Raw genomic sequence first — 72089 nt, 5'->3', positions numbered from 1 at the left:
AAGGGTTAACCAAAAACTGTGGATTAAAGTGAAAGAAAAATGAATCTGCATGATTTTGACTCATCTCAAACATTTGGGCATTTTTTTTCAGAGATTTAGAATCAACAAAACAATCCTCTACCCTAGGGTTTGAATAAATATTATGAAATTAAAGAATAAAGGAAAAAGAATCAACAAACCTAGTGATGTTACACAGAAGTAAAAATGCAAGTGCAGAGAAAGAAATTGCAATGGACTTGACTTGACTTGGTTTGAATGAATCTTTGAAGCTTTGAAAATTTTAGGGTTAGTGTTTCACGTTGGTTCACCAAAGTTGAGAGAAAATTTTGTGATTTGTTTAATGAGAGAGAAAGCAAAACGAAACTGATAAGGTAATTGGTGGTAATGGGTGGTTAAAGTGAATTAATGGGATAGGATTTCGTAACTGTCAGAACTGCAGCTACTCGCAGATGCGAGCAGCTTTACCCGCAGATGCGAGTATTATGGCAGTCAATTGGTCAAAGACCATTTGCTCGCAGTTGCGAGCTGTTTTACTCGCAGTTGCGAGTTAAGACATTCCAGCATTCTACTCTCTGTTTGGCTTTTGTTTTGAGATGTTTAAGCTCACAAGACCCTAATATCTAATTATGCATTAAAACAATAAAATGGACTTACAAAATTGGGTTGCCTCCCAACAAGCGCTTGTTTAACGTCGTTAGCTCGACACCTTTTCCGTTAGGGTGGCCAAAATGAAACGGATAGCACATCATCTTTCGAAACCCTACATTTTGGTAGGAATTCCATGAACTTTAGGAACAAATGATTTGGAGTCCATGACCTCCCTAGCTTTGGTTTGAACAAGGCGTTAATTTCATCAATGAATCGATCGATTTCCACCTTGTTCATCTTCTTCCCTCTTGTTACCATTAAATCTTCCTTGATTAGTAACAGTTCCTTTTTCTCAACCACCGTTGCTTCTTCAACATCAACAATTGTAACTACCTCATTTTGAACAACAACTTCTTCAACAATCTCTCCGACTCTCTCAAACATGTTTGGATTATATTCTTGTTCTCCAAGAGTGGATTGATTGTTGGCTTGGTTATCCATGATTTGTGCTTGAATCAACCCAATTTGAAGTGATAAAGTCTTCAATCTTTGGTTGGTATCTTGCATGTTTATCATGGATTGTTGCATGAAGATATTCAAAGTATTTTCTATCACCTTGTATCTCTCATCTTCATAAGAATGTTGCTGATACTGAGGATATGATTCATACTCGGGTGGAGTATAGAAGTTGAAGTAACCATGATCAGCCATGATTTTGGCTAGGTGGTGATCCTAAAACGGAAACAACTAACAAGAAAATTTTCTTTGTTTATCAACAAGGGGTTAGTACAAACAACTATCAAGAAATGAAAACTATTTACGGATTATGTACGAATGCTTAAAATGATAAATCAATCGTTCTATCTAAGAAAACTAAACACCATTCCCCGGCAACGGCGCCATTTTGATGAAGTATATTTGCATCAAACAAGATAAGTATTTGTGTATCGTCTCCACAGGGAATAGTGCGTTATCAATGACAGTTTTACATCAATTATCATTCCAAGTATTAAGAGTACTTGTTTGTTTGAATTGAAATGTATCTAGCTAAACTAATTTGCAAAAAGTAAAAGATGAGATAAATAAGGATTGAAACTTGTTAGGAGTAGCGTTCCTTAACCAAGCGTCACACGTACCCTAATGATCCATACGAATTCTAGCTTTGTAAACAACATTATCACAATCAATTCTAAACTACCCTTCGTGTCCAAAGTGATATAATTGTTTCTAAGTTATCGTTTAAACATTCGTGTCCAAATCCCTTAAACGATAACAAAGTCGATCGGATAACTTAATCGACCGTGTCCAGCCTGATTAAGCATCCGAAAGCATTAAACTCTTGATTAAGGTGATTATCACAAGATTAACAAAGTTGTCAAAGAAGTTAACCCAAGATATGTTGCTACCCTAGCTCTAGATTCAAGAGTTTGTGTCCAAATCATCTTGAATCTTATTGAAAGCATTAACACAAGAATAACAACAATATTGAATATAAATTGCTAGAATCATATATTGCAAGATCAAAAGGTTACATGTTTAGCAAAGATCAAGTACCTCTCATCCCAACAAAGGGTATTTAGCTACTCATCATCATGGAAGCCATGCAAGGATGGATTGAAAAGGAAGGATTCATTACACTTGTGATGTCTCAACAAAGTATTAAGATCCAACTTCCAAAACCAATCTCACTCAATGAAGAACTACCTTACTTCTCTCTATGAAAATATCTAAACTAAAACCTAAGAGAAGCTAAGAAAATATCAAGCAAAGATATGATAAGATCCTCTCCAAAGAGTAGCAAGTGGCTATATAAAGACTTCTGCCCTGCCTGAACTCGCAGATGCGAGCTACATCACTCGCAGATGCGAGTTGCTTGCCTGGACCAATGATACGCTGCCACGTCATAACTGAGGGGATCAAACCGCCCTAACTCGCAGTTGCGAGTAAGGGAGCTCGCAGTTGCGAGTTGCTCGCATCTGCTACTCGCATTTGCGAGTTTGAGTGCGAGCTGCATCTCTCCTGGATCAGCTTCTGCCCAAATAGTGTTTTTTCATGGTTTTGGTCTTTAAGCTCTGTCTTGAGGCTTATTTCTGCACAAATGGATAGAGTAATGATAAGTAAAGCGTAATAAGGCATTTAACGCTTATTTCTCGGCTTTTCCTTCAATAACTTGTAAAACAAGTAACAAAAAGTGTATGAAATATAACAAGAATTTAACACTTTTATGACATTCATCAATAAAGTGGAATTTTAAGAAAATGGTAGGATATCTTTCAAAAAGAAAATGGTAGGATATGTGTGTTTTTTTTTTTTGACAAAAACAAAAGGATATTCATTCATTCAAATCGATAGAGTACATTAGATACAAACATCGCTAAAAACGTAAAGGGTGAATCTGCGAACAAACTCACAGCACCCAAGTTAATAGCATACAACGGCAAAATGCCTACAAATAATATGATAAAACCTAATTCACCGAAATAATCATGCTTCCGGATCTGCAACGTTGACGCCCAAATCATTGGTTGAATTTGTAATTGACTGATGTAGATCTTTCAATATGACCTAAACGAACACCGCGACAAGACGCGAAATCAAGCGCCGCACAAGACGACAAACAACACAACGCCGCACTAAGACAACGAAATCACAAAAAACATAAAAGAAAAAACTTGATATATGTGAAAAACACTTATTTAGATTGAAAGAAAAGGGAAAAAAGATGTAGAGGGGTGATTCTAGGTCAAAAAATAACCTAAAACCACCCCTCCTCGATGAACGAAGGAGAAAGAAAGTTTAGAGAGAAGTTAGAGTTTCTCTCACTAGAAAACTAGGGCCGGCTGCTTATGTGGTTTTTGGTAGGATATGTGTGTTAGATAACGAGGTTCGGGGATATCATAATGAACTTTATAAAATGATATAAGTGAAATTAGACATTACAATTAGATATATGGACAACGAAGTCACTTTTATACTATTCAATATTTTTTTTAGTACGATGACTAGAGCTCACACATTTTAACGTGGAGAAGTGGTGTGTCTGTGGTTCGAACTCGGCCCCTGCATACCTATTCAATATTCATTTTTACATCCAATGTGAAATATAACCACGGCCCCTGTATACTTTTTCAATATTCATTTTTTCATCCAATGTGAAATATATTGGTATTCTCATGTATGTGTTGCTCAACATTCAATTTTTTATTTTTTATTTTATAGATGAAATATATAGTAAACATCAACAGAAACTCACTGTGATGTCTTCGGTTCGAACACTAGTAAAAGTGTCTAACCTCACAATATCGGGATCGTAAGTTGAGTTAAGTCTTGCAATTTCACTTTTACATCTAATGTGGGGTAAATGAGAAATCTCATTTCTATCTTGTACAACGTTTGTTTTTTCAACTAATGTAGGACTTCTAACTTACAATTGGCATACAACAAGTAGGCTTGTAACAGTTCAATTTAGTTCAGTTTTCAGTCAAAAAAATATCCAAACAAAAAAAACTACATTGGTTTGATTTGATTTTCAACGTTTTCAGACGTGGAACCAGACCAAACTAAACATATAATATTCGATTTTGTTCGGCACGGTTGATCGATTCGTCTCAAAATACATTTTTTTTTTTTATCAATCTTACCTACAAATTATTAAGGTTGGACGAATTCAAAAGTTCTACATTAAAATACCTTTATATTTTTAACTACATAGAATCACAAAAATTGTTAAAATAAACATTTGCTTGACAAAAACATAAAATTCTTTAAACAAAAAACGAGTTAACTAGATAGATGAGTCAAAGTACAAATGAAGAGCTTTTAATTTGTAAATTTAAATTTAAGGAATAAAAATTGAAAAATATGAAACATAATCTTAGTGAACATGTAGAAATTGTTTGTTTGTTGTATTGATGTGAGGGTGTTAGTAAATTGTTGGGAATAAACTAAGTAAACGTTGGCTTAGTAAGCTTAATATAAACCTATAGGTTCGGTTTATTGGATTACAAAATTAAAAACCAAGAACCGAATTAATTCAGTTTTGTTTTATTTAGTTCAGTTTGTTTTTTGAACCGAAAAAAAAAAGAGGATAATTTTCAATTTTCTTTTTATGTTTCAATGGTTATTTCCGAACTAGTTACACCCCCTACCAAAAAGGTGGATTGATTCTAAAATATAATTTTTTAAATGTGTTAAGAAATAGGGTAAAATATGTATTTCGTCCTCGTAAAATAAGCGCTTTTTAATCCCTAAAAAATTATCATGTATATAATTTTTTAAATGTGTTAAGAAATAGGGTAAAATATGTATTTCGTCCTCGTAAAATAAGCGCTTTTTAATCCCTAAAAAATTATCATGTAAGAAACTTTTGTCCCCTTTGAAATAAAACATGTGTAATTATCTTACAGCTTTAAAAAAAATAATGTTTTTTTTCAGAAATGTTTAGAATATTATAATAATTTCTTCAAACAACACCAAAATAAAAAAACATCCGGTTTGAACATTAATATCAGAAGTTTCAAAAACAAAATATATCATCTGAGCATTCAAATTAAAAAAATTCAATTTTAAGAATTCTGGTAAAAGATGTTTATATTTACTACAGTTTAAACTACTTTAGGATTAGACTGCCTCAAGCTTCTACAACAAAGAGAGTTGTTACTGATCGAATGTAAAGTGTTCTTTTGCAACAACATATGAAAGAATCATATCAAGATATTCAGTAGCATCAATTTGTTCAACGTGAGGCATTGAGGCTAATACACGTGAGGCATGGTAGCAGTATGAGCATGAGTATTAGCAGTATGATGTGCAACAGGTGCACCATATTTTTCCTAGAGGCACATATGATATTTCCATTTTTAAGGACTATCAGGACCACGTATTGCAACTCAAGGTTGGGTTGGAAAGTTGATTATATTTTTTATTTTATTTTTTTTTGTAATATTTGAGTTTGTTTATTTGTCATTGCATAAGTATTTATTTTGTTTTTCTTTATTTGTTTATTTTATATATTTTAGTGTCTTTGCTCAAAAAAAAATATATATATTCTAGTGTCTATTATATTTTTTGTTTGTTTATTGGTGATTTTATAAATATTTTATATTTTATTACAGTGTCTATAATATTTTCTTCACGCTCAAATTCTAAATAAATATATGTAATGAAATATGCCAACTTTAGTTGAGGTAACACCAGCAACTTCTCCCCTAAACCCCCTAATTGTGATATTATGTTTGTATCAGATTTCATTCACCATGATATTCGATGTTGGAATGCTCCTTTAATTAATGAAATTTTTCTCCCTTTCGAGGCTCAACAAATTCTTCAATTGCCAATGTCTTTCTCTCAATTGCAAGATGAATTTGTGTGGGGTGCTTCACGGTCAGCTACTTTTTCTGTGAAGAGTTCATACCATTTCTTAAAGACAAGGCGTGAAGCAGATGGCTCACATAGCTCAATGCAGGACAATAATCACCAAGTGTGGAAAAAATTATGGAAAATAAAAAGTATTCCAAGACACATCTACTTTTCTTGAAGGATTCTACATGAAAAATTACCAGTAAAAAATGATCTGTTTAAAAGAGGAATAAGTAGCGATCCATTGTGTGTTCTTTGTGGGGAACATAATGAGACAATTTCACACCTCTTTATGGAGTGTTATTGGTCAAAGCAGATATGGTTTGCTTCCTCTTTAGGTGAGGTATTTAATTCGCATGATTCCAGGTATGTTCCTTTGCATAAGTGGTTAGAGGAAAATATTATTGATGTCAATGAGGATATTATAGTCCATGTTCTGGCATTGTGTTATGAGATATGGTGTGCTAGAAATAAGAAATGTTTTGAGGGGACTGATGTTGATGCGGCTGCCACTATTCAAAATGCACAAAGATCTATTGTGAATTTTAAGAGTGCTAGTACGGTGTTGGTGGAGACACTAAGTGGAGGTCCAACTTTGCCAATATTTGATGTTCATTGGACACCTCCTTTTAGTGGTTTCTATAAGCTTAATGTTGACGCAGCATGTCCGATAGAGGGTGATAAGTGGGGTATTGGTGTTGTGGTGAGAGATAACGAAGGTGTTGTCGTTGGTGCTAGTTCTTGGCAAGTATTTTCATTACCAGATTTAGAGGTTGCAGAAGTCTTAGCTATGCGGAAGGGTTTGGAATTTGCAAAAGACATGTCTTTTCTGAATCTTATAGCAGAATCAGATGTTTCTAATGTGGTTTCAGCGTTGACTGCTCACCAACAATCTCTCAACTATGTTGGCTCTATTATTCGAGATTGCATTAGTTTTAAGGGTAGTTTTCGTAGTTTAAATTTTTTGCATGTTAGGCGTGAAGTCAACCAAGCTGCTCATTATTTAGCTAAATATGCTCTTAAGAATTTAGATTGTATATGGGTCGAAGAAACTCCGCCTTGTATTTCTGCAGTCTTGACATTTGATTTATTGTTAGACTTTCGTTAATGAAATTGTCTTTAACGTCAAAAAAAAAAAAAAAAACCAGCAACTTCAAACAATGGTTGTCTATATTAGTATGTGATGTTAGAGCTTTGCTAATAGAATTATGACAGCATCATAGTCTTTACATCTTCTGCTTCAACATACATACTTCATTGCTTCTGTTAACTTCATTAGGTGTTGCATTTCAATTCTAGTTCCTCTCAACATTGATTTGTACATAATTCATTGCTTATAAATTTGGAATAAAAGTTTGATTCCCCTTAGTTTGATATTACAACAAATTTAATATATGTCTCGATGCAATATTGTGATACTTTGTCAAGATGTGAACGTGTTTTAACTCTTCTTCATTTAAAGGTCTCAAGAATAAATGTCCAACCAATTATGAGCTAACTCATATGATTGTATACTCATATTACTATAATCGACCGTCTTAGATCATCTTCAACAGTCTTGCTCAAAGTTGAAACTAATAAGTGATAACCACACTTTTTTTTAGTGGCAGTTATAGTTGAGCTTTCTCGTAACTTATATTTTTCACCCCTTCCACAATCCATGATTAATTGTGTATTCCTTCTTCTTTTTCTCGTCTTTAAATATGATCTCCTAATGATAACAACCATTCTATTTAGTACCACAACCTCTAACTCACTCTAGATCAACTTTTCGTGTATCAAACTGCTTATTAATTTAGGTTAATAGTGTTTTTCACCCCTGTAATATAAGTCATTTTCGGTTTTAGCCCCTATAAAATTTTCAGTTTGATTTCCGTCCGCGTAAATTTTTTTTTTCTTCGGAAAACCCCCTTCCCCCATCCAACTCAACAAATTCGCTTATGTGGCGCTGACTTGGATTTTTTTCATTTTTTATTTTTTTTAATTGGCCACATCAGATTTTATTATTAAAATATCTGAAATTTAATTTTTAAAAATTAAAAAAATCCAAAAAAATATAAGACCACTCATGCCCCAAAACATACTATCATGCATATCTAACTAAAACAAGAAAAAATAAGCAAGGGACAACAGGCTTGACAATTAGCAATTATTATCATATAGTTATGGCAGACCACAAAACATATTCAGACCACATTGCATTGCATGCCAACAAAACATGTTCTTCATATACCATTTAAATTCTATCTAGCACACCAAGTGGAAGGAAATTGTATAGTTATGGCAGCACACATCACATCTAAAAAAAATGTCATTGTTCATGACACTACAATTCAATACATGCACTGAATACATCACACAAAAGAAGAAGAAGAAGAAAAATGCTAGCACAGTAGCACACATAAAAGCATGTGAATTCCACCTGCATAGCATGAGAAAAAAACTTGAGATACTAACGCACTAAAAACATAAACTTTTATCAATCTTTTCTTATATTATAGACCAGAGAGATTATTTATCAATCCATATCCTAATTAGATCAGCATATGGTTAAAGATAAGAACATGTGAAAAATTGAAAGGAATTTGACTCAATAATACTAATGAAAGATATCCAAAATAATTCAGATAAAGAAATATAGCTATTGATTTGTTGTGAAAAAAAAGTTAGACTATAATCCAGATATTTAAGAGCAAGAAATTTGTTCTACCAACTTAAATCCAATCTTAAAATTACAATGTACAATGGAATGAAAGTACCTTAAAACTACAAATTGATTGCAACCCGAAAGTGGTTTTTTTTAAGCAGTCTTATTATTTGTTGTCCATCTCAGTTTACCATCTAATACAATGGCAACTGCCTATAAAAAAAAAATAAGGTATAGAATCATGATATGAATCCTCCACAATCACTCGACTGCGTTCTGCGTCGTTGTGTTGCAACAACTTTGTCATAAAAAATATGATAGAGAATGAAGGATGATGGAGTAGTGAAACACACATGACTGAATATGTCAACGTTGGAAGCAAGAAATGCAAGCATGTGTCATCATTTTTAAGGACTCTATTTTTGGCTCCGTACTTAAAAGTTTGTGGAACTCTCACACCTGTTTTGTGTGACTTTTCAGTCATATGCCACGTAAAGTCCTTCCCCTGCAACCATATATCAAACTTTGAAAAAGAAACTATCGATAAGTTAGAAGAAGAAAAACCCTAGAATATGGTGCTAAGACCACTCAAATATGGTGTTTCCAAGTTCTCCAAACTATCAATATGGTACTATAACCACTCAAATATGGTGTTACCACCATTTCTCCTCAAATAAAATTATTGAATAATTTTTATATACCGTTAAGATCATTCTTGATTCCGACGGGACATTGTTTATTCCAAATAGGGACTATGATCTTAAAAGTACTCTTTATTCCGAAGGGACATATATTATCGAAGGGATTATGAACTTAAGACCATTCTTAATTCCGAAGGGACATTAAACTTCATTCTTAATTCCGAAGGGACATTAAACTGAAAAGGGACTATGGTCTTAAGAACACTCTTAATTTCGAAGTGACAGAAAGGAGTAGAAAAAGGAGAAGGACTTGTTAAACAATTCGAAGGAGGGAGAAGAGATGAAAGACTCGTCAACACATGTCAAAAAAGGGAGAAGAGAGAAAGAGTTCCCGACAACTCAATGAAACTCTTTGGTGTGTGGAATGCACTATGTGAGTTCTCTATTTATAGGGAAAATTCACAACTAATAAGTGAGAAACTTTGGGAACAAGTAATATGAGAAACTTTGGGAACAAGTAACATATTACTTTGCGATTAAGTAATTCACATATTAGATCTAGTACAAAAATATCTTAATTGAGTACTAAAATATATTAAATTTAGTACAAAAATATATTATATTATGTACCAAAATATTTTAGCAAAACTTGGGAACTAAAAAAACACTTTCTAATAATGATTAAATTAATTATTTAATTTATCATTTCCTTTTTTTTTGAAAGAATTTATCATTTCCAAATAATAAAATATATATCAATATATATTTTTTCTCTAGTGCTTATGTACCCCCATTAATTAGAGGTACACCCCCACTATATAAACACTTCTAATGTGTGTGTTCCATCCGATGTGGGACTTCCACTTTTTTCAATTCACACAACACTAGTTCTACCCAACATGGGAATTTGTGTTTAGTCTTTTTACTCAATTTCCACACATGTTCCAACATCTTAATATATAATCCTAAAGTACATAATGCATACCATATTTTGAAAAACCCTAATTTCCTGGGCGGGAATGTGCATAATTAAATGCTGAATTTGAATTTCAAATATCCCACAATTAGGTTAAGATACAAACCCTGTTTTAGTTTGGCGGAAATGTTGTTACCAATGGTGCATTAATGCAGATTTAGAAAGCCACATCTCATGTATGTAGGTTACGATGATAGCAGTAATAAACTGACTGTTTATATCCCATATGCATTTAATTGATCGCATCTTCCCAAAGGAATATAAATCAGCGTGCTTGCAAGCTATCACAATACCTGGAGTTGTATATGTGCTCATCGAGAACCATCAATCTGACATAACCCCCTCTCTCTTTTTCTTTGTGATTCTTCATCTCTCTCCCTTTTCTCTCATACTCACGGCCGACTCTCGCCGCCAGAACCCTAACGGAGCTCCGCGGTATCACCACCATCATCTGTGGCAGCAGTGGCGGATCTTCACTTATTTTCTTGGGGGTGCCAAATGCTTTTGTATACTCCACTTTTAATGAACATTTATATATTACAATATTTCAAGTAATATTATACAATAATAAGTGATATGGTGGTTTGAATTGCTTTAAATAAGCGTTGTGTTGCAGGTTCAATTCTCCTTGGGAACGTTTTTTTTGATAAAATATTAAAAATGCACAAGAAAATATCAAAAATATACTGGCTAAAGGGTCGAACACACGACCTTTAGACTTGTAAAAGCACCCCCTATCCGCTAGAACAACCAGAAATTCCTTGCTGTATTATGGATAATACTATATATATAGTAAACTTGGGGGGTGCCACGGCACCTGGGGGTCTCAATAGAGATCCGCCCCTGTGTGGCAGCACCACCTCTGACCAATTCCTCACACTCAAGCCTTTTAACTTCGTCGCAGCTGTATCTGATTCTGACCCAACACTTTCTTCTTCCTTTGATCCAAACGGTAAGGACTTATTTGTGTTAATTGATGAATTACAGATAGTAAGTTTTCTTGAATATGACCTAACCTCCTAACATTGAGTTTCCTCTCTTTAGTAATTCACTTAACTCATCTGTTTCCCATGCTTTACCTTTTGGTCTCTCTCTCATCTCAACTCTTCTTACGACTCCATTTAAAATTTTGAGATGCTCTGATTTTTTTCTCAATTTTTTGTCACTTTTTTCTCAATTTTATTCTTATTATCTCTTCTTTTATAGGGTATCATAGGAGCAGACTAATATGTTTTGTGTACCTGGAAACCAATGAATGAAACAAACACAGGTTCAAGCATCCCATTTTTATCAGTTGTTTCTATATATCACAAGCATCCCAATCTGTTTGATTTTATGCAAACTAACCCCAATTAGTTTGTTTATTGTTGTTACAACATTATCATAGGTGCATCTAGCAGAGTTTGATCTACATTTTTTTCTAAATTAGATCCTCTTGATTTTAACCCTTTTTGTGCTAAAGGGATTTAAATTTAAGAATCAGTTGATTGGAAAGGATATCAATTTATAGAATATGATATATGATGATTTTATGCTTTTTACATTTGATATTGGTTTGTTGGAGATTCAGAAAGAACTTCACCGTATAGATCTTTCTTCAGCACTCATTCGGTCCTGTGTATTTATTACCTTAGGTTGATAAGATTTCGTTTTAATGTTGTGAAGGAGGAATTGCCTAATGATCTAGGAAGAGTGGATATGTTGTTTCAGGATGCGGTGGAGGCTGTAATTGATATACAGGTTCGCTTCACCTTTTTTATTGAATCCCCCAAGTATAATTCTGAGAAGTTATTAGATTGTCACTTTTTGGAACCCAAGAATTCAATTCCTAAGAAAGAATGCTTTTATTAAGAAATGTGAAAGAATAGGAGAGAAATCTCTCCTCCAAGGGTTTCCCATTGTATGTCTATAAGAAAAAAGACATTGGTCTTGCTTACAACTTTGGTATGTTTATCTTTCATTCATAAAGTTTGCATACTACTATGTATTAAAGTTATGTGTATGAAATCTATCCATATTAGTATGTTGTTTGATATTATTAATGTGATGAATTTGTTAAGTCATTGAAATTTTACATTATATTTGCAGCTATGTTTTATTGTCACATCAGATAAAAATATATTGAAAGTTGAATTTGTATCTAGCTTTCTTAAATATGTTGATCCTGTATTTTTTTTTTCTTCTTCTGCTGTTTTGGCCTTTTAGTGGGCACTTTTGTTTATTGCCCTGCTGTTTTTGGTTCGGCTGTGGCTAGGCTGTGCATTTTTTAAACTGATTTTTTTGGTTTGGCATTAAATAAGTTTCCTTTGTCCTAATTGTGCAGCCTATAAAGTTTTGTTTGTAGTTAGTGTTAGTGTATGGTGTTTACTTTTGCAAAGGAGTTGAGTTGTTTGGTTGCTAATCAATTTGGTTCTAATTAAGTATATTTTTTAATCAAAAAACATTCTAAATGTTATTTATTTTTGTGATTTTGATTTTTTCCTTTTCACATACACAGTGCCAATGAATATTGAAGATGAGCATGAAGTGTCAATGTGAAAAAGTATGGTGAAGCTGCGCACGTATCATAGGTAATTTGTTATCTCAGATATGAGTGAGCATTTTATATGTGTATGATTTTGTTAATGGCGTTGTTCTGGTGTATACATGAGTTGGATATGAGAAGTGGTAGTGTTATGTTTAGTGACAACCTTTTGATTGTTTCTTCTTATATTGTTGAATAATAAACACCATTTTTTTCCTATACTCTTTTATATGCTTCACTCTGTTTTCTTTACTCTTTTTAGGAGGCAGAGCAAACATTGATCTACCATTTTAGGAGTCCGATCAAGCATTGATCTACCAGATAGAAAAAATTAAGTGTTAGCCGGGTCAATTACATGTTAATAGTACTAATTGGTCCACTTTACTTTGCATATGTGAGTATGGTACTAATGTAAGGCTGACTTAGTTTGTTGTTTCTTAGTGATTTATTGATTTTGTTTGCTTTGACCTCTAAAATGGTTTAAATTTCTTCATGAAAGCACATACATATGTAATTAATATATAAATGTTCCCTAATGGTAATTATTTTAAATTGCATCGAAGAAAGTGAACTGGTAGTTGAATGAAGTCGTATCTTGGAGCTGTCCTACTTAAGGATCATGAAAATGAATGGCAAGTATCTTAGGGTTCATTGAAGAGCTAATTATTCAGATATAGCATGTCACTATTTCTCTCATCGATGGTACAAATGCTTAATTGCCTAAGAAGATTGATGGTGTTATTTTGTATGTAATTTTGTTGTGTATTGAGCCTTTCATTTGTGTATAGTAAAGCTCATACCAAAACAAATTTTTACTTTCTCTTTATGGCACCAGCACAACTACTCATTTTATGGCACGTTTAAGCATAAAAAAAAGCACCAGCACAACTATCATATTAAATGCGACTGTTCCCTTTCCCTCTAAACACCGTAATGTACCAACATGAACTCTTTTTTTTTTATTGTTTGTATTTTTACTATTAACATTGTATTTGAACTTCCTTCAAAAAAACATTGTATTTGAACCAAAAGCACATTATTTTCTATTTATTTGAATGTTCTATTTGCCGTCAATATGACCCGTGCGACAGCACGGGTGCAAGGTCTAGTTACTTACTAAAGTTTATCCCCCCAAGCTATTGTTTACCCTAATTTTTCCCTCCACTTTGCAAGCATTAACTCCCTCTATATGCTAATCCTAATCACCATTCCACTATGTATTTCAATTTTCCCTCCAATAAAAATTGTAGTCTGCGATGAATGTACTTAAGGGGGTTAAGATGCTCTCCATTTGTATGTTTGCATTTAATAGCGTCTATCCTCATTTCTTTGTTTCCAACGTGCGTGTTAGTGTTCTCATGCAGAAATTAATCCACTCTCTTTCCCATGCCACTATCTACATGTGTGTGTTCTGTTAACATCTTGGTTAAACCACATTCAATTTTTCGTTTTCAATGAAACATATCAGTCACATATCCTTTCCCTCTCTTCTCTAAATATTTGTTCAGCTTCTTCTCCATTGGCGCTATAGGGATTGGATATGGTGTTTGAGTTCGGAGATCTCAATGAGAAGTCCATCGTGTTCACAATTCTCCTTGGCGAAGTTGCTGTTGCTCTTTGCAATCGTAGGTAGCCTCCCTTCTCACTCTAAGTTAAGGCTATGCTCCCAGCAGTTTCTTTGCTTTCCATATGTTTGCCAATCATTGGGGTTCTTCAATAGAGATCTCATCATATCATTAAATGTCGTGTTTTTGAGGTTTTAGATATACACCATTTTTACTATTTCTTCCATGAATTCTTGATGATTCTATCATGGAATTGTATTTGTTTTGATGTGATTTTCATTCCATTTGTCTAAAACAGTAACGCCATTGATATTTGGTATGATTGCTACCATCTATTTCTAAATTCAATTGGATAAGTTTGCGGTCTTACCATAAGATTTCGAGTTTATTTACGGAACAGGAAGTTAAACTACATAATGTTGTAGATAAGTTTTAGTCTTTTTGTAAGAATTTGATTTTTTTTTTTGTTCTATCCAATTTGAATAAGTTTAGTTATCCTTATGTAGTAAGCTATATTGATCAAACGATGTCGTAATTTTGTTTAAATTATGTATGAGAAAAATCCACTTGAGAAAATGGAAGGATATAACACTTAACAATTTTGGTAAACCATTAATGTTGTCTCTAATTATCACTATTTTTTAACAACTAAATGGAATGCAAGAAGAACTTTCATTTAGTATGAGCAGGGTTAGTAGCCAAGTTGTCCAACCTGTTTGATGATTTGTTTTTAGAATAATTCCAATCTCAAATCATGGCTTCCTTAAACTAATGATTTCTTCTCATTAGTTTCAATCATTGCTCCCACTTATTGATGGCAATATCTGCTCATGTTGCCGCAACTTTGTTATTTTTGGTCTGCTCCGAAAGAGAGATATTGTATATAGGCGGCATCCCCGAAAGAAACCCACACTGCACACAGAATATACTGCAACAGCAAAATACAGACAGTGCTGCTCCTCTAACAGCCCAAAGCAGCTAACCCTCAGCACCCCTTATGTGATTGATAGGGCCAAACCGCAAGTGCACGGCCTATCGAAGTAATAGTAGTAAGTAGAGTATCGTTCCGCTAGGGAGTTGTTCAACTTAATTAACTTTTAATGAATGATTAGAGGAGAGAAAGTTGATAAGAAAGAGTTTGATTGCTGAAGGTAAAAACAATAATAATAATAAAGGGCCTTAGGATCATTGGTTCATCTTAATAACTAATCCTTCACTAGACAAAACCTAAACATCTAATTTCATGATTTACACACTAATTTCTAAAGACCGGTTTCCCTTAGCCCCTCACCTTTCCGATGAAAGTCCGGTGAGAGTTTACTTCTAGCAACCAAGCCTATTTCATTGACATGATTACTAGAAGATGCATAGAGGATTGAAACTACTCTTTGTCTCAATAATTGCAAAGACTATTTCACTGTTTTGCAATTATTGTCTAGATTCACTTGTTCCAACATCAAGACTCCGCTCTCGCTTTATGAATTGATGTTTGGGATGATGGATTAACGATTATCAAACCCTCCGCTTTCGCTTCCACAGTTTGATAATTGTTAATCCACGTTAAGACGGTGAATCTAGATTAGAAATTAGGGTTACATAAAAATTAGGGTTTAGACATGTTTTGTTTAGGATTGAGTCATTAGACTCCCCAATAATCCTAAGACTAAGAAGTCTACTCACTCATGTTCATCGTAGACATGGAAGAAGAAGAGAGAAATACGGTAAAATAAATTGCAAAGAAAGTAAAAGGGAAAATAAAGACTTTTATTAAAATAGCAATTGAAATAAACAAAGTAAAGCATGATTGTTTATGGTGGAGAGCTACTCTATTTATAGCTTTACATCTGACTTAGAAACTAAGCAACTAGAAGGATAAAACGGTAAAGCTGCAACAGGGTAACTTGGGCTTGAAGAAAAGCAGCAAAAGAGTATCCTGGGGACGGGCACGGCCGTGCCACATGTTGGCACGGGCCGTGCCAAGCTTCTGAGTTTGGGGGAATATATTTTTGCCCCGTATCTTCGTATTCTTGCGCTGTATTTGTTCCAGTCCTCTTTCTTTTGCTCCAAGGCACCTTCCACCATATATTTATTCCTAAAATAAAATAAAACACAATTTGAAGTAAAATATTTTAAACTAAAATAAAATGCAATAAAATAAAATCAAATCTAAAATAAAACTAAACTAAATAAGGCAATAAATAATACTATCTATGACTCATCAAACTCCCCCACACTTGAATCTTTGCTTGTCCTCAAGCAAAAGGCAGCAAACATAGCAGCAACAAAAGATTTGATTATGGCAATACTAAGAACAAATGTCTTAAAAGAAAGGCTTTGCCTCAAGTACACTAATTACAATTTCAAATACTTCTCATGAACCTATTCTACCCAACATCAAGTCTCAAGTGAGTGTGTGTGTGCGCAGTCCAACCCTTTTCTTGCTCCTGTATAAGACAGATATTATGAGGAATAGGTTCTATCTTTAGTGCTAAAGTAACCGAGAAAAGTCCTTTCTTCATTTCATATAAGAGTGATGGGAATTTGAGTTAAAATTAAATTAGATTTAACAATTAAGCACAAGGGGCTGCAGATGCTTAGGGGCTATCTATCCTCATAGGAAGTCTTCTCGGATGTAATTGTCCTTTCCCCCTAGATTCAAAATCACCCTAAGCAGTGCTGCAAAATTATTGTTTGTTTCATCTCCGCGTAGGAAGTCTTTTTGGATGTAATTGTCCTTTCCCCCTAGCATTGATGAATTTGTTTCACTTTAGGTTCAAATTTAGGGAGTCACCACCACAATTAGGAAGTTAGGGATTGTCCTTTCCCCCACATGTTGGTGCCATCCTCCCGCCCCATTTAACATTAACAAATTAATAAGAATATAACAATTAAGAACAATTTGATTAATTTTCCCACACAAACTTATACTACTTTTACTCTTAAGACTTTAAAGGGTCTAAGTTAACACTAAAGATAGAACGTGTTCCTTAAAATACCTATTCATACATTTACTCAAGGATTGCAACCGGGTGCTTTTCTCATTGGAGAATTTTCACAATGAAACATGATATGGGTATAGCAAGAACATAAGAAACACAAGAAACTATTTTCATGTACAAGAGGCGACCTAAAGAAGAGACAAAACAAAAATTTTCATGCCATATTTACATTAAAAACAAGCTACTAATCGTGCTTCTTGCTATAAAAACAAAACAAAACAAAAGAATAAAGTTCAAGGGAGTTTGGGAACACTACGACTCTAGACACTTTATTAGCCCCCCCACACACACTTAGGGGAAGCATTGTCCTCAATGATTCAAAGAAAAAGAAATTAAAAAGAAGAAGAAGAAGATGGAGTAGAAGAGTAGGAGAAGAAGAAAAGTAGGAGAAAGAGATGAGTAGAAGAAGAATGAGAGAGATAGGAAGAAGAAGAAGGGAAGAGAGGAAGAGGAAAGCTCACATTTGTTTATTGAGGTCCGTAAGGAGGACCTTGAAGTTGGAGGTGTTGCATCATTCGACGGAGCATCTCATTATTTTCATTATTGACACGGTTGCCCCTTTGAACTTCATTACAAAGGCCGGAGATTTCAACACCTTGCCTTTGTTGCTCGGTGCTCATCCTCTCGATTTCATTGTGAATCCATGTCCATCTTTGATTTTCATTAAGCTCTCCGGTTTCATGGCCATGGTGCCCCTCTTCATGGTGCAAGTTAGCACCTTCTCCTTCATTATGGTGCAAGTTAGCACCTTCTCCCTCATCATCATCTTGCTCACCAAGAACCTGCACATCATTAACATACAACCAATTTTCTTCCACCTCGGTGGTAGTCCGAGATGGGTTAGGCAATAAAAACACGATTGGCATATTTAGCTTAAGTTGGTAATGGAGCGGTGGACGATGTTTGATGAAATTCATAGCAATAAGGGTCTCTATGTTAAGCCTATTGTTTCCCACAATTGGTTTGATCCCCTCATCTTCACCCACTCCAAAACACTTAGCTATATATGTAATGATGCCACCCACCACTATGTCTCCTCTACCGGCCGGTCTAGTACCGACAAAGTCTAGGTAATCAATCAAATAAAAACAAGTATTGACAGGGTGGTTGTAGAGCATTGCCCATAGCATGAACAATTCATCGGTTCTAGTGTTTCCTAGCTCGGTTCTACCCCAAATAGTGCAAGTCATTACCCTTTGGAGGTACCTAAGTACGGGGTTGTGGATGTTGCTAGCTTTGTTGGCTCTAGGAACATAGTTGGAAACGCCGGTGATACGTGTCCAAAAGGCAGCTGGGTCATAGTTATCCGGTTTTAGGCTAGGATCCCAATGATCATGAATATATCCTTCATTTGCAAAACCTAAGGCCTCACAAAAGTGCTGAAGTGACATGTCATAATCAATATTCATCAACCGAAAAACAACTCTATGGTTAGGGTTATCAAAATTCAACTTATCTTTAGTGAAAACAATTGAGCTTAAAAATTCATAAGTGAAGTTTTCATAACCCCGCATAGGTTTCAGCAAATCAGTCCAACCTAACTTTCCTATCAACCTAGAAACATCATCAAACAGCTCTAGCACATCTAAAGTGTTGGGATCAGGATAACGAGAAGGATGCAAGTGTTTAGAGATTAGAATTTTATACCTGTCCCGTTGCTTGTTGTTCTTGAAGTTTATTCCATGATTCTTCACTTGTGTTTGCTTCTTTGGGGGAGGTCCTCCTTGAGAGATTGCTGGTTCTTTACCACTTCTTCTTGAAGCCATTGACCCTTGTTGGAATTGGTTTTGAAGGTTTAGGGTTTTTTTGGTGGAAATGATTGGTTTAGGGTTGGGGTTGATGTTTAAGGAAGGTTTGTTGGTTTGGATGTGGAGATTGGTTGAGGTTTTGTGGTGTTTGGGTTAGGTTTTGAAGGATTAGGGTTTTGGTGAATTATGGGTTTGAGTGGATGAAAGTTGTTTTTGATTGGTGGTTTTTGTTTTGGATGAAGTTTGTGGTTGATTGGTGAAAGAATTGAGTGGTTTGGTGAAGAATTGAGGGAGATATGAAGGGTTGAAGGTTTGAAGGTTATGGAGGTTTAGAGAGAAGTTTGAAGGTAGAGAGAGGTTTGTGGTTTGAGAATGAATGGAGAAGAAGAGAAAAATTTGGTTTATAAGAGGGTAGAACACGGGCACAGCCGTGCCACCCTTGGCACGGGCCGTGCCAACCCTCTGACTTCAATCTTCAATTTTTCTTTTAAAAACTTGGCACGGCCGTGCCATACATAGCACGGGCCGTGCCACCTTTCTGGTCCTGGGGCTTCAAAATTTTTCCATCTTTTCGAATCAACTTGGACAATTACCTACAAAACATCTTAAAACAAAAGAAAAACAAAACAAAAGCAGTAAAATGCGTGGGTTGCCTCCCACGAAGCGCTCTTTTAATGTCATTAGCTTGACGGTTAGAAAGAGTCCTTAGAATGGATCAAAGATATCATATTGTGTAGATGACGTTATAAAACGTTCTTTCACAACATGATCGTTAAGCATGCAACAAGAGTAAAGAGCGGGACCCTTCATAACATTTTCCAACTCAAATCCTACCATCTTATCACTCACTTGAAAGACTATCCTACCAAGTTTAACATCAATGAGAGCTCCTGCAGTTGCAAGGAAAGGTCTACCTAGGATTATGGGGACGTCATCGTCCTCTTCAATGTCAACGACTACAAAATCAGTTGGGATGTATATCCCTTCTATCTTAACAGGTATGTCCTCGACAAATCCTACAAGTTTCATGGTAGAATGATCAGCAATTTTTAATTCCATCTCGGTAGGTTTCAACTCTCCTATCCCTATCCTTTTAAGAAGAGACAAAGGCAGCAAACTAACACTAGCTCCTAAGTCACATAAGGCTTTGTTTATGGTTTCATTCCCAATTTCACATGGTATGGCAAAGCTACCTGGATCTCTAATCTTAGGGGGTGCTTCTTGGATGATTGCACTAGTTTCCTTAGCCAAGGCTATTGTCTCATTATGCTCTATAGCCCTTTTCTTTGAAAAAATTTCCTTTAAAAACTTGGCATATAGAGGCATCCTAGACAAAGCTTCAGCAAGGGGAAGTTTAATGCAAATCTTCCTAAGTATGTTAACAAATTTTTCAAACTTACCCTCTAGTTTAAGCTTTTCAGGATTTAAGGGGGATGGAGTTTTGTTTTCTTCAAGTGGTTTTGCTTCTTCTATCACAACTTTATCACCTAAGGGCTTGACACTTTCTTTCCCAATGTTTTTAACCTTAGCAAAAGTTTCGCCTAACTTACTACCCCTAAAAGATATGACATTAACTTGGGCTTTGGGATTGGCTTCGGTTTGACCAGGAAAGACTCCCGGTGTTTGGGAAGATGTAGCCACTTGTTGGGCTATTTGGGCGATTTGAGTTTCAAGCATTTTAGAGTGAGTAGCAAGAGAATCAACCTTGGTATTGAGCTTGGAAAGAGAATCATTCAAAAATCCAGTTTGGTTTTTAAGTTCTTGAAGTTGTTTGTTTTGGTTGGCAATAGAATTTTCCAACAAAATTTCCAAATTGGATTTCTGAGTGAATCTTTGGTTGTTTGCATAACCGGGTGGTGCTACTTGTCCATAGGGATTTTGGTTTTTATAAAAATTTTGATTTTGTCTCATCCCTTGGTTGTATTGAGCATAATTCATTTGCTCAACACCATTAATAGCACTACCTAGTTGGCAATCAACACCAGCATGACCAGTTATACCACAAATTTCACAAGAAGGAGTAGAAGCAGAATTGATAGCACTAACATTGAGTTTTTCAAGTTTTTCAGTTAGTGTATCAATTTTAGAAGCAAGGTGGTCATAGTTAGAGACTTCGTGTATACCTGCCTCCTTTTTGGAGGGTGAAGAACTAGTGATGGCTCTTTCGTCGGTCCACTTGTAGTGATTTTGAGCCATGTCTTCAATCAAGGCATACGCCTCCGTGTAATTCTTGTTCATAAGTGCTCCACCTGCAGCTGCATCAACAGACATCTTAGTGGTATAAGACAAGCCATTATAAAAAGTGTGGACTATAAGCCACTTCTCTAGGCCATGGTGGGGACAAAGTCTTAGCATTTCTTTGAAACGCTCCCACGCCTCATAGAGAGATTCCCCATCTTTTTGGTTGAACCGCGTGATTTGGTCTCTAAGTTTAGCGGTTTTAGATGGTGGAAAGAAACGGGCAAGGAATGCTTGCCTCATCTGATCCCATGAAGTAATGGAACCGACTTCGAGGGAATGGAACCAAGCGCTAGCTCTATCCCTTAAGGAAAAGGGAAAGAGATGAAGTCTTACGGCTTCTTGGTTCTCCTTCATGGTTCCACTAATTCGTAGGAAAACAGAGATGTGAAGATTGGGATCCTCAGTGGGGGATCCCGAGAATTGGTTTTGCTGCACCAAGTTAAGTAGGGCAGGCTTGATTTCAAAGTTGTCATCCTCAACCGTTGGGTACACAATAACAGCTTGTGGCTCAGCCGTAGACGGCGTTGCATACTCTTTGAGAGTGCGATTGGCCATGGCGGTGTTATTTTGTGCGTCTCTCTTTCGTCTATGCAAATACCTTTCGATCTTGTTGACTATTACAACTCGATTTCTGGTTTTTCGCATAAAAAATTGAGAACCCAAGAAGTTAACAATGACAGAAAAATAAAAAGTTAAAAATAAAAATAAAAAGAAAAGAGAAAGAAGAAGAGAGAATTCTAATCACTAAAAAAAGCTAATTAAATTAGTTAACTCCCCGGCAACGGCGCCAAAAACTTGATAGGGCCAAACAACAAGTGCACGGCCTATCGAAGTAATAGTAGTAAGTAGAGTATCGTTCCGCTAGGGAGTTGTTCAACTTAATTAACTTTTAATGAATGATTAGCGGAGAGAAAGTTGATAAGAAAGAGTTTGATTGCTGAAGGTAAAAACAATAATAATAAAGGGCCTTAGGATCATTGGTTCATCTTAATAACTAATCCTTCACTAGACAAAACCTAAACATCTAATTTCATGATTTACACACTAATTTCTAAAGACCGGTTTCCCTTAGCCCCTCACCTTTCCGATGAAAGTCCGGTGAGAGTTTACTTCTAGCAACCAAGCCTATTTCACTGACATGATTACTAGAAGATGCATAGAGGATTGAAACTACTCTTTGTCTCAATAATTGCAAAGACTATTTCACTGTTTTGCAATTATTGTCTAGATTCACTTGTTCCAACATCAAGACTCCGCTCTCGCTTTATGAATTGATGTTTGGGATGATGGATTAACGATTATCAAACCCTCCGCTTTCGCTTCCACAGTTTGATAATTGTTAATCCACGTTAAGACGATGAATCTAGATTAGAAATTAGGGTTACATAAAAATTAGGGTTTAGACATGTTTTGTTTAGGATTGAGTCATTAGACTCCCCAATAATCCTAAGACTAAGAAGTCTACTCACTCATGTTCATCGTAGACATGGAAGAAGAAGAGAGAAATACGGTAAAATAAATTGCAAAGAAAGTAAAAGGGAAAATAAAGACTTTTATTAAAATAGCAATTGAAATAAACAAAGTAAAGCATGATTGTTTATGGTGGAGAGCTACTCTATTTATAGCTTTACATCTGACTTAGAAACTAAGCAACTAGAAGGATAAAACGGTAAAGCTGCAACAGGGTAACTTGGGCTTGAAGAAAAGCAGCAAAAGAGTATCCTGGGGACGGGCACGGCCGTGCCACATGTTGGCACGGGCCGTGCCAAGCTTCTGAGTTTGGGGGAATATATTTTTGCCCCGTATCTTCGTATTCTTGCGCTGTATTTGTTCCAGTCCTCTTTCTTTTGCTCCAAGGCACCTTCCACCATATATTTATTCCTAAAATAAAATAAAACACAATTTGAAGTAAAATATTTTAAACTAAAATAAAATGCAATAAAATAAAATCAAATCTAAAATAAAACTAAACTAAATAAGGCAATAAATAATACTATCTATGACTCATCAAACTCCCCCACACTTGAATCTTTGCTTGTCCTCAAGCAAAAGGCAGCAAACATAGCAGCAACAAAAGATTTGATTATGGCAATACTAAGAACAAATGTCTCAAAAGAAAGGCTTTGCCTCAAGTACACTAATTACAATTTCAAATACTTCTCATGAACCTATTCTACCCAACATCAAGTCTCAAGTGAGTGTGTGTGTGCGCAGTCCAACCCTTTTCTTGCTCCTGTATAAGACATATATTATGAGGAATAGGTTCTATCTTTAGTGCTAAAGTAACCGAGAAAAGTCCTTTCTTCATTTCATATAAGAGTGATGGGAATTTGAGTTAAAATTAAATTAGATTTAACAATTAAGCACAAGGGGCTGCAGATGCTTAGGGGCTATCTATCCTCATAGGAAGTCTTCTCGGATGTAATTGTCCTTTCCCCCTAGATTCAAAATCACCCTAAGCAGTGCTGCAAAATTATTGTTTGTTTCATCTCCGCGTAGGAAGTCTTTTTGGATGTAATTGTCCTTTCCCCCTAGCATTGATGAATTTGTTTCACTTTAGGTTCAAATTTAGGGAGTCACCACCACAATTAGGAAGTTAGGGATTGTCCTTTCCCCCACATGTTGGTGCCATCCTCCCGCCCCATTTAACATTAACAAATTAATAAGAATATAACAATTAAGAACAATTTGATTAATTTTCCCACACAAACTTATACTACTTTTACTCTTAAGACTTTAAAGGGTCTAAGTTAACACTAAAGATAGAACGTGTTCCTTAAAATACCTATTCATACATTTACTCAAGGATTGCAACCGGGTGCTTTTCTCATTGGAGAATTTTCACAATAAAACATGATATGGGTATAGCAAGAACATAAGAAACACAAGAAACTATTTTCATGTACAAGAGGCGACCTAAAGAAGAGACAAAACAAAAATTTTCATGCCATATTTACATTAAAAACAAGCTACTAATCGTGCTTCTTGCTATAAAAACAAAACAAAACAAAAGAATAAAGTTCAAGGGAGTTTGGGAACACTACGACTCTAGACACTTTATTAGCCCCCACACACACACTTAGGGGAAGCATTGTCCTCAATGATTCAAAGAAAAAGAAATTAAAAAGAAGAAGAAGAAGATGGAGTAGAAGAGTAGGAGAAGAAGAAAAGTAGGAGAAAGAGATGAGTAGAAGAAGAATGAGAGAGATAGGAAGAAGAAGAAGGGAAGAGAGGAAGAGGAAAGCTCACATTTGTTTATTGAGGTCCGTAAGGAGGACCTTGAAGTTGGAGGTGTTGCATCATTCGACGGAGCATCTCATTATTTTCATTATTGACACGGTTGCCCCTTTGAACTTCATTACAAAGGCCGGAGATTTCAACACCTTGCCTTTGTTGCTCGGTGCTCATCCTCTCGATTTCATTGTGAATCCATGTCCATCTTTGATTTTCATTAAGCTCTCCGGTTTCATGGCCATGGTGCCCCTCTTCATGGTGCAAGTTAGCACCTTCTCCTTCATTATGGTGCAAGTTAGCACCTTCTCCCTCATCATCATCTTGCTCACCAAGAACCTGCACATCATTAACATACAACCAATTTTCTTCCACCTCGGTGGTAGTCCGAGATGGGTTAGGCAATAAAAACACGATTGGCATATTTAGCTTAAGTTGGTAATGGAGCGGTGGACGATGTTTGATGAAATTCATAGCAATAAGGGTCTCTATGTTAAGCCTATTGTTTCCCACAATTGGTTTGATCCCCTCATCTTCACCCACTCCAAAACACTTAGCTATATATGTAATGATGCCACCCACCACTATGTCTCCTCTACCGGCCGGTCTAGTACCGACAAAGTCTAGGTAATCAATCAAATAAAAACAAGTATTGACGGGGTGGTTGTAGAGCATTGCCCATAGCATGAACAATTCATCGGTTCTAGTGTTTCCTAGCTCGGTTCTACCCCAAATAGTGCAAGTCATTACCCTTTGGAGGTACCTAAGTACGGGGTTGTGGATGTTGCTAGCTTTGTTGGCTCTAGGAACATAGTTGGAAACGCCGGTGATACGTGTCCAAAAGGCAGCTGGGTCATAGTTATCCGGTTTTAGGCTAGGATCCCAATGATCATGAATATATCCTTCATTTGCAAAACCTAAGGCCTCACAAAAGTGCTGAAGTGACATGTCATAATCAATATTCATCAACCGAAAAACAACTCTATGGTTAGGGTTATCAAAATTCAACTTATCTTTAGTGAAAACAATTGAGCTTAAAAATTCATAAGTGAAGTTTTCATAACCCCGCATAGGTTTCAGCAAATCAGTCCAACCTAACTTTCCTATCAACCTAGAAACATCATCAAACAGCTCTAGCACATCTAAAGTGTTGGGATCAGGATAACGAGAAGGATGCAAGTGTTTAGAGATTAGAATTTTATACCTGTCCCGTTGCTTGTTGTTCTTGAAGTTTATTCCATGATTCTTCACTTGTGTTTGCTTCTTTGGGGGAGGTCCTCCTTGAGAGATTGCTGGTTCTTTACCAATTCTTCTTGAAGCCATTGACCCTTGTTGGAATTGGTTTTGAAGGTTTAGGGTTTTTTTTGTGGAAATGATTGGTTTAGGGTTGGGGTTGATGTTTAAGGAAGGTTTGTTGGTTTGGATGTGGAGATTGGTTGAGGTTTTGTGGTGTTTGGGTTAGGTTTTGAAGGATTAGGGTTTTGGTGAATTATGGGTTTGAGTGGATGAAAGTTGTTTTTGATTGGTGGTTTTTGTTTTGGATGAAGTTTGTGGTTGATTGGTGAAAGAATTGAGTGGTTTGGTGAAGAATTGAGGGAGATATGAAGGGTTGAAGGTTTGAAGGTTATGGAGGTTTAGAGAGAAGTTTGAAGGTAGAGAGAGGTTTGTGGTTTGAGAATGAATGGAGAAGAAGAGAAAAATTTGGTTTATAAGAGGGTAGAACACGGGCACAGCCGTGCCACCCTTGGCACGGGCCGTGCCAACCCTCTGACTTCAATCTTCAATTTTTCTTTTAAAAACTTGGCACGGCCGTGCCATACATAGCACGGGCCGTGCCACCTTTCTGGTCCTGGGGCTTCAAAATTTTTCCATCTTTTCGAATCAACTTGGACAATTACCTACAAAACATCTTAAAACAAAAGAAAAACAAAACAAAAGCAGTAAAATGCGTGGGTTGCCTCCCACGAAGCGCTCTTTTAATGTCATTAGCTTGACGGTTAGAAAGAGTCCTTAGAATGGATCAAAGATATCATATTGTGTAGATGACGTTATAAAACGTTCTTTCACAACATGATCGTTAAGCATGCAACAAGAGTAAAGAGCGGGACCCTTCATAACATTTTCCAACTCAAATCCTACCATCTTATCACTCACTTGAAAGACTATCCTACCAAGTTTAACATCAATGAGAGCTCCTGCAGTTGCAAGGAAAGGTCTACCTAGGATTATGGGGACGTCATCGTCCTCTTCAATGTCAACGACTACAAAATCAGTTGGGATGTATATCCCTTCTATCTTAACAGGTATGTCCTCGACAAATCCTACAAGTTTCATGGTAGAATGATCAGCAATTTTTAATTCCATCTCGGTAGGTTTCAACTCTCCTATCCCTATCCTTTTAAGAAGAGACAAAGGCAGCAAACTAACACTAGCTCCTAAGTCACATAAGGCTTTGTTTATGGTTTCATTCCCAATTTCACATGGTATGGCAAAGCTACCTGGATCTCTAATCTTAGGGGGTGCTTCTTGGATGATTGCACTAGTTTCCTTAGCCAAGGCTATTGTCTCATTATGCTCTATAGCCCTTTTCTTTGAAAAAATTTCCTTTAAAAACTTGGCATATAGAGGCATCCTAGACAAAGCTTCAGCAAGGGGAAGTTTAATGCAAATCTTCCTAAGTATGTTAACAAATTTTTCAAACTTACCCTCTAGTTTAAGCTTTTCAGGATTTAAGGGGGATGGAGTTTTGTTTTCTTCAAGTGGTTTTGCTTCTTCTATCACAACTTTATCACCTAAGGGCTTGACACTTTCTTTCCCAATGTTTTTAACCTTAGCAAAAGTTTCGCCTAACTTACTACCCCTAAAAGATATGACATTAACTTGGGCTTTGGGATTGGCTTCGGTTTGACCAGGAAAGACTCCCGGTGTTTGGGAAGATGTAGCCACTTGTTGGGCTATTTGGGCGATTTGAGTTTCAAGCATTTTAGAGTGAGTAGCAAGAGAATCAACCTTGGTATTGAGCTTGGAAAGAGAATCATTCAAAAATCCAGTTTGGTTTTTAAGTTCTTGAAGTTGTTTGTTTTGGTTGGCAATAGAATTTTCCAACAAAATTTCCAAATTGGATTTCTGAGTGAATCTTTGGTTGTTTGCATAACCGGGTGGTGCTACTTGTCCATAGGGATTTTGGTTTTTATAAAAATTTTGATTTTGTCTCATCCCTTGGTTGTATTGAGCATAATTCATTTGCTCAACACCATTAATAGCACTACCTAGTTGGCAATCAACACCAGCATGACCAGTTATACCACAAATTTCACAAGAAGGAGTAGAAGCAGAATTGATAGCACTAACATTGAGTTTTTCAAGTTTTTCAGTTAGTGTATCAATTTTAGAAGCAAGGTGGTGTTAGCCAATATATTTTACTAGCTGTAATAAATATGGTCAAAGTATAGTTGACCTAGATTTAAAGAAGGTTCGAACAGAGTGTTGTATTGAAAGCAAATATGGGTTCGAAGATGGTAGAAGACTTCGATAGAGCAGTTTTCGAAGGTGGTTATCAACAGTTATTCTTTAAGTCAGTTTGTATTTTAAGTTTGTTTTCAAATAAGTAAAACTGTCGACTTGTGGCAGTTGTAGTTTGAATTTCAAAGAAGTGTAGTTATTTCTAGGCTTAGTATAAATAGTAGTTTTTCATAGGAAAAACGGGTCACAATTCCATCATACAAACTTACACTCAAAGTATCCGTATGGAAGCGAGAAACGAGTCACAAGTTGCAATGTATGAATCTGTGTACCAACTTTTATTTAATCAATACAATTTACCCTTTTTTCTTTAAGTGTTCTTGCACTTTACTTTGTTAAGTTCGATTGAGTTCAAGTGGATTGAATTCGATTGTTTTTATTGTATTTCTTACATTTTCGACACCAAAAACACAGAATTTCTAACAACAAGAACAAACACAATATGTCCTAAGATTTACTGGTTGATCTTGCAAGTTACCATTTGTAAACCAGCGGTTGTTTACGAAAATCCAACGTAAACAAATTGGCACGCCCAGTGGGACCGTTTGTGCTTTTTGTTTATAGTTTTTGTTAGAATTTCTTTTAATTCTGGTTTGTTTTGTTGTGTATGCAATTAAGAAATAAGAAATTGCTTCTTAATATGACACGCGCTAACAACCAAAAGAAAACAAATCCAACATCTTCAAATGAAGATGTGGATCAAGTGACGGTTGAAGGTGATGTTCCATCCCCAGGGAATGTTAGAACATCACAGGCTGTTCCAACTAGTAATACAGTCACTCAAACATCGTCTCAGGCCATGCCTTCGATGGCCACAGTAATTTCTCAAGCCATGCCTTCGATGGCTACCCAAACTTCCCATGATTATCCAAATAATACTTCTATTCAAGGAGTTTGGGATCATAGATCAATGCCATATGGTATGCCATCATCATTGATGCAAGGCTTACAAACTAGTGGTAATATATTTTCAGAGAATTTAAATGTTTCATTACCACAACTTTTTGGTCCTGGGGTATCTACAACATATAGAAGTCCCCAACAAAATTTAACCAACGCTTCTATGGCTGCCATTAGGCAAACTATGGAAGAAACTAATCATGATATGGTTAACATGATGACCCAACAAATTGGTACTGTCATAAATCCTTTAATTCGAGACACCAACACTAGTTATCAACGGTTGTCTGATCAAATGGAAAGAATTGCCAATTTCTTTGGCGCTCCACCAATCCAAAATAACCCATTGCCTCAAAATCGAAATTTGAGGGCAATAGAAATAATTGCTGATGAACCAGTGGTTCGAAATCATGAAAATATTGTCCAACCACAAGTAGTACAACCACAAGTTCAGGCAGAACCTGAAAGGCAACCCATTTTGGTTAACAGAAACCAAGATGCCGATCAAGTGGTTTTACAAGCCCGTCGGAACAATTTCGATGGTCAGAATAATATAGCGGGTATTGTCGAGGCTTTGTTAGCCCAAAATGGTTTTAATATGGGTTTACATAGACCAAATTTTGTGTCTCCTTTGTCTGAGTATGTTTTAGACGCTGAATTGCCTAGAAATTGGAAAATTCCAAAGTTTACCAAATTTGCTGGAGAAACTAATGAATCTACTGTCGAACACATTGCTAGGTTTCTCATGGAAGCAGGAAATATTGCAGAAAATGAAAATTTGAGAATGAAATATTTCCCAAGTTCTTTAACAAAAAATGCTTTTACTTGGTTTACAACTTTACCTCCTCATTCAATTTATAGTTGGAACCAATTAGAAAAAGCCTTTCATGAACAATTTTACATGGGTCAATCTAAGATTAGTTTGAAAGAATTGGCCAGTGTTCGACGTAAAAGTCATGAGTCAATCGATGATTATCTCAATAGGTTTCGTCTCCTTAAGGCTAGATGTTTTACTTCTGTTCCAGAATATGAATTGGTCGAAATGGCTGCTGGTGGCCTCGATTATTCTGTTCGAAAGAAATTAGATACCCAGTACTTAAGAGACATGGCCCAATTGGCAGACAGAGTTCGACAAGTTGAAAGACTTAAAGCTGAAAAAGCTAGAACTCATAACAAATTTCCTAAAAAGGAAAAAATTGCCTATATAGAAACAGGAGATAGTGAACCTGAATTCGATTGGGGTTTAGATATCGTTGAAGACAATGATATAAACCTAGCAGAATTAAAAGATGGACCTCCATATGCTTGTAAAATGTTGAGGCCATCCAATGGAAAAAATCCTGAAGATCCCAAGAGTGACAAATATCCTTCTAAAACTTATACTTTTGATATTACTAAAAGTGAAGAAATTTTTGATCTTTTAGTTAATGATGGCATAATATTAGTGCCACCTAATATGAAGTTACCTCCTTTGGAACAAAGGAAGAAAAGAGGATTTTGTAAATTCCATGGTTTTTTAGGTCATAACTTATCTCGATGTACTCGTTTCAGGGATTCTGTACAAAAAGCTCTTGATGAAGGGAGGCTGAAATTTGGAGAGAAACCAAAACAGCAAGTGGATGGAGATCCTATGAAAAAGGCAGAGTCCATGTTTGCTGATGTGTCTGCCAATGTGGCAGAATCCATGTTTGCTGGTATTTCTATCAATATGGTGGAAATTTCAGATAATATTGATGCAGAAATGGTTACTGAGGACCATCAAATTGAAGAGCCAGTGGTTACTGAAGATCAATTGGCCAAGGAAATGGAGAAAGCATATCCAAAGGCTGAAGAAGATTTGGTTGATTTCTTAAACCGATGTAAAATATCTAACACCAATGCTATGCTTTGTCCTCGATGCAGTGCAGTGTTCGATAAAGAAGCTGCGAAATCTGTTGAAGGATATCAACCTCAAACAAAACGTAAAGGAGGGTGGTTCGAGAACCGTTCTAAATTTGGCTTTAACAAAAGAGGTGTTCCTTACAAGATGAAAACTTCAGAGAAGTATCAAGTGAAGAATCATAAGAAGACTTTCATTCCTTCATCGAAGTCTCCTATTGATACTTGGGTTTTCTCTGGGGGCAAGAAAACTGGTCATTCTGCGCCTCCAGCACCACCAACAAAATGGGTAAAAAGAGCTGTCAAAGTTCCAGACCAACCAGAGAGTTCTAATCCTAACAAGTATGCTTACAAAAATAACTATAAAGGTAAGAATCCTATGACTAGAACTCAATGGCGCCGTTTTCAACGCCAGAAAAAGGAAGGAGTTTTGAAAGATGTCACTAATGATGACAAAAGTAAGGGAAAACAACCAATAGTTTTCGAAATGGTTAAAAAACCAGCTACTGAAAGAATTTTCCCTCCATTATCTTCTGCTTTAAACATCCCCAAAGGGGATGATGATATTCTAACTTCTACTTTTTCAGATTCTGAACCAAGTCTTGACATTATATGTGTGGTTTCTGTACTACCAATTGAATATGCATATGATGTATCTTCGAAGGCCAATCATGATGATGAATGTGATTTCACTGAGGAAATGGCTCGTCATAGGCCTCTGTGTTATTATGTTATGAACAATGGCTGCATCGAAGATCAACATGCAGTGTTCGAGAAACCTGATGATAACATGAAGCTTCATTTAAAGCCTTTGTTTATTCAAGCTAAATTAAATGGTGTTGGAATTAACAAAGTATTAGTAGATGGTGGTGCTACTGTTAATCTCCTACCACAATCTTTTCTAAGAAAACTTGGTATTTCTGAATGTGATTTGAAACCACATAATGTAGTGCTCACTAATTATGAGGGATCTACTGGACAATCTCTTGGTGCTATCGAACTAGAATTGGTAGTAGGAAGCATAACTAGAGCAACTGTGTTTTTGGTAGTTCCTTCTAAAGCCAATTTCAATGCATTATTAGGAAGGGAATGGATCCATGCTGTAGGTGCAGTTCCTTCTACAATGCATCAAAGGATTGTGATTTGGAGGAAAGATGGTTTGGTAGAGAATATTGAGGCTGATCAGAGTTATTATTTCAAAGCTGAAGTTGATAATCAAGATATCAACAAAAAGAACTTTGACAAACAGCTTCAATTTATTGCACCATTCATGGAAAATGATGCATCAAGTTCTATGACTAAAGAAGAGAAATTCTTTGTAAAACTTGCACCAGAATGGGGTTTTCATTGGAAAACTGCATTTGACGATGACTTCGTAGTGGTGAACAATGAAGATTGCCATGAGAAGATGCCTGTAAAGGAAACAGATTTGCTGAAGACAAGAAGTACTTCGTACAAGAGGGTTACTGATGACCAAGGATATTCAGCAAATAGAATCTCACCAACTGGGTGGGATATCAATAATTGATCAATGGTTGAGCCCAGCATATGGGAAAAGATTACGGCTTATGTAGCCGAGAAAAACTTCGATTTGGCTGAAACAGCCAAAGAAGAAGAGGTCTTCGATACTTCAGTAGAAAATAATTCTGATGACCTCATTGATGATAAAAAATTAGACTGTATTTACGATGATGAACCTTTGGGTTTTGAAGAAGATCCAATGGGATCTACAATAAAAATGAAGGCCCAAGATCCTCTTGAAGAAGTGGATATAGGAGATGGTTCTGTAAAAAGACCAACATACATAAGTTCAAAGATTCCTAAGAGCTTCAAAGATCGAATTGTGGCGCTTTTGAAAAATTACAAGGATTGCTTTGCTTGGGATTATCATGAAATGCCTGGTTTAAGTAGAAAGGTAGTAGAGTTGCAATTGCCAATCAGGACAGACAAGAAACCAGTGAAGCAAATTCCAAGAAGGTTTGCACCAGAGATTCTACCAAAAATAAAAGAAGAGATAGAAAGACTCCTCAAATGTGGCTTCATCAGACCTGCAAGGTATGTTGATTGGTTAGCTAATGTAGTTCCTGTTAAAAAGAAAAATGGAAGTATAAGAGTTTGTATTGATTTTAGAGATTTAAATCTCGCCACTCCTAAAGATGAATATCCTATGCCAGTAGCAGAAATGTTGGTAGATTCTGCAGCAGGTTTCGAATATTTGAGTATGCTTGATGGTTATTCAGGTTATAATCAAATATTTATTGTTGAAGAAGATGTTTCTAAAACAGCATTTCGATGCCCAGGGGCATTAGGATGTTATGAGTGGATAGTAATGCCATTTGGTCTTAAAAATGCTGGTGCTATATATCAAAGAGCAATGAATTCAATGTTTCATGATTTTATTGAAGATTTTATGCAAATTTACATTGATGATATTGTTGTGAAATCATCTTCTGAAAACAAACACTTAGAACATTTACGTTTATCATTCGAAAGGATGAGACAATATGGATTAAAAATGAATCCATTAAAATGTGCGTTTGGTGTTTGTGCAGGTGATTTTTTAGGGTTTGTTGTCCATAAAAAGGGCATCGAAATCAATCAAAATAAGACTAAAGCTATAATGGAGGCTAAAGCACCCTCTACCAAAAAAGAGTTGCAGTCTTTATTAGGCAAAATAAATTTCCTCAGAAGATTTATCTCTAATCTAAGTGGCAGAGCACAAGCATTCTCGTCATTACTTCGATTAAAGAAAGAGGAAATTTTCAGATGGGAGCCTGAACACCAAAAGGCATTTGAAGACATAAAGTCATATTTATGTAATCCTCCCATTCTTTCACCTTTGTTGAAAGACAAAAAGATGAAGTTATATATAGCATCATCTGAAAGAACTATAGGGAGTATGTTAGCACAAGAGGATGAAAATGGTGTAGAAAGAGCCATTTATTATCTTAGTAGAGTTTTAAGTGATGTTGAAACAAGATATCATCCTAGTGAAAAATTATGTCTGTTTATATTTCTCATGTATGAAACTTAAGCATTATATAAAGCCTTTTGATGTTTATGTTTATTCCCATTTCGACATTATTAAGCACATGTTATCTAAACCTATTCTGCATAGTAGAGTTGGTAAATGGGCTTTGGCACTCACAGAATATTCTTTAACTTATCAATCTTTGAAAACTGTGAAAGGCCAAATAGTGGCTGATTTTATTGCTGATCATTCCATTGAAGAACCTGTGACTGGGGGCATCGAAACATTTCCATGGACATTATATTTCGACGGGTCTAGTCATAAAAATGGTTCTGGAATAGGTATAGTTATTGTTTCACCAACAAATGAGGTAACCAAATATAAATTTCGAATTAGCCAATATTGTTCGAATAATGAGGCAGAATATGAAGCCTTAATAAATGGTTTAGAGATTTTGCTCGAACTGGGGGCAAAATGTTTAATTATTAGAGGTGATTCTGAATTAGTAATAAAGCAAATAACAAAAGAATATAAATGCCTCAAAGAAACTTTGATAATGTATTACACTATAGTTAATGCATTACTTAAACATTTTGTTCAAATTGAAGTTCAACATGTTCCTAGAGCAGAAAATCAAGAAGCTAATGATTTAGCTCAATTAGCTTCTGGGTACAAACTTTCGAAGGAACAAGAGCAAGAGGTTATTGAAATTAAAACAAAGCGTAATTCGATAGACATTGTGTCTAACAAATTGTTAAGACCAAAACTTGGGGGCATGGAAGCATCTCAAGGATACCTTCAGAGTGCAAAATTTTCTGAAATTTTGGTCATTAACAATTTGGATGATGATGATTGGCGAAAACCCATAGTCAATTTTTTGGAAGATCCAGATGGCACAACTTGTAGAAAAGTCAAATATAGAGCCTTGAGTTATGTGATAATAGGCAATGAATTATTTAAAAAGACTCCAGAAGGAGTTTTACTTAAATGCCTTAGTGAAGCAGAAGCATATTTGGCTGTATCGAATACTCATAGTGGTGCTTGTGGTACACATCAAGCAGGCCATAAAATAAAATGGCTTTTGTTTCGACAAGGTGTTTATTGGCCAACCATGTTAAAAGATTGCATAAATTTTGCTAAAGGTTGTAAAGAATGTCAAGAACATGCTGGAATTCAAAAAGTACCAGCTAGTGAATTACATTCAATAGTGAAGCCTTGGCCATTCAGAGGATGGGCTTTAGATGTAATTGGGGAAATCAAACCTAAGTCATCCAAAGGCTACAAATATATTCTGGTTGGAATAGATTATTTCACTAAATGGATAGAAGCTGTTCCACTAAAAGATGTTACTCAAGATGAAGTTATAAACTTCATTCAAAAATTTATTATTTATAGATTTGGCATACCAGAAACTATTACTACAGATCAAGGATCTGTATTTACTGGTCGAAAGATGGTAAAATTTGCTGAAGAAATAGGTTATAAATTGTTGACTTCAACACCATATTATGCTCAGGCAAATGGTCAGGTAGAAGCAGCAAATAAGAATTTGATTACTATAATCAAAAGAAAAGCTAGCCAAAAGAAAAAACCCAAAGAATGGCATGAGTTTCTTTATGAAGCTTTATGGGCAGTTCGAACTTCTCCTAAAGAATCTATAAATACTACTCCTTTTCGATTAACATTTGGCCATGATGCTGTATTGCCAACAGAAATCTTACTTCAATCTACTCGAATTCAAAGACAAATCGAAATTCCAACAAATCAATATTTGGATATGATGTTGGATGAATTAGTAGATATTGATGAAGAAAGATTAATGGCTTTAGAAGTGCTTACAAAGCAAAAAGGAAGAATAGCAAAAGCCTATAACAAAAGAGTTAAATCGAAATTATTCCTGCAAGGGGACTTAGTTTGGAAAGTTATCTTGCCGATGGATAAAAAGGATCGATGTTTAGGAAAATGGTCTCCTAGTTGGGAAGGACCATGGAAAATTCTAAGAGTTTTTTCGAATAATGCGTATGAGATCGAAGAACTACAAGAAGATCAGAGAATTATACGCATAAACGGTAAATATTTGAAAAAATATAAACCGATGTTACAAGAAATTAAAATTACACAAGAGTAATTTGATTCGAAATAAAAACTTGGCATTAATTTAAAAATGGCAACTGATGGGCAGGTTACATCGAAATGCTTAAAATGGAAAAACCATTACAAAAGAAAACACAAAGTACTTAAAGATTAAAAAGCATTTAAAGATGGTTTTCACCATTCAGTTACAATCCCAAAACGATCGAGAAACCAGCGAATTTCTGTATCGAGACGACACCTGAAGCAAGCATTGACCAAGTAGTATTCATGATCTGGCCCAGGTAGAAGTGCATACCAGCCTCCAATTCTCCCATCTCCTGCACAGTTGTGGTAGTTGTTGCAAAAACGACGCCTAGTAAGCCAAATAGGCATGGGCCTATTCCACCAAGGACAGCGAAATCGATAAGTTGAAGTTCCTCCCAAAATGTCGCTTCGAAATTCTGCCAATCGATGTGTCCATGCAAGATCTTCGAAGTCTTCGAGGATGTTTTCTGGCATAGGCATGGAGAGCGCATTGATGAGAAGACGGTAGTACTTTGCACTCAGAGAGCCAGTGGCGTTGATAGCAGTAGTAAGGAGACGTTTCATTTCTTCAATGTTTGGATTAGCATCCAACATGTGTTGAGTGCTTAGAAGAATACAGAACATGGCGTTGCCATGATTCCATAGTCTAAGTTTAAAAGCAAACTTAGAATGAGCCACCATAGCATTGTTGTACCATTCATTGGGGTCGTAGAGAAAGTAGAGGACATCATTTCCAAAAGCCTTAGAAACTTCAGAATCCTCACTGACACGCCAATGCCTGCTATTGGTATGGCGAAAGGCGAAAAGATCTTTCCTGCTTTGAGCAGCAATCTTTGCAGCAATCTTGACTAAAAGATCATCACTCAGATTATCAATGGTGGTCATGATGATTTAAGAAAGAAAAAGCTTTGAGTAAGAAGGATTTTTCAGACGAAGACGAAACAAAGAAAAGAGTGATTTTTATAAAAAAGGAAAATCATATTTATAGTGGAGGGAAGTTGAAAGAAGTGGCTCAATCAGACGGTTCTTCTTACTTTGAAGATGATGACACGTGGGAACAGTTATTCCAATGGCCAATGGTTACTTAACTTTGTAACCTGAGGGAAGTTTTAAAGGTTTTCTTTTAAAAAGGATTTATCTGTGTTAAAAGGTCATTTATTGGTTTTATTTCTTTTCAACTTCCTAGACAAGTTTAACTTGTTGGGTTAAACAAAAAGTTACTTTTTTGTTTCCTCATCATTAAAATGTCTTGGAAATTGTGCCAATCTTGTTTGGATTTAAATAAAATTTGAATTCGATATAAGAGAATAAGAAAGGAATTTCGATGATTGAAAAGAAATTGTCGTTCAAAATAGAAAATGGTCCACAGATTGTTATAAAGACATTACAGACCAAGATATTCGATAAGGCTGAAATAAAATAAAAGTCTTAGAGAATAAAATAGAAACAGAACTAAATCTCAAATGATGAGATGAGTTTCTCGATTTGGCTTTTGTATTCAGCCAGTTGAGTATCGAGAGCATGGTTGTCACTTGCAAGTTGAGCAATGGTAGACTCTAGTTCCTTGGAGAGCTTGAATTTGTTAACAGCTTCATTGGCTTCTTGATTTCTGGCTTCATCCTTAGCCAAAATTTCAGCTTTCTGAGCGTCCAACTCTTTAATCTTGGCATCGATGTCAACCACTTGCTGCTTTGCATTGTTTCTCTCTTGCTGAAGAGTTTTAAATTTCTCTTGGAAAGATGACAGTTCGATCACAATTTGATCATGATGCGCTTTCTTCTCTTCCATTTGAGCTTGATCAATTTTTCTCTTCTGGAAGTTTTGATTAGCACTCTCCAACATTGGTTCAAGATAATTAAACAGGTTTCGAAATTTCCAACCAGTTGGGAGAGCACCAAGCTTTTCGAATAAACTCCTGATTTCAGCAAGAGCTCCAGCATCCTTTTCAATCAACTCTAGCAAGTCGGCTTCGATGATCCTCTTTTGAAATTCTGCTAGCAGGTTGTTCTTTGAAGTCTCAGAGGGATTTCCCTTGGATGAATCAGAAGTTTGGCCAGTACTAGTTGAGAAAAGAGTATTACTCTTAGCTATCAAAGCAAAAGCATTGAAAGGATCATCTTTGGCCAATCGATCGATTTCTTCCAGATCGATCATAAGAGTATCTTGTTGAGCAATCATCTCTGCATCACCAGGAGCATTTTGTCGAGTAGTTATTTTTGTATCTTCAGTAGCAAAGTTTGATACATTATCTCCAAGGGTGGGTGCAGAATGAGATTGGTCATTGTTGAGTGATTCATCATTTACCAAGTCATCAGTGGGTGTTTCTGTTTGTTGTTGTTGAGGAAGATCCACTTTAAGACCTTCTGGACTGCTAGCATCATCATGCTCATCTTCTTTGTCTTCAGCAATTGGTGAAGTGGTCTTCGAAGAAGGAAGAACTTGCCCATGTTGTGATGGATTAGTTTGTTCTTGTTCGATACCCTAAAAAGAATAAGATAAATGCTTAAAACAAGACATTTAGAAATATTTCGTATAAAATATGGTTTCGATAAAATACCTTCGAACCATTATCACCAACGTGTGAATGAGCACTAGAATGAGAAGTCTTTCGAAGACGTTTGAATGGTTTAGATGGTGAGATGGGGGGAGAACCTTCAGAAGCTTCCACTTCGACTTCCTTTTCTTGGACAAGTGATATTTGTTCCTGTTTTCTTTTCCTTCGTCCTTCAGTATTGACTTTGGGAAGTGTTACTTTGGAAGCTTCGATCTGTTCTTTAGTTATCTCCACCTCGCTATCATCATCAGAGAGATCGACAGTTGCTTGTTCTTTCTTGTTCTTCGATCTAGAAGGTCCTTTTGATGAAGTTGTTTTCACTTTGGGTTCCTTTGATTTAGGAGGTTCCTTCGATGCAGCCTCAGATTTCTTCGATTCAACTTCTTTAGTTTGGGAAGCTTTCTTTTTCTTCTTGTCAGACTTGCTTTTCGAAGTGTTCTGGGTGCTGGCATCATCGAGCTTTGCTTCTCCTGGAGTTAAAGGCAAAGCTGAAATATGTGATTATACAGATAAGTACTATTTCTTCTAAAAATAGTATTAATATATTTTAGTAAAAGAAAAAATCATACCCATGATACTGGGAGTTTCGATTCGAACTTGGGATAATTCATAGCCAAGTTCACCATTATATTGGTATAAATTGCATTTAGCATAGGTTACTAAATTATTCTGTGGGAATTTGAAATTATAAAGTAACCATTTTGGGTATGGTGGCCTAAAGGCCAAAGCAAGATTACAAGATGGAAGTCTTGCTAGTCTCATTTTCTTTTCTAAAACATAAAGATATTTATTGGGTGTTCCAGGGGGAAAAATTGTTTCTGGAATTTTTTCTCGAACTTTATCTCTCAAAGTTTGAGCAGCATAATATACTGTCCTCTTTGGATGTAAAGGGTCATATGCTGTTTGATAATATCTTTGAAATTGCTGAATTTCTTTAATGTGCGTACCTCTAGTCTTCTTGTCTTTGTTCTGCAAAGTGTGAAAAGTACTGGTCAGTTGAGGCAGCAATTCATCAGGATTCCCTCGATTGGATTGGCGTGTGTAATAATTTCGCCACCATCGAAAGAATGCTTCAGAGCATGCAAATGATGTTGAGAAATATGTAGGCTCGAACACAGTTGTTCTCCTGGCTTGAATTATGGATTTCCACACAGGTTCGATCAGAGGAATTTTCCATTCACTTATACTTTTGAACAAAGAGCTGGGTTTCGATTGAACCATATCAAACTGTCTAGCTACATGGTTAGGTTGATAACCATATACTCCATAAGGGCTACCAGGTGTAAGTCTGCTAGATAGATAGGTAGGGGTCAAATAAGCTTCCCATATAGCATTGATTTCTGTTTTGTTGGCTGTTTTTGAAGTAGTGGGAAAGTCCTCTTTGAACCAGTTAGGTCCATATTTCCTAGTGGTAAATGGTGCCATCATAGGGGTGAAAATGGGACAATCAAGCAGGGTTTCATAAGCATTCTCAAAAAGTTGTTGTGATGACTTGTTCCCATCGGGGTGAAACATAGCTAAGCCTATACCTTCAGTGGTCTTTTCTGAGTATGCTGATGTGTAAGAGGAAGGTAGGATCGAAGCAAGTTTTGATCCAAAAATGGCTAAAAGCCATAGTTGGAACAACCATATGGGTCCTGATACAACTAAATTCCCACCAGTTTGGGGATAATCTCTAAGATTATTAGTTGTATGGTTAAGGGTTTCATATAAAGAACCTAGAATCAGTTTGCTTAAACAGATATCTGTTCCTTCATGTAACTGACTAGCTAGACACATGAATTTCTTAGGGACTTGTACTGACCTTGAGCAAAAAACATGCATAGATAACCAGTAGGTCAAGAAAGCTACATGTTCATCTGCAGATACTTCAGCACATTTGGTATCATGGTTGTTAGCTATAAACAAACCATAGGCAGGGCTATCGAAATTTACTGAGTATTGAGAGGTGGTAACATCTGGATTAAAGGTGTATCCAGTTGGTTTTAAGCTAGTAAGGCCAGCCACATCTAAAAGGGTAGGAGTGAGCATTCCACATTTCAAGTGAAGGCTGTTGTTCGATGGGTTCCAAAAATGTAAAGCAGCAAATATCAATTCATTATGGTATTTTGGACCATATCGAGATATTTGGATGAGATCAAAAATCCCTTTCTCCTTCCAGAATTGTCCCTTTTGTTTTTGAACTTTGTCTAACCAAGCAATGTATTCTGGATAAGTTTTTGGTTCAGTCCTAATTTTGGATTTTACAAAACTTAGGTCAAAAGGACCTTTTGTGAAAATTAAAGGAGGTTGAGTTTCAATACATGGGAAAAGAGAGTTAATCTCTGGAGTTTCAGGTTCTAGAGAAATGGGGCCTAAGAATGCATGTGGAGTATCAGTACAAGGGATGATTACCTGGGTTTTCCAGATAGCTTTTTCAGCTTCATTGATCTCTGGTTCGTTCATAAAAGCAGGAGCAGCACTGGCGATTTCTTTAGTAAAATCAATGGGTTCTTCGCGATTCACATGAGAAGTTCCTGCTGCGTTCGTCATTGTTTAAGTGTTTTTGTGAGAGGTTGATGAATAGTGAAGATTTCGTGTTTAAAGATAGGAGTTGCAGAAAATTCAAAGTTTTTTCTTCGAGAGAATTTTTGGCGGAGAAGAGGAACAGTGAAAGTGAAAATGAAATGGTGAAAAGTGAGAAGAGTAAAGGTGAGTTTGTTTCTATATAGACCTTTGATCATGACACATGTCAAGATCTTATTTTGACAGTTTTACCATTAAAGTGTTGTCTTTTCCAATGTTAGAGAACGTGGCCCACTAACTAAGATTGTGGGGTCAGTATTTAAAGGAAATTTGAATTAATTTTTGAATTAAATACTGACATCATTCATTTCGATGGAGAATGTTAGTTATTTTTTCAAAAACGTCTTTTTCTTCTTTGGTGAAATCGAAAATGGCGTTTCTGGGGGGCAATTTGTTAGCCAATATATTTTACTAGCTGTAATAAATATGGTCAAAGTATAGTTGACCTAGATTTAAAGAAGGTTCGAACAGAGTGTTGTATTGAAAGCAAATATGGGTTCGAAGATGGTAGAAGACTTCGATAGAGCAGTTTTCGAAGGTGGTTATCAACAGTTATTCTTTAAGTCAGTTTGTATTTTAAGTTTGTTTTCAAATAAGTAAAACTGTCGACTTGTGGCAGTTGTAGTTTGAATTTCAAAGAAGTGTAGTTATTTCTAGACTTAGTATAAATAGTAGTTTTTCATAGGAAAAACGGGTCACAATTCCATCATACAAACTTACACTCAAAGTATCCGTATGGAAGCGAGAAACGAATCACAAGTTGCAATGTATGAATCTGTGTACCAACTTTTATTTAATCAATACAATTTACCCTTTTTTCTTTAAGTGTTCTTGCACTTTACTTTGTTAAGTTCGATTGAGTTCAAGTGGATTGAATTCGATTGTTTTTATTGTATTTCTTACATTTTCGACACCAAAAACACAGAATTTCTAACAACAAGAACAAACACAATATGTCCTAAGATTTACTGGTTGATCTTGCAAGTTACCATTTGTAAACCAGCGGTTGTTTACGAAAATCCAACGTAAACAGGTGGTCATAGTTAGAGACTTCGTGTATACCTGCCTCCTTTTTGGAGGGTGAAGAACTAGTGATGGCTCTTTCGTCGGTCCACTTGTAGTGATTTTGAGCCATGTCTTCAATCAAGGCATACGCCTCCGTGTAATTCTTGTTCATAAGTGCTCCACCTGCAGCTGCATCAACAGACATCTTAGTGGTATAAGACAAGCCATTATAAAAAGTGTGGACTATAAGCCACTTCTCTAGGCCATAGTGGGGACAAAGTCTTAGCATTTCTTTGAAACGCTCCCACGCCTCATAGAGAGATTCCCCATCTTTTTGGTTGAACCGCGTGATTTGGTCTCTAAGTTTAGCGGTTTTAGATGGTGGAAAGAAACGGGCAAGGAATGCTTGCCTCATCTGATCCCATGAAGTAATGGAACCGACTTCGAGGGAATGGAACCAAGCGCTAGCTCTATCCCTTAAGGAAAAGGGAAAGAGATGAAGTCTTACGGCTTCTTGGTTCTCCTTCATGGTTCCACTAATTCGTAGGAAAACAGAGATGTGAAGATTGGGATCCTCAGTGGGGGATCCCGAGAATTGGTTTTGCTGCACCAAGTTAAGTAGGGCAGGCTTGATTTCAAAGTTGTCATCCTCAACCATTGGGTACACAATAACAGCTTGTGGCTCAGCCGTAGACGGCGTTGCATACTCTTTGAGAGTGCGATTGGCCATGGCGGTGTTATTTTGTGCGTCTCTCTTTCGTCTATGCAAATACCTTTCGATCTTGTTGACTATTACAACTCGATTTCTGGTTTTTCGCATAAAAAATTGAGAACCCAAGAAGTTAACAATGACAGAAAAATAAAAAGTTAAAAATAAAAATAAAAAGAAAAGAGAAAGAAGAAGAGAGAATTCTAATCACTAAAAAAAAGCTAATTAAATTAGTTAACTCCCCGGCAACGGCGCCAAAAACTTGATAGGGCCAAACAACAAGTGCACGGCCTATCGAAGTAATAGTAGTAAGTAGAGTATCGTTCCGCTAGGGAGTTGTTCAACTTAATTAACTTTTAATGAATGATTAGAGGAGAGAAAGTTGATAAGAAAGAGTTTGATTGCTGAAGGTAAAAACAATAATAATAAAGGGCCTTAGGATCATTGGTTCATCTTAATAACTAATCCTTCACTAGACAAAACCTAAACATCTAATTTCATGATTTACACACTAATTTCTAAAGACCGGTTTCCCTTAGCCCCTCACCTTTCCGATGAAAGTCCGGTGAGAGTTTACTTCTAGCAACCAAGCCTATTTCACTGACATGATTACTAGAAGATGCATAGAGGATTGAAACTACTCTTTGTCTCAATAATTGCAAAGACTATTTCACTGTTTTGCAATTATTGTCTAGATTCACTTGTTCCAACATCAAGACTCCGCTCTCGCTTTATGAATTGATGTTTGGGATGATGGATTAACGATTATCAAACCCTCCGCTTTCGCTTCCACAGTTTGATAATTGTTAATCCACGTTAAGACGGTGAATCTAGATTAGAAATTAGGGTTACATAAAAATTAGGGTTTAGACATGTTTTGTTTAGGATTGAGTCATTAGACTCCCCAATAATCCTAAGACTAAGAAGTCTACTCACTCATGTTCATCGTAGACATGGAAGAAGAAGAGAGAAATACGGTAAAATAAATTGCAAAGAAAGTAAAAGGGAAAATAAAGACTTTTATTAAAATAGCAATTGAAATAAACAAAGTAAAGCATGATTGTTTATGGTGGAGAGCTACTCTATTTATAGCTTTACATCTGACTTAGAAACTAAGCAACTAGAAGGATAAAACGGTAAAGCTGCAACAGGGTAACTTGGGCTTGAAGAAAAGCAGCAAAAGAGTATCCTGGGGACGGGCACGGCCGTGCCACATGTTGGCACGGGCCGTGCCAAGCTTCTGAGTTTGGGGGAATATATTTTTGCCCCGTATCTTCGTATTCTTGCGCTGTATTTGTTCCAGTCCTCTTTCTTTTGCTCCAAGGCACCTTCCACCATATATTTATTCCTAAAATAAAATAAAACACAATTTGAAGTAAAATATTCTAAACTAAAATAAAATGCAATAAAATAAAATCAAATCTAAAATAAAACTAAACTAAATAAGGCAATAAATAATACTATCTATGACTCATCACTGATACAAAACCAGACCAAACTAACCGAACCACCCAGAAATACGACACTATCCCGAAACTGTACCAGACTTACATAAAACAGAATTATGGCAGGGACCAAACGCCGCTCTCTACAAACACCTACAGATACCAGGTGAGGATGGGAACATTGTCAACATAAACATGCCCCTGATAAAGCAATTACAAGAGAATTGAAGGTGTTTTCCGAAAATGACAGCTATTTATCAAAAGCATAAAGAGATCTATCTATTAAGGAATATTTGGACCAAGTTCACAATCAGTACTTAAGTGAAGGAATTGGCTCATCAATGTGCTTTTACTGCTACAATTTTTTTTTTTTTGTTTACTCAAATGTTTTGTAATTGTTAAGTTTGTTATTTGACACAACAACGTCATTCTTTTTTGAATTTTTAATTTGTTGGAAGTTTTCATATGACATGTTATAAGTCATATTTTGCTTCTTGAGGGTGATGAGTTCCTTGATATAAGAATACATGTGAAGTTGTGTCATCGAGTTTGGCACAAATCTTATACTATTTGATTATGAAAGATTCTATGTTATCGAGATTATTCATTCAATTTTCTGTATCTCCGTGCTGTTGATAATTGTGTGTAATATTTGTTTCTAAATTTTGTAAAATTAATTTTAAGAAAAATAATTCATTATTTTTTTTTACCAAAAAAATAATTCATTATTATTACTTATACTGAATGTTTAGTTTTTTCTTGACTCAATTTTTTGGCTTTAATAGGTACATGATTTAATTTAGCATCTATGAAAAGAAAATAACAATAAATAAGCTATTTATTATGCTGCAAGTCAGAGAAGATTGATCATTTGATGGCAAGAAAATAGTCTCATAATCAAAGGCCATCTATTTGCTTCATGTAAATGTTGTGACGGTAGTTGATGATGCATTTTTTTTTTTTTTGGTACAAATTGATGATGCATTTTTATCTGAATATCATTATATATTTTGAGTATTATTACTACAAAAATATAATTGTTCCGTGCATTGGACAGACAGTTTCTTTGTTCTGATTTTATTTTTTAAAATGATTGATTAAATAAAGTTTTTATTGATAAATTAGTTAGATTTACATATTTGAGATTATGTTTTTTTAATAAAATATCTCTCTCTTTCTTTGTTATATAACTTTTTCTTTAAAATTGTACTTTTAAGGAGTATATGCCAATAATTTGAAGAGTAGTGTTTTTAACTATTATTTTTATTCGTTAACACGTCGCAAATGAAAGTTTTGGTAAGAACCAAATGCAAGGTTCCCTTCATATTGTATATCTATTTAGTTTTTCAGACGTAATTTTAGATATGTCTTAGAGAAATTTTTCATAATTAATAATAACTAATGTTGTCAGCAATTGATTCCCACAAATTATTAGTGGTTATCGTATTATTTTCAATGGTAATACAAATTTTTTCCTACGACCTATTTAACATCAATGAAATTATAGAAGAATGTTATGAACACTATTTAACATTTATTCTGACACAACATTCATTTTAACACTCACTCTCTTATTGAATGAAATTCATTCATGTGAGTATCACACTTTAGAAATAGATCACATTTAAAGTAGTGAGACTCACATGGTTTTATTCTATAGGAGAATGAATGTTAGATAAAGTGTTAAAAAGAGAGTGTTGTTAACATTTTGTCTTTGTATCGTTGATAGGACCCGTGGCGAGGGAAGCATGGTTGCAGGAGTTAGAGAGATAGAGGGAGAGACAACTGACCATGGCGTTAGAAAATGATGTTATGCGTTTGATGTGATGATACGACGCCGCAGACAGTGGCGGAGAAGTCGACGACGCGAGGGTTATGCCGGAACAGAGAGAGATGAGAGGAGAAAGACGACATAAGAGAATGAAACTTTCTTCATGTATGCTTATGCTTCATTGACAGAGAAATCCGGTGAGAGAATGATAGGTGTATTGGAATTAAGCCAGGCGAAGATTAGAAATTTTCAAAAAGGGGTGTCTTGGAAAAGTGAGAAGGAGATAGTGGTTCACTGTAATATGTGTTGGAATGAGGAGTGCTAGCGTCAGTTGCTTAGACACTCTCTTAGGTGTGTTTGGTTGTGAGAAGAAATGAAGAAGAGAGAGATAGGTGAGAGAGAATATAGTAAGAGAGAAAAATAAGAGAAATAGAGTAGATTTAAGGTGTTGTTTGGTTTAAAAGAGAGAGAAGAGAAATAGAAGAGAGAGAAGTGTTGATTATGTTTAAAAATACTAAAATACCCCTTCATTGAAAAACCTAACAATCTCACATTTTTATTTTACTTTGATTAATAATATACATGTGTTACTCTCCTTTGTTCAAAATAAAATTTATGTTACAATCCTTTAAAAAAACTATTTATATGTGGTAATTTTTTTTTTTGAAAAAATTTATGCGTGTTACTAAAATAACCATATTATGTAACAAAAAAAAACCATATTTTCCGTAAAAAAAAATATTTATGCGTGAAAAAGGAATGTCACTGCACGTACAAAAATAACCATATTATGTAACAAAAAAACATATTTTCCGTAAAAAGAAATATTTATGCGTGAAAATGGAATGTCACTGCACGTACAAAAACATGGTAAGAAGAAACAGCTATTTTGCAAAATGTTGTAGAAAAAAAAATGCAAAGTAAACAATAGTGAGAAAAGTGTGGGACAAGGGTATATAGTGGAAAGTGAAAATATAGGAGCCTTCTCCCCCAAATCTCTTCACATCAGCGAAGAAAGTGAAAAGTGATGGGTCCCACCATAAACCTTTCTCTCTTCCTTATTTCTTGGCTTACCAAACAGGAGAAGTTTGATATCTCTCTCCAATTTCTCTCTTAACAACTTCTCTCTCCCCTATTTCACCCCAACCAAACACAGTGTTAAAGATACTCGCTCTGCAATGATGGCACGTCATCTTTTTTGTCAAATTATGTACCGGTAAAAAATGGGTTTTAAACATACATGGAACCACAAACTCTTTTCCCAAATAAAAGAACCTTACCGACAACTAAAATTTCAGAACGGTTCTAACTCTTCTAATTAACAGGACATAAATGGTGATAGAAATGCCCTTTTGGTCATGTCTCAAATATTTCTTCATATGAATCGGGAAAATAGAAAGAAACAGGAAGGAAAAAAAAAAGTACAAATCGCATGGATATTTTCATTCAACATCAAACCCATAAGCCAATATACAAGGTAGAAATTTCTAAATTTCTATTCTGCAGCTCCTTACTTCAAAAAAAATGATTTACAGCTCTTAGTTTATCTTTTTTCATACACAAATAGCCATAAATCGAGTAAATTAAAACAACAATCGAATTCAATCTTTACAATTTGCAGAGGAAGATGACCTTGAACCTGATGGGACTGTAATCGCAACTTTAGTGGGTGTGTTGGTAGAAAAGAGAATTGTTTTCAATGAAGAACAGTGAACAATTGAAAAAAAATTGCACAGGCTACGGCTTTGCCGGTTTCCGGTGATAAGGCTTTAAAAGTGGGGTGACGTGGCCCAATGAAGAAGAGAGTATCAGTGTTTGAGAGACCGTACGTAGCATTCCCTGTGTTGGAATAGCAAAAGAGATTTTGGAAATAACAAACAGCAGTAATGACCGGAGTTGTAAGTGCCATAAATAATCAATCAACGGCTGAGATGTGTTTTTGATTTAAATCAACAGCCAGAATTAATTGGAGGAAAAATTAGGGTTACCAATAGCTTTGGGGATAAGCTTTAGTAAGTAAGATAAGATTAAAAGCAAAAGAATCTATAAAAAAATTATGCAGCAGCTTCTGAACCGTTCCTATACCATTCTGTTCTCTGTTCAGCGTTGAATTTGATTTTAAGAATATAATCTGTGCGTTTTCTATTCATATTCGGTTCACACACAGCTGCTGATTCATAAAATAATAAAATATATTCACAATTTGATAAGCAACATGGTATAGTTTCAACTATTTGTTGACTAGCGTGCCCAAGGTTTTAACTATCACCGTTCAATTCATGCTTGATATTTTAGACCAATAATGATATATTCCAGCAACTTTGAATTTCGACATGTTCATAGTACTTATCCTTAATTAAATTGGTCCAAGTCCCACTGCTTTATATGAAATCTGTTTCCTAAGGGAACGATTTCACTTGTGTTGAGATAATAAAGAGTATTCCTAACTCTCCAAAAGTCCCCTGTATTCATATCAAGAACAAAGTCGTCAAATAAGATCAGAAAACCTGGACAAGATCAAGTTCAATCTGGGAATAGAGACCATTTCAAGGACCTATCCTAGCCACATTACAAGAAAAAATTTCATGAAGAATTAGGAACTTCCTACTTGTTATCAAACCATGACAATGGTTCACTTGTTGGTACTTCGCATCTAAAGACAATAATAGGATTGATATAAAAAAAATCTCATGATACATTATTTTCAACATCCACTCATCAAATGAAACTCATTAAACTCGATCCCCGCATAAAAGACTGTTGAAAGAAAGAAAGTGTTCAATAAAGTGTGTTAAAAAGTGTTTCTACCAATATCATTCCCTTATCGCTTAAAGGCAGACTTGGCCAACTAGCAAGGCTCCAGTATTTGATTTACCACAATCTAATATTGCATTGTTCGATTAGAAAACTTACGATATTTCCCTAACAACGATACAACAGAACTGTTGGTTTTAATTAAAAAAAGGTGCAGTAAACGTAGCAAATTTCTACAATTCAAATTCTTTGATCATCTATTTCTATCTTCACCCAGCAACACAACTAAACGAAGCATACGACGACAACAAACACTACCAACAACAATTTTCACCTCAGCCTTCATCTAATGCCCAAAACATCGATGGTGTCAACAGGACCCCATGATCACTTCAGAAACATGAGAAACTTGATAATGCCTGTACCATGACACAAGAACTTGGTGCTTATAACACCGTGTCAGCTCAAAAATTTAATTATAGGTAAAATGTAAAAAACGCCACCGAAATCTGACATTTATCATGCCAGAACAAAAGTTCGTTTCAAATCATTTTTACCTGTCACACACAATTTGTTAAAAACCAAATCTCCTATACCAACCCGAAATGCCTAAAATAAATAGCACGGCACAATTACCTTCGGGGTGAGATGTGTGATTAAAGGCAGCTTCAGCACCAAGCAATTAAGAGAAAAAGTCAACAAACAAAAATATTTAAGCTCATCACCAAAACTATAAGTTAGAGTCAGTTCTAGATGAACAAAATCAACTGAAAGTGACGATAGAAGAGCATAAACAAAAAACACCAGGTCCCAGCTGCCATAATAGTTCAAACAAGCTTTCAAAAAGAAACATTAGCAACCAGACATTGTGTGAATCAACAAAAATACCACAGAAAATATTGCAAACTATTAAGTCCTACACATTAAAAAAGATTAATAATTATCATAACAATAATAAGTTTTTGATGATGCCTCCAGCTGTATGAAGATTGTTTCTCAGCTTCCAGCCCGAATTCTCTGCAAATTTCATAACAGTACAGCAAGGTTAAAGACGTGAGTCCCAAACTTCCAAGAAAGACATGGCAAACGGTTAGGAAATCAGGTTCACAAGAGCTCCAAGAAACATCAGGCCTGTCACAACGTTAGATAATACCAATGAAGCGTTAAGAGGAGGTAAAACTATGATGAAATATACAGTAAACATACAGAAGGCCAGTGCTGATTTTATGCAGAATGATAGCATGAGAATAGACACCGTTGAGTGAAGAAACACAGACAGATATTCGAATTACATATGAAATTCATGGATGTAATCTGCAAAACGTTGCAATCAAATATACATATACCTATAGTATCATATGGATGACATTAAATCGAACAATAAAAAACCTAGATGTTCCTCTTCTTTTTTTTTTTTAAAGTCATCAAGGGGATTTTACATCTGAGCCATAAAACTTAAACTAATTTCTGCCTCAATGGACACCATAAAATTAGGAAGGAGACGGGACACCAACACAGTGTGAGGGATAATAAATTAAGAAACAGTGCCAATATCGAACATACTCACAGTCATAAAAGTTTGCCCTCTCTTCTGTAAGAGTTCCTTCAGTTGTACAAAAGACCAGGTGAAATATTCAAGTGAAAGAAAATTGATAGAGAAAATTGTATATTTTTCATTTAACTAAAATAGCTTAATTTAGGTGGTAGAGAGATCACTACAGCCAATATTGCTTCCTATTTGCAGAAAAATAAACTCACAGGCAAGCAAACATATTGATATAGTTGATAAAAAAAAAAACTTGGGATGCAAAATAACATCCAAATTCCAAAATTGCTTCAAGAGTAAGTCATAAATTTAACAATGTACCAATGAACATTAACATATATCAGAAAAACAATAATCATCCAAGTTGCATCTGAAAGTCTCAAACTCAGAAGTGTAACCAACACTCCAACAGGATTGAACTATGAACGTTAGCACACAAAAGGCATGTTTAATAGCAATAACATATTAGTATTGATTAAAAGCTAAAAACTCTCGGTCCCACAGGTTTTCAGTCAGAACAAAATGAAATACAACACATGGTCTTCATGGATGCTCATGGGCAAAAAAAAAAATGTCTAAAATTGGCACTTATGCACATGGATAGTAACTTTATCAACAGCTTCTCTTAAAAATATGCAATTCCGACAATTGTAAAAGGTTAGAAAAACAAAATGAGATACGACACATGGTCTTCATGGATGCTCATGGGCTAAAAAAATGTCTTAAATTGGCACTTATGTGCATGGATAGTAACTTAATCAAGAGCTTGTCTCTTAAAATATGCAATTCTGACAATTGTAAAAGGTTAGTAAATAATCTTCATATACATGTCAAAACAAGTCAGGAATTCAATTCTAATGTCTATGGTAAAAGGTTAGTAAAATAATCTTCGTATATATGTCAAAACAAATCAGGAATTCAATTCTAATGTCTATGACAAATGAATCGAGTGAGAGAGACGGACCAAAACCATACCTTTTGGAACATCGAAGAATGACGAAAATGAACCTAAATCATTTCATCTCTGCCATGAATTTCTCATACTCAGAATCAGCTCCATATGACGTCTTTTCCGCCGATGAGTTAGGAGGAGGCATAGGTGGAGGCACATTTCCAATGCTCTGGGATTGATCTGCAGACGAAGGAGGAGGAGGGGCGGAATGATTACTGGCCCAAGGCGCATTTGCAATGCTGTGTGATTGGTCTGAAGTAGGGGCAGGAGGGGGAGGTGGTGGAGGAACTGCATTATAGTAAGGTGGAGGAGGATATCCATAAGATGCAGGATATGTTGGTGGAGCTGCTGGTGGCATTGAAGGCATTGTGTTCCCATACATGTTGGTCGGTACAGACTGAGTAGATGAATTATTATCAGACTGCACCCCAGGAGGGTAATTCTGCTGCATTTCACCAGAAGCAGGGGGTGGGGGAGTGGCACCAGGGGGACCTGTCGGCATGGGTGGGTATTGAACACCATAAGGAGGCATAGGTTGACCATGCATAGGAGGATACATAGTTGATCCAGGCGGGGGAGGAGCATAAGGATTGTATGGAGGAGGAATAGGAGGTCCCCATGGGACAGGAGTACCTCCATAACTCCCAGGAGGAGCACTCCCAATGGGACCGCCACCGGTATATTGTTGGGATGGATAGGCACCAATTGGCTGGCTTTGAACAGGATAAGTGGGCACAGCCGACGCAGGTGGGCCTGGAGGTACAACAGGCTGAGGAGGCTTACCAGCAACTCTTACTGCAATAGTTCGACCCTCAAGGTGATAGCCATTCATGGCAACAATTGCATTGTTTGCCATTGTGATATCAGCATACTTCACAAACCCGTATCCTTTACTCAAACCTGTCATTCGATCCTTAATAACTTTTGCCATAACAATCTCACCAAATTGTTGAAACAATTGGATCAAACCATCATCCTCAAGAGTGGGTGGCAAATACCCAATGTACAAATTTGTATCATCAATTTCCTTTTTAACCGCACCAGCCCCTAATCCAGCTTGTGGTGTACTACCACCAGAACCAGAATTGTTAGCCCAAGGAGGATTGCTTCCAGAACTGCCCGAACCAATTGCCAAAGTACTAGTTGTCTTAATCGCAGATTCAGGAACTGTACCACCCAACTCAGCCAAGAAATTCTGATACTCATCATCCATCTTCTTCCCAGTAGCACCCTTCACCGGACAATCAATACTAGGATGACCACCATCCCCACAATGCTTACAAACAACCTCACTCTTAAACGTCGAAGTCCTTGTAGGACACGCATACTGCCGATGCCCAGGCTCACCACACAACCTACAATACTCTTCATCCCTAATCGTCCCATTCAAAGCCGCAAGCTCCCTAAGTTGCTGCCTCTTATGCTCATTCAAAACCTCATCCACAGGCTGCAATAGCTTCTCCACCATACCAGCCGCAGCCTCAAGCGCATCAGCCGTATCCGCCTCAACCAAAACATGCAAATCCTCATTCTCCGACGGATCAGGTTTCAAATCCCTCTTCTGCTGCAACCTACCTTCTTTCACCGACCCTTTACCCCGAATCACAATCTTAGCACCAGTCTCCTTCTCCATCCTCTTCTGAGTATTCCCCCTAGGCCCAATTATAAGCCCAATAAAATTATACCCCGGATACTCTTTCATCGGTATATAAAGCTTCTTCTGAAGCTTTGGTGGTCTATAATCAGCAGGTGGCTTAAAAGCAGGATTTTTCTTAATAATCTGAGAAATAATCTCTTGTCTCTCTTTCTGAAACCTCTCACGAGCACGATACTCTCTAGTATTAATCCTAATCCCCATATTATCATATATAGGTTCAGGTGAAGGAGATCTAGCCCCTTCAGGACGATCATCTAAAGGCAAACCAGATTGCAACATTCTACTAATCTCAAGCAATCTACTATTCAATGTTTGAATTTCAGGATCAAATTCAATACCACCCATGAAATCAGGAAGTTGAATTACCGGTTTCGGTTCGTCATCAGCCCATCTGGATTTCCTTTTCTTCGTCCCGGTGGCGGCTTCGCCGTTCTGATCGTTTGAATCTGGCTGTGGGTCCCATCGGCTTCTACGGCGTCGTTTGCTTGTTGTTTCTTCTTCACCGCCTGATTGATCTTTGTCGGTTCCGCTTCGGGTGTTGCCGCCGGTTAAACCGTTTTCGGAGAGAAGTGGATTTGGAATCGGTGGACGTGAATCGTTGTTATCGGTGGTGGTGGTGGTGGTGCCGTTGATGCCGTTTTGGGGAATTAGGGTTTCGGGTTTATCGTTGAGCGGTAGAGGATTGGAATCGAGAGCCTCCATGGATGAATCTAGAGAGAGAGAAAATAGAGAGAGATAGGGTTAGGGCTTTGAAGAAGAAAATTGGTTTGTGAAATTGTGAATGCAATCGATTTATGAAGTAACACACGCGTGACGTAACCTATCTGTTTGGTTGCACTTATACGTGAAACACAAACTGTAATGCCAATCAGAAACGTACACGTACTCCACTTGGATTTTTTATTTTTTTTTAGATTAGCTATTTTGTTAATATTAGAGTTTTTTTTTTATAAATAACTAGAAATATCCGGTTTTTTTTTCTCCAAATATCCGGTTTTTTTTTCTCCTAGAAAACAAATATATGTTTGTTGATTTTTTCTTAATAGCTAAGTTTGATTTGAGAATTTTTTTTTTCCGACCCTATTATGAAAAAGAATTCCAGCTCTGACCCCCTATGAGAAATATATACAGAAATGACCCTCTTTCTGTTTTTTTATTTTTTTTACTGCCAGAATACGCCACGTGTCGCTCCCTGATTTGCTGGGTTTTTTTAATTAATAAATGATTACCGCCATTCCATCTGGCGGGAATGACTTTTTCGCGTCAGTCAAACAGCCAATGCTAGCGCGCCACGTGTCCACGCGTTACTTAAAACTGGGAAAAAATTTGATATGCTCCTGGTGGGATTCGAACCGAGCACATCCCACTCACATGCATTCAGCCAAATAAAAAACCAATTATGTTTATCTTTTTCAACTTGTTCATGACAGCTCAATGGTAAGGCTGAATGCACGTGAGTGGGATGTGCTCGGTTCGAATCCCACCAGGAGCATATCAAATTTTTTCCCAATTTTAAGTAACGCGTGGACACGTGGCGCGCTAGCATTGGCTGTTTGACTGACGCGACAAAGTCATTCCCGCCAGATGGAATGGCGGTAATCATTAATTAATAAAAAAACCCAGCAAATCAGGGAGCGACACGTGGCGTATTCTGGCAGTAAAAAAAAAAACAGAAAGAGGGTCATTTCTGTATATATTTCTCATAGGGGGTCAGAGCTGGAATTCTTTTTCATAATAGGGTCGTAAAAAAAAAATCTTGATTTTATATTAATTAAGGTGGAACATATAGAAAATTTATGTTTTTTTTAAGAATCTAAACTAGCTCATGTAAATTGGCACCGGAGAAAATTGAATCTGAGACCTCAAAGAAGAGCACACTCCCAGATTCCAAGTCAATACCACCAGGTCAACCTGTCATACCCCAATTTTTGACCTAAGGATCCTACATTCATACACCGACACGTGTCCTTTGACCCTAATCAGTCTTTGACTTTCGAGTGAAAAATTCGGCAGAGAGATATTTTAAAATACATCATATTTTGTTCCGAGTCGGGCCCTCTTCTCTCAATTTTTATTTATTATTACTTTTAGTTTTTTTGTTAATTATTTTTTTAAGTTAATTACTTTTTAGTTTTATTTATTATTATTATTATTATTTGTTTTTTTGTTTGTCCGTAAAAATCCAATTTTTGGGTCCAAAAAATATCCAAGCCAGCTCATTCACAACTCAAGACAACCTGCGCTGTCCCCTTAATCCAAGCCAAGGCAGGTTTGTGTTTCTGCTTTAACAAACCCCGTGTCTCAACCCTTTCTCTATAAAGAAAGCCATCCAACACAAAAAGAAGAAGAGGAAAATTACACAGCCAATTTCACACAGAAAAATTCGTCCCAAACCCAATTCTTTTTTCAAACCTGCATATTCTCAAACAATATTCAACAATATTCATCAGAAACAATATTCATCAGAAGTATCAACACACAAAATAGTCTGTATCAGTAACGCACAACCAACACACAACATTTTTCACAACACAACACTTGCAAAATTTCAACGCATCCTTTACACCAAATTTTCCATAACCAGTTTCGACACAAGCCTCAAATCATCAGTACCAACACAGTATCACATCATAAATTCACAAACAGTCAAAATCAACACAAAAACGCAACATAGCCCAAAACCTTCAAAATCAAAACCGATTCACTGCCGAACAATACACAACCGAGCACAGTAAAGTCCATACCAAAGACGAACTTAATTCAAAACCGGATCAAAAAGACAAAAGGTGGTATTTCTTTCCTTTTAGATCTAGGTCGAACCGTTTGGTTTTAAGAAATTTTAAACCTAAAAAACAAACAGAGGAGGAGAAAAGAGGAAGAAAAACAAAAAATAATAATAAAAGGAGGTGGTTCTAGCGGCGCCGCCGCCACCTACGGTGGTCGGCCACCGCGCCGGAGGCCACCTCCGGTGACCAAAAAAGGAAGAAGAAACATGAGAGAGAGAGAGAGAGAGAGAGAGAGAGAGAGAGAGAAGAGAGAGAGGACGGTGAGGAAAGAAGGGAAGAGAGAGAAATGAAATGTGAAAAATGAAATAAAAACCAGCCTCCTCCCTTTTATATACAACTAAACCGGACCGGTTCAGCCTCTGAACCGGCCTGAACCGGTCCAACCCAGGCCCAGCTGCGTGCCTGTCTCTCTCCATGGCCCAATCTCTGTTTTCTTTGCTTCCTGCACCCCCATATCACTTCATACACCCCCTGCATCTAACTTTATTTCTTTTTTCATGCATTTTAATTTTCTCTTGCATTTTATATTTTCGTTCGCATGCATTTTTATTTTATTTTTGCCTTACATTCTATTGTCTACTATTATCATATGCATATTTAAATTTTGTTATTAAATACACATCTAAATCCAGAGTACTCTGGTCCTAAATTAACTGTTAAAATTATATTATTCTCCAGAAGAATCTGGTCCTTGTTAATTAAATTTAATCCAGAGTGCTCTGGTCCTAAATCAACTGTTAATATTATATTTCTGCTTATATAATCGTTCTCCAGAGTATTCTGGTCCGTGTTAAAATAACCTTATATTTCAGCTTGACATTATTTTTTCTCATTCTGCTTATATAATTTTTATTCATCATTTCAAAATAACAAAAACATGCAAATAATCAAAATCACAAATATTTTTATAAACAAACCTTGATCCTAAATCAAGCGATCGTCTTTTCATTTTATTTTCTTAATCAAATCATCAATCAATTTAATTCTACTTTAAGTCTATTTTTTTTTCAAATATCAAAAATACAAACAAATTTCAATTTGCCACTTGGCTTTTCATTTTAAAACCTTTTTCAAAAACTATTAAAAAACACAAAACAAATCAAACGTCGATTTCTACCCCGAATTACGAGGTTTTGATCCCTCACGGGTACGTAGGCAAAGGACATGCGTCCTTCCAAATCAATAAAAATGTAGATAAATTAGGTCTTTCTTTTCTTTTATCATTTCAAATTCCATTTTTTAAGCAAGCAAGTTTATAGCACAAAAGTTAAATAAAATCAAGAGATTCTCGTAGAGTACTACGAATATTTAGGGTGCTTAACACCTTCCCTAAAAATAACCAACCCCCGAACCCTTAATCCCTAAAAAATGTGGTATTTGAACCTTTTTCCACTTTCTTTTGAAAAGAATTAAATGTTCAGTCGTGAAATCAAAAATGGGTCGAACGCCAATCAAATGACCCTTTGACCGTCCGAAAAATGACGCGACACAACCCAACTGGGTTTCATAGAAAATTTATGTTAGTAATTTGTTTTAATTTTTTTAAACAAACAAAATATTAAGCCCCAAGTAAGAATAGAAAAATAGGAGTATTAACAGACGATACAAAACAACATCAAACCAAAAACTAAGCATTCAAAAGAACCTAGTTAGTCGACGAATTCCAAATACATAGGAGGATATAATTGAAGTTATTGTACAATTATATGTAAACATTATCCAATAAAAAAAATGTTTTTATTAATAATATTGTCTCGTGTATGTTTTTATAATAAATGATAATTAGTGTATTAAATTTATTCTCATTTTTATTCAGAAGATAAAAATTAATTTATAAATTTAACTTATTGTTCAACGATAAACAGTGTTATGTGAATGCTTTTTTATCATAAATTATAATTATTAGTGACAAATATTTGTCTCGGTTTTTTTTAAGTATCAATGACAAATATTTGTACTGCAACTGCTGCCCCATGCACCATTGCACACTATTCCATGCGCCCTGCGCATGAGTGCGGGCATAAATGTTGTTTTGGCTTGTTTTTCAAGTTGGGTCGGTGGAAAAAGCCTTGTATTCATATCTTAAACCCTAAGTTTTGCATTGCTTCAATGCCTTTGTTGCCCACATACAAGTTTTGTATTGCTTGCCTTATTTATCTAGGGTTGTTGCTACACTTTCATCACATGCAATTCACAATGCCTTTAGAGCCCCACTTACAACCAAACCTTCTTGTATCAGTAGCATTAATATGAAGTGGAGGCATGCATTGGAGGGCTAAGAGGTGCTATCTATGCTCCACCCTCCACCCCTAAAATGTGTCGTATTCAGTTTTAATACTCTGTATGAATATATAACTGGAAATGTTCGACTTATTTTTCTGTAAACTTAAAAGTTTATAGTCATTCAATTTCAAGATCTCGGGACTGCTAAAAATATCTGTTTTCAAATAGAATATTTTTACGGTTATTTGTTACGATTAAAATAACAGTATGTTGATACAAATAATTTGAGGATTACTGATGACAGTCAATTATTCGCTATTTTTAGTGTCATTTTCATCACATTTTGGAGTTCACAAGCAAGCTTAAGCAGCAAGAAAAGGCAAGAAAAGCAAGAAAAACTGAAGAAACTGAAAAGAAGGGAATCGTGTCACGATTACTGAAAACATGTCACGATTTGGAGCTTTCAAGAAACATGCATTCGACATTGGTGAAAACGTGTCACGATGGCAAAAACGTGACACGATTATGGAAACCCTAATTTTTGTAGTTTGTTACACATGCAGAAACGTGTCACGATTTACTTAAATCGTGCCACGATTTTAGGAGCAGTTGTTGCCTATTTAAGCTGAAGACTATTCTAAAAACAAGGGTTACGAATTCTGGAGAGAGAAAGTGCGATTTGCAGACCTGGAGACTGAAGAACGGGGCGATTTCCTCCATTCTTTACCAGTTTATGTATGTTTTAATTCTTTCATTGATTATGCTATTTGTAAACTCAATTATGAGTAGCTAAATCTCTTAGAGATTAGGTCTGAGATGATTCCTTGTAACCCTAATTGATACCTTGTGCTGTGAAACTCTATTTATTGTGAATGATATTCTAGTCTTTATTCAATTCAATTGTTCTTAATGCTTTTTATATCCTGATCAAATATAAATATGATTTTGTGAGAATGAATGACTACTGACCATAGCTTTCTACTTAGACCTATTGAATTGTTCTAATAAACATGGTTAGTCTAGGAATGGATAATCGTTTATTAGTGATATTAGGTTAACGTGCTTTAAACCTTCAAAGATTATTAGACCACCTAAGGGATTAGGGGCTGTAGTTTAAGAAGAGGGTCCTAACTCAAGGGATTGATTAGGACTATTTTGTTAACTATCGTGGGATTAGAAGATCATTCATAAGAATAGGTGCAGTATAACAATTAGGGGAACATAGATGATTCAAAAGACCTGATCTCATCTCTCTACTATTTTCTAACCAAATCTTTATTTTATGTTATTTAATTTTATGCAATCAATTCTACTGCCTAGTGGCAAACCAAAAATAACTTTTACATCCTAAATATTTTACCTTATTGCTGAATTGAGATTAACACAGTCCTCGTGGGATCGATATTTTTACTACTTCGATAGTATTTGGTGCACTTGCCAAACATCTATCAAGTTTTTGGCGCCGTTGCCGGGGACTGTTGAGTCATTTCAATTTGGCAATTTTGTTTTTTATTTAGGATTTCTGTCATTTATATTTTTGTATATATATTTATAAAAAAAAAAAATATTATGCTCTTTGTTTTCTTCTCATTGTACTGTGCTACTGAAAAGTTTATCCAAGTTTTGCAGCTATGATAGACAGGGTACTCCTCTATGACATAGAAGAGATTGCTAAGTTGCAGTATGAAAAATATATGCTATCTTTTAAGATCAAAATTTTGGACAACAAAATCTCGAGTTGTGGTCATTATGAGGCGAATCAACCAGGTAGTAATGGTGAAGGGAAGAAAGAGGTGATCAACATCGATTACAATACTCAACTTCAGAATATTTTAGATGATTTCTTGGTGTCAAATCAAGTTTTATTTGAAAAGTTTGATGTTCAGTGTGGTGATCTTGTTGAGAAAGCACATGAGTCTCAGAGGAAGCTGGTTCAGATGGAGATTGAGTGTCACAAGGTTGTGGTGGAAGAAAATCCAAAAGTGAGGAGTGCTGACATTTTCCCGAAGTCTGAACAAACAAGGGTTAAGAAAATCACTCGTGTGCAGATGGTTGCATGTCCTTCTCTACGGTGGGAGAGCTTAAATTCCAAATGTTTAACGGTGAGAGCATGAGAGCATCTACTTCTTTGCTACAAATTCATGGAATTCCTACCAAACAAGAGGAAGAAGAAGGATGATGTATTCTTTCTATCATATTTTCCACCCTAACATTAGTTGAAGCGTCAAGCTCAATGACGTAAAATAAAGCGCTTGGTGGGAGGCAACCCATCCTTTTTATTATGTCTTTACTTTCAGTATTTTATTTTTATTGTTGAGTCAGACAATTGTCAGTATGTTTGAATAACTCAGTTGTATCCCCCTGTTATGTGATTGAATCTGAACTTGTTTATTATTGATGAATTTGCTTGTTTGTTGATTTTTTACAGTTTAGTAACAAATAGTTGTTCAAGTGGTATTCCAAAAGTTCAAAAGGAGGAGTGACTTGGTATTTCAAAGGCGAAGTGTACGGTAGTTAAAGACAGGTAGTCACAACTCCCAGATATCTAAACTGTAAGGATTCATGGCCAAATTTTATTTTTCCAATTTACTTATATAGAGTGTTCCATGCATTTACATTTCTAGAACTTGCATTGTTTCTCTACTGTTGATTGATCTTTGTCATTAGCACACTGAGGCAAAAGTGCTTGGTCCTGTGAGCCTTTTGAAGCCTACCCTGATTTTAATTGTTATATTCTATCCTTTTCTTAACCAATTTGAGCCGGTAGGATTAGAACTTTTTGTTCGGTGACAAACTACATTACAAGCTTAGAGACTTTTAGGACTTGTCCCATATTGCTTTTCTGAGTTAGGCATTGTAGAATGTTGCTAAATAATTAAGTTTGGGGTTGCTATTGGAATTTGCAACCAACTAAGTTTGGGGCTGGGGGTACTAGAGAACAAAGAACATTATCATAAAAAATACACACAAAAATGGTGTATCAAAAAAAAAAAAGAGAATAGAATGAAAAGGGACAAAACATTGAAAATCCAAGTAACTTTAAACTCGATTGTCCCAATAGTTACAAGTGTTCTCTAGTACCTTTGCAAGAATTGTTGTTCCATAAGGTGAATGAATGATGGATTGAATTTTGTGCTTAACTTCCGTAGGAATGCCTAACACAAATTTTGTGTAGCCTACTTATCCAAATATTATCCCACCTTCACCTAAGCCCCATTATAACCCTTAAAGACCTCAAAGTGTGCATTGACATTGATTTTGATTAACGTTTAGAAACTTTTCAAGCGTATGGTAATATGTAGATTGCATGTTGACTGTGTGTGAACCCTTTCATATTTTTGCGTGGAGTTGTGAATTGGTGGATGCGTACAAGTCAAACTAGCTCATCTTTAGCTAGTAAGGTGTTGAACTTTTGGGTACTATCGCTTGATCAGGTAATTGTTATTTTACTGTCGATTGTCAATATTGCAAGTAGATTCCTTGAGGACAAGGAATGGTTCAAGTTTGGGGCTGTGATGACAGTCAATTATTCGCTATTTTTAGTGTCATTTTCATCACATTTTGGAGTTCACAAGCAAGCTTAAGCAGCAAGAAAAGGCAAGAAAAGCAAGAAAAACTGAAGAAACTGAAAAGAAGGGAATCGTGTCACGATTACTGAAAACATGTCACGATTTGGAGCTTTCAAGAAACATGCATTCGACATTGGTGAAAACGTGTCACGATGGCAAAAACGTGACACGATTATGGAAACCCTAATTTTTGTAGTTTGTTACACATGCAGAAACGTGTCACGATTTACTTAAATCGTGCCACGATTTTAGGAGCAGTTGTTGCCTATTTAAGCTGAAGACTATTCTAAAAACAAGGGTTACGAATTCTGGAGAGAGAAAGTGCGATTTGCAGACCTGGAGACTGAGGAACGGGGCGATTTCCTCCATTCTTTACCAGTTTATGTATGTTTTAATTCTTTCATTGATTATGCTATTTGTAAACTCAATTATGAGTAGCTAAATCTCTTAGAGATTAGGTCTGAGATGATTCCTTGTAACCCTAATTGATACCTTGTGCTGTGAAACTCTATTTATTGTGAATGATATTCTAGTCTTTATTCAATTCAATTGTTCTTAATGCTTTTTATATCCTGATCAAATATAAATATGATTTTGTGTGAATGAATGACTACTGACCATAGCTTTCTACTTAGACCTATTGAATTGTTCTAATAAACATGGTTAGTCTAGGAATGGATAATCGTTTATTAGTGATATTAGGTTAACGTGCTTTAAACCTTCAAAGATTATTAGACCACCTAAGGGATTAGGGGCTGTAGTTTAAGAAGAGGGTCCTAACTCAAGGGATTGATTAGGACTATTTTGTTAACTATCGTGGGATTAGAAGATCATTCATAAGAATAGGTGCAGTATAACAATTAGGGGAACATAGATGATTCAAAAGACCTGATCTCATCTCTCTACTATTTTCTAACCAAATCTTTATTTTATGTTATTTAATTTTATGCAATCAATTCTACTGCCTAGTGGCAAACCAAAAATAACTTTTACATCCTAAATATTTTACCTTATTGCTGAATTGAGATTAACACAGTCCTCGTGGGATCGATATTTTTACTACTTCGATAGTATTTGGTGCACTTGCCAAACATCTATCAATTACTCGTTATGCCTCAAGTTCTCTTCAGATGGGGAGAAGAGAGAATATGCTTGTGTACGACGTATTGAGAACCATAGGTCTAAAATTTGGCTATATATTTAGTTCAAAATATATAATTATTTGATATTATATATATTTTTAAGGAGTTTTTGTTCTATAAAAAAAATGAATTTCCTAAATTCCTTAAAAATTCCTCATTTTCTAAATTCTTTGTTGCCACTTCCTTTTAAAAGTTTCAATTTTCTTTTATTAGTTTAATATATAAATAAATATTTTTGTTTTTTTTGAGGGAAAATATTTTTGTTGTTAGTAATATAAATAAATACTTAAAAACATTAAAAGATGCCGTACCTTACCCAAATAAATAAATAAATAAAAGATGCACTAAAAAAACATAAAATTGGGCTATGTTTGAAAACTAATAAATGGAAAAAACCAAATAGCCCAAGCCCATTATTGCAATGCATAATAACCTTAGTTATGAATCACCCACACCACATATCTCTAAAACTGAAACTTGAAAGTTGAAAACGCCGCCGTACTCATTTCTTCTTTTCTAAACAGATCTTTAATGGGGAAATAGTCACTTTAGTCCCTGAATGAGGAACGAATAATCACAATAGTTCCTCAATGTATCGAAATTTCAAAATAGTCCCTGATTGTGCATTTTGTTAGTCAAAATAGTCCTTGATATTAAAATATTTCGTTAATATTGTCATATTAGTCCTTCAATAGACTTACTTATTATCATATTAGTCCTTATACGTACTTACTTATTGTCATTTTAGTCCCTATATAAAAAGAGTTATTGTGAGTATTAAGAGATTATTTAAGCGTTAGGGACTATTTTGACTAACAAAGTGGACAATCAGGGACTATTTTAGAATTTTGATACATTGAAGGACTATTATGACTACTTGCTACACATTCAGGGACCAAAGTGACTATTACCCCGATCTTTAATGCACTTCTTCTTCAATTATTTTGTATTTTCTCTCAAGTGAAGCTATGATACACTGCAACGTCGTTCTACACTTCTTCTTCTTCTTTTTTATTTATTTTTTATTTAAGAAATTGCTTGACCCGGTCCGAGTTGAGTAACCGCCGGTTTATCGGTTTTTTCAAAAAACCGGTCGAGTCAACCGGTTCACGCCGAGTCAACTGCATAACCGATCCAATTTGAGACCCGAACCGGTTATACCACCGGTTCATGGTCCAACCGGTCGGACCGGCCGGTCCGAGCCGGGTTTTAAAACTATGCTAATGACAAATTTATTATGAAGTTTTATTCCTCCATAATTATGAATTTCTTCAATAATTTATAATTAATTTGTATCTCATTTAAAAATTCTAAAATTTCATGGTGAAAGTTCTTATGATGTTCTAACCATGCCTACATAATTAGAGAACAAAATTTGACCCGTGATTATACATTTACTCGGAATAAAATTGCAATTTTGCACTTTTTTCTCGAAATAAAAATAAAATGAAATGTCTTTGAAATTCACTAAAACTTTGCAGATCATTTTTATGTATTGCTATGGATGTATCTAGAAACAATCAGTTCAAAATTTGATTTCTAGGTTGGGGTTTTTGTTGTTTTGTTTTTTGAGTTTTTGACGCTTTAAAAACTCATAATTAATCGTCCTTAGTTGAAATTTTTTAATTTTTTTTTTGTGTAAAGTCATATTTTAACTCCTAAACATGCTTGAAAAAAATCATGAAAAAATTCATCCTCTAAGTAGCTTTTTTGGACTTCAATTATATTAGAGGATAGAAAATAATAAGAATCTCAAATTACAGGGTTAAAATATGTGTTTTTGATTTTAGAGGGTCATTTTTTAGACTTCGCATATATCACAGGGTCAATTTCAATAATTAACCCAAAATTTAATTTGTTCTCTTGTTATTTTGCAAGGCCTCAAATATTATAAAATAGAAGGTGGTGAGATTTTAGTAATAATTTTTTTTATATACTAATTGTCTTTTTCAAATAAGGGTAAAAATGGAATAAAAATGTCATAACTTGTTCCGTTCCGTCCATTTCCCAAACAATGGAATGGAACATTATTCCGTCACTTTATAAAATGCCCAAATAATGGAATGAAATCTCTGTCCCATTCCACTTCATTCTATTCTATTTCATTCTGCTCTGCTCCGTTCAGTTCCATCGATCCAAAAAAAGCCTAAAAGATGATCTCTAAGTTTGATTTAAATGTAGATTCTCCATTGTACAAGATTTTTTTTGGATAATTTGGTTCCATTGAAGGTGTTACTCTTTGTTTGGAGATTGTTAAACGATCTTCTTTCAATTTATAAGTTTGGTTTTCGACGAGAAAAAAGTGAAGGAGTGTCTTCATTCGATGTGGATGATTTGCTTGTGGATTATTTAGAAGTGTCATGATCAAGTTGGTTTTGGTAATTAAGATAGGTTTAAAGGTCCTTTTGTTGATTTGACGAAGCTTTTGGTTTGATCTTGGGTTACAAATAAAACAAAGGGTTTCTCCTATAATTTCTTTTTTAGTGGTGTCTGGGGTTCGAACCTCGAACCTATATTATGCATTGTCCTTATCAACTGACTTAAGTTCACAGGGACTCTCCTATAATTTCTATCAATGCAGTACTCAACCGCTTATGTTCTTATGAGTGGTTAGTCTTGGATTTTGATTATTGTTTTGTTCTGTTGGTAGCACGTCTTTTATTTCTTGACTTTATATCTTTTAAATTTTAGCACTTCTTATACTTCGAAATTTTATTTTAGAAGAGGTTAATAACAGAAAAATAAAACTTAATGTAGTCAATAAACAAGCACCATTACAAAATACAATTCAAAGTACAAAAAAAAAACATAAATATAATAATTATTTTTTAAAAGAAAAATATTACTCAAATTGAAGAATAATGAAATCCAAAAAAGAATAAGTCTAAAAGCTAAGAAAAATGGTAGATTAGATTATATAATCTAATATCACACAGAGGATGAAGAATAAGGTCCAACAACTAAGGTGTGTCGATGGGGAGTAGTGAGACGACAACGATCAAGCGTAACACTAAGGTTATAGGGTGCAACATCCTTGGCAAGCCATTGATCAACATAGAAGATGGTCTGAGAGCAGGGTTTGTGGGGTCCAGTGGAGGTGACCTGCACGTAGTCGCAGTACCACCCATGGTGGTACCCCGATCCGTCTGAGGCGAGGTAGAGGCGGCAAACACGTGAGTTGATGCATGGCCCACGTCCGGTGAAGGCATCCACATTTCCGCGCTCAAAGTAGTTATGACCTTCTCCTATCGCACCCCATGATTTTAGGTTTGGGATCCACACTGATTGGTTCTTTGCGTCGTCGAATCTAATGCTGATTTTCGAATCTGTTCCTCCTTTGATGATTGATCCAGTCTTTACATATAGTGTGTATACGCACTCCTATTTGTATTCATGATCAACAACAATGAACATAAAGTAGTTTATACTCACATGCCACAAAAATAACTTAATTGACACATTGTATATGAAAATGTTTAAAGCATGTATCATCATTATGTCACTTTGTTATATTAGTTACAAAAATATCTCACAATTATCTAATGTAATTTAATACAAACAATGCATAGTAATTAATCACTTACGATATTGTAAAGTACAAATCATACTGTAGTTTTAGTAAGGTTGTATTGAATGTGGATCCCATCGATGTAGATAAATGTATGTGGATGTAATAATGTGATTATTGCTCAATCCATGACAAAGGATAACGGTAATTACTTCATGAATATTCTGATGATTAGAGTTATTATGAGTGTAATTAATGACAAAGGATAACGGTAATTACTTCATGAATATTCTGATGATTAGAGTTGTTATGAGTGTAATTAAAATACTTACATTGGAATCTCCGGCATTTGCATGAAGGAAGAGAGTTAGAACAAGAACAATGCCTAAGGAGTGATTCTTCATTTTCTAATTACTTTGTTTGAGTTAGATTCAGATTTTGGAACATAAGGAAGATGGAGCAGGCATATTTACGCATTTAATGGCATTTAGATGAGCCAGGTCAATATTTTATTTATTTATTTATAAGTTAAATATGTTTTTAATCCTTCTAAATATACTATCAACTTTAGTTTCGGTCTATCTAAAAATTTCCTTGGACTTTAAAAATTATTTTTTCGAATTTTTGTCGCTCTAAATTTTGTTTTTCCAATTTTTTTCACCGTTTATTGTACAAAAGTTAAAGTTTCGTGTTTCTAACGAATTTTTTTATGATAAGTAATTAATGATATCTTTAATATTTATTAATTTGTCTATAACTTCAGATTAAATTGTTAAAGTTAAGATTAAATAATTATATTATTAAACTAATGGTATTATATGGTGAGGTGCATTTTAATGGTGGTGATTGAAAATTATTTAATCATGCACTATTAAATTATAAATAAAAGTGGTTGTTGCATTTTAATAGTGGTGATTGAACATATGGAGAAAATTTGAAAGAATTTTCAATGGAAAAAATCCAAATCCACAGTTCAACATCAAGGTTTCAACGTGTACCAAATTATTAACTAATGCTAGCCAAATTATTCATTTATAATAAGTGGATTGTGTTACAAGAATTCATATCTTTTTCTGGTGGTGGCCGGGATTCAAATTCCGGACCTTGCATATATTATGCATTGTCAATATCAGCTTAGTTAAGCTCACGAGAACACAAGAATTCATATCTAATAAGAGATAATTATTATGAATGTAACAAATGAATGAAATGATTCTCATTAATTGTGAATGAAGCAAGAGTACAACTTATATAGACAAGTAAATGTCCATGATAACTATCATATACAAGCTGTATTCTAACTATGTCTAGATAACTTGGAGAGCAAGTTATCTCTAACTAGGGTTACTATCACTATTGTCTTTACTATTTTCTTCACTATGCAATAGCCCCCCACAAGCTGGAGGTTGGTAAATGTCTACCAATCCCAGCTTGGATAGTAAAATGTGAAAAGGCTGAGGAAGCAAGGACTTTGTGAAGAAATCTGCAATCTGGTTCTGAGAAGTGATAGGAAGCAGTTTCATTACACCAGCTTGAAGTTTCTCTCTAACCAAATGACAATCTATCTCAAGGTGTTTGGTTCTTTCATGAAAAACAGGATTGGCTGCAATATAAAGGGCGCTTTGATTGTCACAATAAATGACTGGTGGCTTGATGCATGAAAGCTGCAAATCCTGAATGATATATAGAAGCCACTGCAGTTCACAAGTAGCTGCTGCAAGTGCTCTATATTCAGCCTCTGAAGAGGATCTTGAGACAATCAACTGTTTCTTAGTGCGCCAAGAGATAAGGGATTTACCCAAGAAGAAACATTGGCCTGATATTGATCTTCTAGAGTCTAAACATCCTGCCCAATCAGCATCTGAGAAGCTCAGAAGTTGGAGAGTGGAATCTCTGGGAAAAAATAAGCCTTTGCCTGGGCAGCTCTTGAGGTATCTGAGTACTCTCATGGCAGCAGCATGATGTATATGTGTAGGCTTTGTAAGGAATTGGCTCAATTGTTGTGTGATGAAGGTAATATCAGGTCTAGTGGTATTCAAGTACAGTAGTCTCCCAATCAATCTTCTGTAAGAAGAAATGTCTTTATAAAATGAACTGGAGTCACTATGCAACTTGATAGAAGGATCTGAAGGAGTTGAGACTGGTTTAGAGTTTGTGAGACCTGAATCAGCAAGCAAGTCTAAACAGTATTTTCTTTGGCACAATGAAATGCCTTGTTTAGAATGAGCAACTTCTAGACCAAGGAAATATTTTAACTGGCCAAGATCTTTGATTTTGAAAGAATTGTGAAGAATGTCTTTGATGTGTTGAAATTCAGAGAGTGAGTTCCCAGCAAGAATAATATCATCCACATATACAAGGAGGATAGTGAATGACTCAGATGAAGACTTGGTGAACAAAGAGTGATCTGAATTTGCTTGCTTGAAACCTTGAGCTATAAGTAAAGAGGTCAATCTTTCATACCACTTTCTGCTTGCTTGCTTTAATCCATAGAGAGATTTAACCAGTTTGCACACCTGATTTGGTTTGGAGGATTTGATACCTGGTGAAAGCTGCATGTACACATTTTCTTGCAGCTCACCATGAAGAAAGGCATTATTAACATCAAGTTGATGAATGAACCAATGATGCATAGAAGCCAAAGCAATGATGAGTCTGACAGTTGTGAGTTTGGAAACTGGTGAATATGTATCAAAATAATCCAAACCTTCAATTTGATTGTACCCTTTAGCAACCAAACGTGCTTTGAATCTTTCTATGGAACCATCTGCATGATGCTTGATTTTATACACCCATCTGCAACCTATGGGTTTAACTCCTGGTGGTAAATCAACCAATTTCCAAGTACCAGTTTGTTCAAGAGCAGACAGTTCAGTCTCCATGGCTTTATTCCAACATTCAAATTTGCTAGCCTCAGTATATGTTTTGGGCTCAATATGAGTGGTAAGAGACAAAGCAAAATGAAGATGATCATTAGACAATTTATTATAAGACAAATAATGGGAAATAGGATAAACATCTTTATTAGTAAGAGAAGAAGGTGATGCAGATGATTGACATATGTAGTCTTTAAGATGTGGAGGTGGCTGTCTGCATCTGGAGGAAACTCTTTGTAAAGGTTGCTATACCCTAATTTTGGACCTAAAAATACTTGCTCAAAAAATGTTTTTTTTTCTCTGATATGTGTCAATTATTATTGAGAGATTGTCAATTTGCCAATGTTTTACACTGATATTTTACTCTGCTTTATCTGCATATTTCTACTGTCAATGTTTAAAAACATTTTCAATTGTAACTTTGTCTATGTTTCCTGCATTTTAAACCATCCAAAGGGTTTTTCTTGCATTCCAAGTCATTTGAATTTGTCTCTGATCAGTTGCATATTTATCTGCATCTTATTCCAACGTTATTTGCAAAAATTCTCAAAAAGGGGCATTTTAGCCATTTCATGTATTCAAATTCATTTTAATCCCTGAAAATTGTCTACGAGTCTTTTCAATTGGTTTGCATAAATTCTTGCTTCAATTACATGTTAAAATCCATTCCAAAATTGCATTTGAGACATTTTGAGTCAGTTTAGCCCCTAGGGGCATTTTAGTCATTTACTGTGTTAAAATTTCTTTTAATCTGTGAAAATTGTCTCTGAGGCTGTTCAATTGGTTTGTATAAATCTTTGCTTTAATTCCCTATCAAAATCCATTTCAGAAATTGCATCTGAGACATTTTGAGTCAGTTTAGTCCCTAGGGGCATTTTGGTCATTTCACACAAAATTTTGACAGAGAGAGGTTACTTTGAAGTACCTCATTTATGTAGTTGGTTCATTTTAGTCCATTTTGTATTTTTTATTGGTTTCACTTTACGTTATTTTCAAATTACATTTTTTACCAAATTTTATTATTATTTGCATTTCAGTCCCTATTTTCTATGTATTTTCATTCTAAGTCCTTTTTTCATTTTTAATTGCAGTTTGGTCCTTTAATCAGTTTCGCATTTTAGTCCTTCAGTTTCAAATTTTTGTTTTTTAGTCCTTTCTTAAAATTGCAGAATGGTCCTTTTAGTTTTTAAAATTGCAGAATGGCCCAAGTCCAGAATTTAGTCCAAGGCAAGTCCAGAATACGTGGCAAGCACTCATTGGGTCTCAAGTCCACATGGAAGCCTATATAAGGGCCATATCATCACTGCACAGTGCCAACAGTCCCATTCACAACACACCAACTCATCAAATCACAGAAACAGAAAGATTTTCTCTCTCTTGGCAGTTAGATCGAAATTCAACAGAATCAAAGAACATTGTTGAAGTTCATCAAGAACTTCATCAATCTTCATCATCACCAAACCCTAACCAACTCAATTCTCCACCAAATTCATCATCTATTGCACAAAATCAACACCAGTTTCCAGAAAATCGAAATCAAAATCGTTTCAATTCGACAAATCCTAATCAAATTCAGTTGAATTCGCACTAAGTTCTCAGTGATTTTCTGCGAAAATCCTCATCATCGAACTGTTTTTTTCTCTCTTCTTGCAATTCAAGCATAAAACGATCACAAGAAGAAGTTTGAGGAAGAGAAGAAGAAGAATCAAAGAGGAATTGAACCGGTGAAGAAGAAGAAGAGAGATCACCGATTTATTTTCGGTTCAACACTTACCAGAGGTTCAGAGAAGATTCGCAAGGTCTTTCTTCATCGTCTCACTCAAATCTCCGTTTAAACTCAGGTAAAACTCACAAAACCTCTTCGTTCTCGCTTTAAAACTTCATCGAAGACTTGTATGAAAGATTAAACGGTGAATCGAAGTAGATCTGTGGATTTGAAATCTTTTTCTTCGAAAAACTTTGAAAAAACGTTGAAACCGAAGCTTTAATATGTAGATCTACGAAGATTCATCGTTTATTTGCAAAATATGGACTCATATTTGAAATCAGCATGAAAAATAGGTTAGTTTAGGGTTTTGTTTTGTTTGAAACGGCGAGCGTTGGACCTCGCCGGAATCTGGAAGTCACGGCGGATCTGATGAAGATTCCGGCGGAATCATGAAGATTCCGGCCGGTCTTCATCTTCTCCGGCCAGTTTCTTCCAGAAACCGGTGAGAAGAAGAGAGCAACGCTGGCGTTAGAGCGAGAGAGGGGAGACTTAGAGAGAGAAAGAGAGTTGAAGAATGAATTGAACCGGTCTCAAAGCCATTATATAGACCCCTGAACCGGACCGGTTCAACCTTGGTTCACCTCTGCTTTGTCCTCAACCTTTAGATCTAGGTTAAGTTTGATCTGGATCAATCCAACGCTCCTGATGCGTTTGGATGATCCAGATCCATTTTCCCCTTTGGGCCTGGGCTTATGTTTGCAGTGGATTTCGTTTTTGCCTGTATTTTTGCTATTTGAATACTGTGTTTTAATTTTTGCACCCCTGGTTGCCTAAAAAACTTTGATAAAAATTCCTAAAAAATTCTTATGTGTTTTTAATGTGTTCCTTGATATTTTTGAATGTTCTACTTGTTAAAGAGAATTGATAAAAAGTATATGTGATATCTCTTGTGATTTGTTTGTTTTTTTGTTAAATTCTTGTGAATTCTTGCTATGTTTTGCTATGATATTTTGTCAAATTGATATTGATACTTGATGTACAATTTTGTGATGTGTTTGCCTCTGATTTGTGCCCTCTTTTACTGTTTGTGAATGCAACTTGTTAATTTCTTGTGTTGCAAGTTATGTGGACATTGTTTGTGAAAATAAAAGTGCAAAATATGTCTATGAGTGTATCATAATTCTTGGCTTGATACTTTATCCTAATTCTCATGATTATGATTGAAACAAAACCTTTGAAAAGTTGCTATGATGTGAGAATTAGAGGTCATGTATTTACTTTGTTTTTGTGATACATTCTTAGATGTATTTTGCTTCTTTTTGTTAAGTTTTGATGCTTTCTTTTTGTTATTAATTTTGTTATTATGCAATTTTTACTTGCCTATATTTCACTTTTATACCTTATGCTACTAA

At 35.5% G+C, this 72089-nt stretch overlaps 2 protein-coding genes, 1 long non-coding RNA gene and 2 other non-coding genes across 7 annotated transcripts; 3 read left to right on the top strand and 2 right to left on the bottom strand.

Annotated features, from left to right (window-relative positions):
• Positions 1–11038: 11038 nt before the first annotated feature.
• Positions 11039–13278, top strand: LOC146928888 (uncharacterized). Of its 2 annotated transcripts, none has more exons than XR_015008219.1 (5): positions 11039–11162; positions 11417–11480; positions 11876–11950; positions 12708–12780; positions 12997–13278. It is a non-coding gene; the product is annotated as an uncharacterized LOC146928888 (long non-coding RNA). The 2 variants fall into 2 exon arrangements; XR_015008218.1 differs by lacking the exon at positions 11039–11162 and adding an exon at positions 11220–11295.
• Positions 13279–21372: 8094 nt separating this feature from the next.
• LOC146928887 (small nucleolar RNA R71) lies at positions 21373–21479 on the top strand. The gene has a single exon (XR_015009081.1). It is a non-coding gene; the product is annotated as a small nucleolar RNA R71 (small nucleolar RNA).
• Positions 21480–42291: 20812 nt separating this feature from the next.
• LOC146928886 (small nucleolar RNA R71) lies at positions 42292–42398 on the top strand. Its single transcript, XR_015009105.1, has one exon. It is a non-coding gene; the product is annotated as a small nucleolar RNA R71 (small nucleolar RNA).
• A 7066-nt stretch (positions 42399–49464) lies between these two features.
• Positions 49465–53677, bottom strand: LOC146928885 (splicing factor-like protein). 2 transcript variants are annotated; one of them, XM_085701060.1, is made up of 2 exons: positions 51232–53677; positions 49465–49841 (listed from the first exon to the last, which is right to left on the bottom strand). In XM_085701060.1, the coding sequence occupies exon 1, from the start codon at positions 53565–53567 to the stop codon at positions 51270–51272; it is 2298 nt and encodes a 765-aa protein (XP_085557186.1). In that variant the 5' UTR covers positions 53568–53677; the 3' UTR covers positions 49465–49841; positions 51232–51269. The 2 variants fall into 2 exon arrangements, with proteins under 2 accessions (XP_085557186.1, XP_085557187.1); XM_085701061.1 differs by having other exon boundaries at positions 49465–49727.
• Positions 53678–65312: 11635 nt separating this feature from the next.
• On the bottom strand, positions 65313–66558 carry LOC146928884 (PLAT domain-containing protein 3-like). The gene is made up of 2 exons (XM_085708197.1): positions 66426–66558; positions 65313–65966 (listed from the first exon to the last, which is right to left on the bottom strand). Exons 1-2 carry the CDS (start codon positions 66495–66497, stop codon positions 65514–65516), a joined length of 525 nt encoding a protein of 174 aa, XP_085564323.1. The 5' UTR covers positions 66498–66558; the 3' UTR covers positions 65313–65513.
• Positions 66559–72089: the final 5531 nt, after the last annotated feature.

This window comes from Medicago sativa, chromosome 4, assembly GCF_051527215.1.
Source record: "Medicago sativa cultivar Bolivia chromosome 4, Bolivia_mono, whole genome shotgun sequence".
Classification (NCBI taxonomy): domain Eukaryota; kingdom Viridiplantae; phylum Streptophyta; class Magnoliopsida; order Fabales; family Fabaceae; genus Medicago; species Medicago sativa.
The sequence above is the reverse complement of the archived record's forward strand: the minus strand, read 5'-3'. Positions and strand labels throughout refer to the sequence as shown.

Coding starts and splice junctions, on each gene's coding strand:
- LOC146928885 (XM_085701060.1), bottom strand. CDS start 53,567: ATGGAGGCTCTCGATTCCAATCCTCTACCGCTCAACGATAAACCCGAA.
- LOC146928884 (XM_085708197.1), bottom strand. CDS start 66,497: ATGAAGAATCACTCCTTAGGCATTGTTCTTGTTCTAACTCTCTTCCTT. Junction 65,967..66,425: donor CAAATGCCGGAGATTCCAAT/GTAAGTATTTTA, acceptor GAATACAAATAG/GAGTGCGTATACACACTATA.